This window comes from Macrobrachium nipponense, chromosome 32 (genome assembly GCF_015104395.2).
Source record: "Macrobrachium nipponense isolate FS-2020 chromosome 32, ASM1510439v2, whole genome shotgun sequence".
NCBI lineage: Eukaryota > Metazoa > Arthropoda > Malacostraca > Decapoda > Palaemonidae > Macrobrachium > Macrobrachium nipponense.
The window spans coordinates 3,571,546-3,643,634 of NC_061094.1; positions in this window are offsets into that span (position 1 = coordinate 3,571,546).

Consider the following 72,089-nt stretch of genomic DNA (forward strand, 5'->3'; position numbering starts at 1 on the left):
CTCTAAATGTGGCTCCATGGTGGGTGGGGGACTACCTGGACGAATCATCAATTCTACGTCTTATGGAGACACTAAAACCTTCTGTTGACGACTTGGGCAAGGATAAGGACAAGGAAAATTTTGGTAATTCTTCCATTGTGACTTTGGACCTTTTTCTTTTTTAATGAGCTCCTTGTTACAAACATTTTGTATGTAAAACCAGTCCCTTTAGACTGGAATTATGAAACCTTATTCAATGAATTTTGTAAATTTGGGAACGTAAAAGAATTACGGAATAGGCTTGGAAAAAATTACGGTTGTTTTGAATTTTGGATATTTTTCAACAATGAATCGGAAGCTCACAGAGCCTACAGAGAGTTTAGGTCAGACTCTATGAGTGTTGGACTTGTAGAGGCAGAAGAGGTCCCTAGGTATCTTGAGATATATAGACCACCAACTGAAACTAAAGATTCGAATAAAATAAGTAAAACCCCAGATCACCAGACCCAGCTAAGTGGTTGATTATTTCAACACATGGTGAGAGGCAACCTCTTCAAGGTGAAAAGGTTGGTAAGCCAGAAGATCGGCAATGTTGGGAGCCCAGAAGTAACTCGCTTTGGGCGTAATAGTTTTTTAGTTCATGCCAAGACCAATGTTCAATCAGTAATGCTCCTAAATTTAAAGCTTGATCCGAAGGTATGATAAAAGAGGTAAAACCTCACTATAATTTTAGTATACGCAAAGGGTGTCATCTTCAATGAAGATTTACATGAAATGGACGAAGAGGAAATTTTTGGAGATGTGTCCAGACGTGTTTGGAAGGTTTTCAAGGTGCCCCGCTCGTCTATGATTATTTTAACATTTGTAAGTCCTTTTTTGCCATCTGAAATTGTTCTTGACAATGAAATTATGAAAGTTCGTCCTTATAGACCGAGAGTGCTCCAGTGTTTTAAATGTTTTGGCTTTGGACACTCCTCAAATGTTTTGCACCAGAAATAAACTTTGTGATCGTGTGGCAAGCCTGAGCACGAGGACTGTTCTGAACCGGTATTTGTGTGAACTGTAAGGGTGAACATCGAGCCCGAGATAAGAAAATGCAGTGATTTAAAAAAGAACAGGAGGCATTACTTAAATCTATTGCTGAACACATCAGTGTGGGACAGGCCAAGAAGCTATTGGGAAGGAAAACTTATTCAGATGCCTTGAAGGCACAACAGCCGGATAGTTGCTTACTTCTGGTGCCACCCCTTCAGGTGGTGCTCCCCGGGGGTCCCTAATGGGGTTTCCCATGCGCCCCTCTGGTGGGGCTCCCCGTGCCCCCCCCCCCTGGTGGGGTTTCCCACGCCCCCTCTGGTGTGGGGCTCCCCACGGCCCTCCTAGTGGGGCTTCTCATGGCCCCTCTGGCGGGGCTCCTCATGTTGTAGAGACTCTGGTCAAGCCAGGGGACCCTGTTGGTTCAAGGGTTCAAGCCAGATCTCAAACTGTTGACGACTTCTCTCTGACAGGGACATTGCCTGACATTGAGCCCTCACCTGATCCTGTCATTACAGTGCACCGTGGAGATGACAGTGAGGAGATAGAGGCCGTCTTTATTCGTCAGAAGAGGGCCCTTTCTCCCTCTTCGCCTCATTCTTGTCACTCGGCCATCATAGGAAAAATAAAAGCAAAACTGGAAGGGCAAGTTGAAGGCCCATCATCTAAAAGATCTATATCACCCAGATCTAGATCAAGTAGTTCTGGTAAACTGATAAGATCTCTCTCACCAGGACTCAGATTCCTAATTGGTAGAAAATAATGGCTCTCATGGCAATGGGAACATCCGTGGCTTTATACCAAATAAAGAGCAAGTTCGGGTTCTGTTTAAGGAACATAATCTATCTGCGATGTGTCTACAAGAGACAAAGTTGGGAGAGCACACTCCCAACGGGTGGGTTTTAATTATTCATTTCATAGGTCTCCACCCCTGATAGGTGTACGTGCTCAGGGAGGCACAGGCATCATAGTCCGTAAGTCTGTTAATCACAGAGTTGTTCAATTGAACACTGTGTTGCAGGCTTGTGCAGTTCAAATTTTCAACTATAAATGGATCACAATTTGTTCTCTCTACCTTGATCCATCATTGGAAAATAGATTGCAGATGCGCGACGGTAATCCGCGTCCAGCTAAATAACGCGATCTACAAGACGTTACTAGACAGCTTCCTAACCTTTCTTCTGATGGGGGATTTTAATGCCAAGCACACCCTCTGGGGAGAGCCAAACTGCGACCGGTGGGGTTTAATAATAGAACAGCTGCTTGACTTAAATGACATCACTTTAATGAATGATGGTTCCCCTACAAGACATGATGTTTTTCATAATTCTGATTCAGCCATTGACCTCACTATCTGCTCTTCGTCTTTGAGGTTAGATTTCCAGTGGGTAGTAGACCAGAGTGATCATGGCAGTGATCATTGGCCCATTCACTTAAAGTTTATGAAAAATATTCCATCTCCATGTTTACCAAAATGGAAGGTAGGGGAGGCTGACTGGGATTATTCAACAAAAAAAAAATCTACTGAAATTGATCAAGATATAAAAGATTTTCAGAGCCCAACATCCGCTTATGAGTATTTAACAGTATATTGCTGTGCGGTGCCATGCTGTCTATTCCTCGAACTTCTGGTAAGCCTCGGCGTCCTCTAGTACCTTGGTGGAGCGATTCATGCGCCTTGAGTCGAAAGATAACTAGAACTTGCTACAAGAGATATCGTAAATTTCCTTGCTTGGTCAATAAAATTATCTATAAAAGAGCTCTTGCTAAGCAAAAGAAAACATTTAAGCAAGCAAAAAGGGAATCGTTTATCAGATATATAAGTGAATTAAAATATGACTCCCCTATGTCATTAGTCTGGAACAGAATCCGAAAGCTGCAAGGGAAATTTTCTCCACCTCCCTTGCCTATATTGAAAATTGATGGCTTCCTCATATCTGATTCTGGAGAAGTTGCAGAAACCTTTGGTAGGCATTTCTCCAGTATATCTAGTGCCCTACATTACTCTCCTGCATTCAGGAATATTAGGGACGGTACCACGGTTGTTCCTGCTGTTAGTTTAAATTTAGAGTCATATAATCTTCCTTTCACCATGAAAGAATTGGATCATGCAATCTCGTTGTCTTCCCCAACATCTCCTGGGGAAGATGATATACTGTACTCAATGATTTTTAATTTGCCTAGAAGTACTAAAGAATTTCTTTTAGACATTTTAAACAGTTTTTGGCTTTCAGGAACTTCACCAGAGTCTTGGAAGATATCGATTATTGTACCTGTTTTAAAACCTTTTAAAGATTCCTTCCTTCCTAAGAATTATAGGCCAATTGCTCTAACTAGTTGTGTTAGCAAGATTTATGAGAGGATGGTCAATGCTCGACTTGTATGGTATTTGGATTCAAAGAATCTTTTATCTAATCGGCAGTTTGGGTTTAGGAAAAATAGAAGTACTTCTGACCCTTTGATGTTCCTTACTCGGGAGATACAGAATGCTTTTGCTGTGCATAACCAGACTGTTGCAGTGTTCTTTGACCTTGAAAAAGCCTACGACACTACCTGGCGAGGGGGTATCCTTTTGCAACTTGTAGAGTGGGGTGTTGTGGGTAATTTGTTCTATTGTCTGAAAGATTTTTTGTCAGAACATTACCTGAAAGTAAGAGTGGGCTCTTACATTTCTTCTGCTTACCCTCAAGAAGAAGGGTTACCTCAGGGAAGCGTCCTTAGTCCAACACTCTTTAATGTAGCCGTCAACGGCCTACTAGAACAAGTTCCTGTCGGGGTGCATGGTCTGGCCTTTGCTGATGATTATGCAATAATCTGTAGCAAGTCTACAGCTGTCGAAGCTTGTCAAAAGATCCAGACTGCTATTAATGCTTCAACATTATGGGCCAGTGCTAAAGGTTTCAAATTTTCACCTGAAAAAACCAAAGCTATACGATTTTGCCGATTAAGAAGAGTGGAAGAGATCCCTACGTTGTTTTTAAATGATTCGATTTTACCTTATGAAGATAGCATTAAGGTATCTAGGTGTTACATTTGATAAGAAATTAACTTTTACTCACATGTTAATGAAGTTGTATGTAACGTGAAGCTTCGTCTTAATATTCTTAAAGTTTGTGTCTAATTTTAATTGGGGGGCAGATCGAATCACCCTTTTGAGGATGTACCAGATGTTATGCCTAAGCAAAATTGATTATGGTTGTCAAGTTTATGGTTGTGCATGCAAGACAACACTGCAGAAATTAGATGTTGTCCATAATATGGCTTTACGTATTTTGTACGGGAGCCTATAGAACTTCTCCAGTAGAAAGCCTATATGTTGAGTCAGGTTTTCCCCCACTATTTGTCCGTAGGGAGGAATTAGGCTTGAGAGTCATATCAAGAGTACTTACATCAAAGCTCAACCCTAATTATAAGTATGTTAGAGAACCAACTGATAGAGCCCCAAATAGACCTAGACTGCCAAAGCCGCTTGAAGTTCGACTAGCAAGCTCTGCCAGGGAGGTGGGATTACTACCCCTGCGGTAGCTGAAATTTTTGCCCTCAAAATTTCCTCCTTGGAATAGGCCACACTTAGAAATCTGCCCAATTTAGGGACAGCAGGAGCATCAGTTCTGGTGATCAGTTGAGGGCAAGTTTCTTGGACCATGCTCTTGAACATGGTGATTCTCATCATATATATACTGATGGTTTCGAAGGGTTCTGATGGTGTTGGTTGCTCTGTAGTGACTAGTGATAATATTATTAAAAGAAGCTTCCATCTATTTCCTCTGTTTTTACAGCTGAACTGCTGGCAGTTTTGACTGCTCTTAAATATACTTTTTTATAGTTCTTGTACTAACAAGGTTTTTAACCATTTTTATACCGACTCTGAGTGTTTTATCTTCTCTTAAAAGCCTAGTCTCTTGCAACCCTTTAGTGCAAGAAGTACAAGATTGGTTTTATCTTTTAATTAATAGAAGAGGTTTTTCTGTTAGGTTTTTTGTTGGGCTCCGTCCCATGTTGGAATTGTTGGGAATGAGCGAGCCAACGCTGCTGCTAAGGCTGCAACTAGGCTAGGCACATTTCCAACATGGGCGTCCCTGTATCCGATTTTAAAAGTACCATTCGATTTTATTGTAGAGACCAGTGGCAGGCCCACTGGTCTACTTTAGATAATAACCTCAAATTAAAGTCGATTAGGCCTTCTGTTCATCCTTGGCCTCATAGCCGGATGGATAGAAGGTCTGAGATAGTTTTAGCTAGATTACATATTGGCCACACTAAATATACTCACGGGTATCTAATGACGAGTGGAGCGGATAGGCAGGTTCCTCGCTGTTCCACTTGTCATGTGGATTTGACTATGGTGCATATTTTGGTGGAGTGCCCACATTTTGAAAACAAACGTAGAGCTTGTTTGCTGGCAAATAAGACTCTTACCGATATTTTAGGTGAATGTGCTCAGGCAGAGCAAATTATGACATTTTAAAAAAATATTGGTCTTTTTTATGAATTTTAATTTTCTCTTAATTGTTTTAGGTTTCTTGTTTGGTTTTTATGAATGAATGATTTGTATGTTTGATCGGTTCTGTGTATGTTTGTTTGTGCGACATTGACTTTTTTATTCTTAAGATATATCTGCGCTGAATGGCCTCCCGGCTCCGGCGCTTGGCTGAGAGCCAAAAATTTTATAATCTAATCTAATCTAATCTCTATATAAGTTTGACAAATACTGTGACCTACCACAAAATCATTTAGCCATTATCAGAGGCATGACATATAGTGCTACACATGCCTATCATGGAAATAACTTCCCCGCTTGCTACAGAAAAAGTTTAAAAGAATTGAAGAAAGATAATAGCTTACACATTACTAAGGCTGAGAAATCCAATAGTTTAGTAGTTCTGGACAAAACTGACTACATATCACGCATGCATACTTTACTAGAAGATGAAATAACTTACAAAAAACTCGCAAAAAATCCGTTGGACCCAGTAATAAAAAACTTTAATATCAATATCAAACAAATTCTTAAAGATAAAAAAGAACTTTTGTGTAAGTTAACTGTAAAGTGTCCCTCATTACCTTATTTATATGGCCTAGTCAAAACTCATAAGGAAAACAAACCTATGCGCCCAATTATTAGTACTGTAGGATCAATTGCTTATAAACTATCTAAATATCTTACTAAATTGCTATCCCCGCTACTAGGAACTGTATCTAATTCACACATCCGGAATTCACTTGATCTTGGGGAAAAATTAAATAACATTGTACTAATCCCTAGCGATATCTTTGTCAGTTTTGATGTATGTTCATTGTTTACAAAAGTCCCTATTGACTCTGCAAGGATATTTAAGTAATGAACTTGTACTGCATGAATTGCCTATGTCCGTTAGTCACATAATTTCCTTAATTAAGTTATGTATTTGTGATTGCAGATTTATTTTTAATGGAGAATATTACCAACAAATATTTGGTATGGCCATGGGTAATCCTTTATCACCTCTCCTTTCAAACTTATATATGGAATTTTTTGAAAGACAACACCTCCCGAATATCACACTTGTCCCCTTAAAGTGGTACAGATATGTAGACGAGATCTTAGTAGTCTTACCTGTTGGTATCGATGTAAATGATTTATTGTCTAAATTGAATAATTTACTGCCATCCATAAAATTCACTGTTGAAATTGAAAATAACAATGTCATCCCTTTCCTAGATGTATTAATACATAGAGAATTTTTCCTATGTAAATTCAGTATTTATAGAAAACCCACAAATAATTTAACATATGTACATTTTTATTTTGGCCACCATCTTAATATTAAAATTTCAATTTTTTCTTCTATGTTCCTACGTGCTTTGCGTATCACGAGTCCACAATATCTTGACCAAGAAATAGAATATATAAAAAAGATCGGAAACGATCTCTGCTACCTACCTCATTTAATTGATTTACGTTATCAAAAAGCTCTCAAAAAGTTTTATAGTGTTGCTATTAATGAAAAAGAAATGCCTAAAAATGTAATTAGCTTACCTTACTTTCGTGGATTTGAAACCATAAAATCAATATTTAAATCGTTTAATGTTAATATAGTGTTCTCTTATAACAATACCATTAAAGATATGCTAATTAAGAGTAGTCCCGTAAACAACATCATTTACAAAATCACTTGTAAGGATTGCCCATCGTTTTACGTTGGTCAGTCAAGTAAAAATTTATGTGTTCGGGTTAAGCAGCATATGTATTCAGTTAGAACAGCCCAGACTTTTGTCTTTTCATTAATATTTTTTTGGGAACATTTTTGTAAATTTCATGATAATAAGTTGTATTTGCCTCCTCTGTAAGATCAGTTGTGCCTGAGTAAAGGGTCGAACTAGACCGAAAGTGCTTGGCTATCTCGCTTTTCATATTTTTCCTTCGTGGCAAAAACCTTTATTTATACATAGCATCACGTTTTATATACTTCGTGATCAAGTTATTCATATATATATATATATATATATATATATATATATATATATATATATATATATATATATATATATGTGTGTGTGTGTGTGTGTGTGTGTGTGTAGTATATATATATATATATATATATATATATATATATATATATATATATATATACATACATACATATACGATACTAGACATATAAGATACCAGACATAATATTTGCTAGAGACCGCTAACTTCAACCACTTTACATAATTTCCCAAGATCTAGTAAAATATTCTGCCGTTGGTCGATTTCTTGAATTTACATAAAAAGGTATTTTAACTGACAGGCAAATTATGTAAGTCATTGCATGAGGCCCACCTGTAGGTGCCTATTTGGAAAGACAATTGAAATGTTTTTTGTAAAATATTTGCGATCCAAATAAAAGGAGATGAAACTATAGTCATAGATAATGTAGTTCTCCGCTGTTATACCAAAGCCGAGTGGAAACTGACGGAAATTGCTTTCCTGAAACGAAGAGTTATTATTTTTCACGATTTTTAGGAGTATTCGCGTGTCCCGTGTGTGTGTGTGTGTGTGTGAGAGAGAGAGAGAGAGAGAGAGAGAGAGAGAGAACTAATAACTTTGTTACCTTCATTTGAAACAAAAAGTTGGTTATTGGTTGCTAGTGGTAATATTTTGTGCGTAAGTAGCTAACTATATATTGTTTGTGAGTAACATTTTTAACTTTCCACAAGAAACATGTTGTAACTTCCTCCAAGACACATGTTTTGTCTTTCTCCAAGAAACATGTTTTACTTTTCTTCAAGACACAATCAGGCCTTAACTTTCTTCAAGAAACACGTCGTAACTTTATTCAAGAAACATATTTTAACTTTTTTCAAGTCAGTGTTTTGCTTATTTTATTTCAGAGGAGTAATCTCAAATAATTGCATTTGCGTTTCACCAAATAACAAAATCCCACTAGCATTTTTTCCCATGGCCGACCAGACGGCACTTGGATCCCTAAACGCCGTTGGATAAGCGTAGCGCGCTCAGCGATAAATGATGAGCGTTCGCGTAAACACGAAAAACGAAAATGCTGTTCACTGCTGTGCAAACGGCTGTAAAGAACTGCGAACGTATCGCTCATCGTCATCAGAAAAACATCCCACGCCCGAGAGCGGAAATAAATGAATACAACTAGCAAAAGGAAATAGAGGCTAAAAAAACTAAAAAAATGAAACTTTGCACTGCGTCTCCTTTTCCAACATAGCAAATTTTATCTGATGGGAAATGAAAATTACGGTGTATATTCGGGAAAACATTTCAGCTTTTTCCGTAATCTAGCGGCAGAAAATGAATTCAGGTACCTCGATCCTTCTCAACTAATTATTTACACGCACATAGTACGTTCAGCTAGAGTTGAAAAATGTCGCTAGATTTTAAAATTAAGCTAAAGTATATTTTCCTGCTTTCGCTACCACAAGTTGTCTATTTCTATTTCATAAAAGGTTGGGTCACTCCATTAAAACCATCTAGTGGGGATTTTCTTCAATATTGTTTTATATTATAATCACTAACACCAAAGCATGAAAGGAGGCTTCATAGTAATCAGAGACCGGTAGTACTATTAGTAGTAGTGCACGGCTCAAACTGGATTTGGCTACCTCCCTGTTTGGAGAGACTAAAACTCTACGTCCTCACATCAGGACGCCTCTGTTGCCGATTACCTGCTGCCCTTCACTTGTCACATTTGTTCTGGCAATCTATATTAATTGATGGAAAACGTAAAGACCTCATTAATTCTTTCTATTCTGACAAAATGTGAAGAAAGGATGACCCACTAATCTGTGAACTGGGTTTTCTCGGTCGTTAATGCGATAGTTTTTGAGTCATTTTGAAATGAATCTTAATGCTTCTCAGTTGTTTGGGAAAAACGATATGATTTCCATAGGCGTTTATCGCGCTAAAAACTTTCACAGACGAAGAGTTTACGGAACGTTAATTTTATCGTAATTCCAGTGCTTCTGAGGAAATTTCTTTGTTATTGGAAGTAGCCTTCTGATTTGTATATTTTATATCTTCAATTTAAAAGACTTTATTTCCCAAAAGGACTGACATTATGAAATACGTTCCCTGTTGCAACGAGTAAGATGAATTTGGATTGTACTGAACACAAGCAAACTACTATGAGATTCAGGGCCTCTGTAACACGGTTTTTTCGCAATAACTTTTTATCTATGCATTTCATAAATACAACGTTTATTCAGAATACATATTATAGCAACACATAAATTTTGAGTGTATTCTTCACTACGTAGGTTGAAATAAAAATTTGGTACTTGTAATGTAAAAGTGACCTTTTTTGAAGACGGCCAACTTACTCAGAGAAAAAAGGTTTCGAACGCACTCGTTACGTAACTTATGACAGCATTTCTTCCCTCTTTCTCGATGGATGATTGGCTATACGTAACGAAGGCTAAGCCTCTGGCAACAATGACATACAAATTTAAATACAAGCAAGTGGTACACCTTTATGAACTCTGGAACCTCTCCACTGATAATTGTCATAATGAACAAACAAAAAAGTATGTCAATAAATACAAAAACACTTCGATTATTAGTCTAACTCCCAAAATAAGTTTCCAAAGAAATTACAGTCTACTTTATAGGTCACAATCAGATTGACAAGATTTAGGGAATAGTTGGTAATTATCAAAAACATAGTAGACAAGCTTGATTTGATAACTGCTATATCCAATGTCAAGCAATTTTTATTTATTGGCTATCTACCTATTTACTGAAAAAAAATAGCCGGTACCGTATATTGGCTTTAAACCTTCACCAATAATTATCGTCAGAATGGTGACTTCATGAGGCTCCACCCACTTTCGCCTCGTTATAATTCAGGATAACACTGAAGGCTACCATGGGCATTGTTGGATTAGAAAATTTAACTTCTGGCTATAAAAACTAATTTCTCGAGTAGATGTAAGAAGTGCTAAATGATCCTCAAGGATCCCAGCAGTTGGCCTAAACGTTTAATTCATGTATATTACTGCTATACTGTTGCGGCACTACTTCTACAGTAGTATTACTACGCTAGCACTGATACCCCACAAACATCTATGTATCGTTCCGCTATTCATAAAGTCTTTGGGTTTCAGAGCCAATGGAATTTCTGTCAGGTGGATGGGCGGGGCAACATTTAGTCAAGAGGTGTTTGTTTACCTTGCTTACGTAATGAATGTTTTTCGACTCTTGGCTCGTAATCATTGGCCATGGCGTCGGCTAGAGCATTTTTACTCTATAAAAATTAAACTAATCGGGTTTAGGTTATTGATAATGCTGACAAAATTTGTGTGTGGTTGTAAAATATACATATGTCAACTTTCAGCTACATCCGATGTTTTGACAAGGAGCAAAGTCCAAAAAACCGTGTTACAGAGACCCTGAATCTCATAGTAGATTATTTAAATGTCAGAGATACACGACTTATAGGTAGGCCTAACAATTTCTTCATCCGGTTATTCAGCATTTGCCTTTAAACATTCATTCTTCACTTGAGGCCGATGTCGTCTTTTCAACCTGTTTGTAATGTGGATGCAATGAGTTCCTGACGTGTCTTTATGATAATATGTTCTACTGAAGTATGGAGTAACTCTTAAGCTCTTTGAGTCAAAACACAGCTTGCTTACAATCAGAATCAAGGTCCAAAGTTTGACACGAAAACTACGATGTGCTTTCAAAACCGAGTAGATATACCTACCTCAAAGACAACACCCTTAGTGGATGAGGTAGTAATATAGACATATTTTTTCTTCGCACTTGCAATGCTCTTGACACGTTTCTCATGACAGAAACTTTCACAAATATCCAAATGAATATTTGAGGTTTTGCACAAGTAGGCAGGCACAAAGTCGTGGAAAATAATAACTCCTCATTTCAGAAAAGCAATTTGCGTCAGTTTTCACTCGGCTTTCGTATAAGACATAGTTTCAACTCCTTTTATTTGGATCACAAATGTTTTACGAAAAAAATTCAATTCTTTTTTTCAATGGGTACTACAATTGGGCTTCAAGCAATGACTGCCTATTATTTAAAAAAATAAACTTATGTAATTCAAGAAATCTAGCAAAGGCTAAATATTTCAGAATATCTTAGGAAATTATGTAAATTAGTTGAAACTAGCTTTCTCTAGCAAATTACTTTTTCTTAAATGTCTAGTATCTCATGTGATTGTATCTTATGTGTCTAGTATCATATATATATTAAAAAAAAAAAAAAAATATATATAATATATATATATATATATATATATATATATATATATATATATATAAACACAAGGGAACGTGTTTAACAGAAATAAACATCTAACTCATATCAGACCCTCGTTCTTTAATAGTCTAGAGTTCCTGTTTTCTAGACTAATAAACCTTTCTCTCAACCTTGATGTCCCTAACTTTCGATCAAAACTTCAAGGCCTAGCGCATAAAAAGCTAATTCTAAATTGCCTACGTATTGGGCTCCATTTTTTAAAAAGGAAGACATGGTTATTCTCAAATCTCTTGTAGAAAACAAGGACATTATTATTTCCCTTCCATGCAGACAAAGGTAGAGGAGTTGTTATTCTTAACAAGGATTATGTCTAAGGTGGAAACAATTTTAAATGATAATACTAAGTTCCAGAAGTTAGGAAATCCTCAATTTTCAACGCTGTTTAAAATAGAAGACCGTATTAATCGATTACTGAAAAGCTTAGGAAATAAAAAAAAAAGAAAAAAAAGACCGTGGCATTATCATTAAAAATACTTATCAGTCCCTGTACAGCTCAGGGTCATCGTATGGTTCAATGTACGGCCTTCCGATGGCCCCCAAAGATAATGTTCCTATCCGCCCTATCCCCCTCGAGTAGACTCCTTCTAGTGGTGAGGGTATAAGGGACCACCCTGGCTTCTATGGGAATGTTCGTGCATTCCTATAAGGTGCCCCACCCCGGGTCCTGACGGAAACATCCTACAACCCTTTTCTCTCTCACTTTTAATCCTTCTCTCTTTTCTTTCTTTCCTGAACCCTTCTCTCCAACCTCTAAATTTTGACCGTTTTTTTTTTTTGGACTGCTTTTGTCGACGACTTTTGGAATGGACTTGGCCAAGCTTTTGACAATCCTTCTGATTTGATGGAGGGTGAGTTGGAGGGCGGCATTCCTCCTCACCCGTAGAACTGGAGTACCTGACGTGTCCGAGCGAGGGGAAACTTTTATGTTAAACTCTGCACTCAGTGCTGGGTCTGATCTCGACGGACTGACGACCTCAAGGCACTGGGTGTGGGGTGTATATCTGGGTAGGACTCCTAGGGTGCTATATCACCCTCTAATTGTGGCTCGATGGTGGGTATGGGGCCAACCTGGATGAATGTTACACCATAGTCTGATGGATTTTATTTAAACCCCCTCTGTCGATGACTCTCGCCTGATTAAGGATTCCGCAATAGGCTCTCCACTCGACCAAACACCGGACACCAGGGTGTAAATACTGGTGGTGTAAATGAAAATCTAAGAGTTGTATATTGTAGTAATATAAGTGATAAAGTCGATTTTGACATATTACATAATTACATGAAACAGTTTGGCAAGGTAGATAGAATAAAATTACGAATTGTTAAAAGTCCCATCTCTTATGAAAGCTACATAACCTTTTTGCAAAGCTGAATATGCCTCCAAAGCTCTAGAAAAATCTTGATGGTAAAAATGTCTTTGGTTCAGTTTGCCATGCGAAGTTGTTTAATATAAACAATTTTGGAAGAGGATGAGACAGACTATGTGCCCAGCAAATTTGAGGTTGATAGCCAAAAACACCTGGCAAAAGATGACCCAAAATTGATTTGGCATGTTGCAAATTACAAACAGGGCAAAGAAAACTTTCTAACAGCATGCAAGTATTTACAGAGGAAAGATTGGTGCCATTCCTAAAGGCAATATTAAAAGATATGGTAAAGGAGTCTTGATCAAAGCTAATAACGATATTCAGATTAAGATGCTATCAAAATTCCAACCAACTGAAGATGGTAATATTTTAGCTGTATCTCCTCATCGATCATTTAACATTAAAACGGGGTATAGTTTATAGCAGAGACCTATATGAGTTTTGAAGAGGAGGAAATATTAAAAATGTGTCCCTACTTATGTCATTAAAATTAGAAAATTGAAAGGCACTCAGCATGCCATTGAATTGACTTTCACCTGCTCCTACTTACCGGAATATATTGATATAGACCACTCTCGGGTTTGGGTTAAGCCATTTAAATATCGACCAACCAGTGTTATAATGCTTTGAATATGGTCACGTATCAAACTCTTGTACAAAACCAGGAAAGTGCTTTGTGTGCTCTGGTGAACATGTAAAGGACACTGCACAGCTGATAAATACTGTCTCCACTGTGCTGGCAATCATTCTCCCAATTGGAGGGGCTGTCCTCAATATATTTTCCAACAAGAAGTTGTAACACTGCTCATAATAACTTTATCAGCATAGGAGAAGCCAAACGCTTGGTTCGAGGTGCTAACAAAAGTGCTGGATCCTCATTTGCTTCCACTGTTATGGGAAATAATGCCTTCCATCAGCATGCTAAACCCATCATTAAAAAACACATAACACACTCTCAGGATATTTCAACTTCTGTGGAATGTAATGAACTTCAAAGTAAAGTGGTAAAAGCTGTGATTGATGAAACCTCTCCCTGACCTGCAAGCAAATGCTGTCTCAGAGTTGAGCTCTTCGTTAAGCCCAAAGAAAAAATAAAATCTAGAGGAAATCTTAACAAATCTTATGACAGTTTTCAGTCACCCCAAAGTCAAAGAAAGTAGAACAGCCCTCTCCTATAGAGTTTAAAACTCCATTTCCAATAGATTCAATCCACTTGATGACCCCTTCCAGCCATTAGCAACTCAAAGCCATTGGAAAAGATGTCTCGGTCCTGCTCAAATTTTTAAGTGTGACAGACCTTTCCCATCAATCATAGCAGAAACAGCTACTTCTGAAATGGAGGAAAACATGCTGACTCACTAAATATAGTTAAAATTTAGATAAATCTAATCTCAAAACTGAAGAAACAGGATGGGCAGGAAAAATGTTCAAACTTCCCCTCATCTAATAAAAATAAAAGTCTCCCAGGCAGCAGACTCAAGAGACTTTCAAATTCAAATCCAAAAACATTCAGCTGTGTTACTTTGAAAACCCAGCTAAATAATGACTTGGCTGGGCACAAGAATCAAAGTTAAAATTCCAATTTAATATCTTGCAATGGAAATTGCAAAGGCCTTAGGACTCGTTCTGAAGAGTTAAAATTACTGTTGAACCCATCATGATCCAGATGTAGTTGCCTTCAAGAAACTAAGTTAGGCAACTCATTATACAATCCAGGATTAAATTATAAAATGTTTGTGATGAACCCCCAGAGATGGTGATCGAGCTCATGGGGGGGTTGCAATTATTGTTAAAAAGTCTTTGCAACATACAAGTGTTCCTTTGAACACAAAACCTACAAGCAGTCGCCATTCGAGCATGCTTTGAAAAGGAGATTACTATTTGCTCTATTTACCTCCCACCTAGGTCAGAAATTACTTTGAATGATATTCAGGCACTAGCTAATCAACTACCTCCTCCTTTCTTACTACTGGGAGATTTTAATGCCCATAATAGTCTATGGGGAGGTGATACCTGAATGCTGTAGTAGAACCATCGATGATTTTATCTTAAATAATGATCTCTCTCTTTACAATGATGGTTCAATGACGTTTCATAACATTTACACCAATGTCTTTTCAGTATAGATTTAAGCATTTGTTCACCTGCAGTCCACTTGGACTTCAACTGGTCTGTAGATGAACTTTTGCACGGAGTGATCACTTTCCCATACATTTTAAAGTATGCTAGAAAACATACCTTCTGAATCTCCTATAAAGTGGGAAAGAAAATGAAGCAGATTGGAGGAAGTATGAAGGAAGCTTTCAATTACATCAGGAAGTAGAGTCATTTGAGTCACACTTAGATGCATATGATTATGGACCGCAACTATATTGGATAATGCCGAGAAATATATCCCAAAAAACAAAGGTAAACCAAGCAGCCTGCAGTTCCCTGGTGGGACCAAACCTGTGGCAGACTGCGAAGAATAGTGAGAAAATGCTATAGGCAATTCAAGGCAAAACCCTCAGGAACAACGAAAACTACATACCAACGGGCCTTAGCCAAACAAAGAAAATATATTAGAAAAGCTAAAAAGGAATCTTGGCTCCACTATATAAATGGTATCAATTCTAAAACACCAGAAAGATTAGTATGGAAAAAGAGATTAAAAAGCTAAGTGGGAAATTTGTTCCATCACCTGCTCCTACTCTAAAAATCAATGATGTGCTTATTTCAAATCCAGCTGATGTTGCAGAAAAATTTGGTGAGCATTTTGCTGACATATCAAGCTCCAAAAATTACACACCACAGTTCAGTAAGATTCGAAATGCCAGGTGTCAATTAGATTAACACTGAAAATAATGAAGCATATAATGCTAAGTTCTCACTACGGGAACTACGAGAGGCTCTCTCATCTTGTGAGTCAACAGCCCCTGGTGCAGATAACATAACCTACAACATGATTAAACATCTTCCAGAACATGCTAAAATATATCTAATGAAATACTCAATAAGGTCTGGGAAACGGGCCATCATCCCCCATCTTGGAAGATAGCCATAGTAGTTCCAGTCATAAAGCCAAAACAAAGATCCATATCAGCCCACTAGTTACAGACCTTTCCATTTCACTAACAAGCTGTGTCTGTAAATTATTGAGAGAAAATGGTGAACCTCTCGTCTAATGTGGCATTTAGAGAAAAACAGATTGTTATCCTCTGTTTCAGTTCGGCTTCAGGAAAAATCGTTCAGCCTTGGACCCTTTACTGAGACTATCAAATCAGATTCACAGGGATTTTCCAATCAATGCCAAACAGTAGGGTATTTTTTGATCTGGAGAAAGCCTATGATACAACATGGCGATTTGGCATTTGTTAAACGGCTCAATGAAATGGGAATCAGGGCAATATGTTAAACTTTATCAACTCCTTTTTAAGGGACCGATATATTAGAGTGAGAGTCGGGAATAAGTTTTCTTCTTGTTATGAGACGGAAGAAGGTGTCCCACAAGGCAGCGTACTAAGTGTTACCTGCTTTGCCATTGCTATTGATAATATTGTGAAATCTGTTTTTCCGCTCCAGTTAGGGCTTCGCTATTTGTGGATGACTTTGCATCTATGTCACCACATACGACGCTGTATCAGCCTGTAACTACCTGCAAAAGACAATAAATGTCATCAGTAAATGGCTGATGAACATGGTTTCCGATTTTCTTCATCTAAAACTGTGGCCGTTCGTTTCACCAGATGTACCCGAAAAGAAACTATCCCAAATTTGAAAACGAAGGATTGTCTTATTCCTTACAAAAAAGAAGTAAAGTTTTTTGGGCATAATATTTGACAGCAAGTTAACGTGGCGTAGTCACATTGACTCTCTAAAAAACAAACAAGGTTAAAAAATCCCTCAATATTTTAAAGGTGGTATCGGGATTCGATTGGGGAGCTGATAAGAAAAGTTTATTGAAGCTGTATGATTCTTCTTATGTAAATCAAAACTGGACTATGGCTGTCAGGTATATTCATCTGCCTGCAAGTCCAGGTTAAAGGAATTGGATGTAGTACATAATATGGGATTAAGGATATGTACAGGTGCTTTTAGGACATCTCCCGTTGAGAGTATCTACATTGACTCTCATGAACTTCCTTTAGATCTGCGAAGAGAAGAGCTTGGGTGCGGTACACCATGCGACTAAAACAAAAAGCTCTCGAGAGAACCCCACACGGAAAATTTTAGAGGAGTGTGACTCTAAAAAATTTGGTGAAGATCTTCCAAACCTTTCAAATAAGGCAGTGGAATGTTTAATGACATGGTCATTCAGCGCCAAAAAGTTGAAGAAGTAAAACCATCCTCTGTACCCCCATGGCTTATTCCCAAGATTTCCTTATGCTCTAAGAAAATAGACAAAAAACAACATTCTGAGGAAGAGGTAAAAGCGAATTTTCTGGAGCATGATTTGTAAACATGATGGACAAGTGAAGATCTACACTGATGGATCAAAGTCTGATAGTGGATTGGTGTGCAGTTGTGCATGGGAATGAAATATTACGAGGCAAAATTGCCTGAGTCAGCTTCCATATTCACTGCAGAGTTTGTCAGCTTTAGTTAAAGCTTTAGAAATTATTCATAACTCGAATAAGAAAAATTTTTTGTAATATATAGTGACTCAAAAAGTGCATTAGATTCATTAAAGCAGCTGTATACAATTCATCCTCTGGTACAAAAAGCCAGGAGTGGCTCTTTTGGATTTCGTGTCGGCAGAAATTGGTATGTTTCTGCTGGATCCCGGCTCATGTTGGAATCGTGGGAATGAGGAGGCAGACAGATATGCAAAGGAAGCGGCTGTGAGTAAATTTGTATCGATAACCAAAGTGCCACATATAGATATGAAGAGATCCATCAAGTCGTACATCATGAGGAAATGGCAAGAGAGATGTCCTCCCCTCTATTAGCCAACAATAAAAAATATAAGCAGATAAGGAAAAGCATTGAAAAATGGCCCTCTTCTTTTCAAAAGAGAGGAGACAGAAATTGTTTTGGGGCGACCTTCGTATTGGGCACACTAGGTTAACCCATAAAATTTATTTTAGAAGGTGGCAGTGCCACCAGTATGTGTTAGGTGTAATGCAACCTTATCAGTGGAGCACATCTTGGTGCATTGTGTAAATTACAGAGAACAGAGGCAGAGATTCCACCTTGATGGAAAATCTCTTGCCGATGTTCTAGATGACAAAGCAGATATTTCTGCACTAGTGAGTTTTTAAAATGTATTGGGAGGGATTTTTTATGAAGTTTAATTGATGGCAAATTTTAACTCGTTGATTTTATTTTTTGTTGATTTTATTTTATTTTATGTTTATTTTATTTTTACTTTTTGTTCATAGTCATCATTTTAAGTACCTGATTATTATTAAAAATTTTGTTTGCTGTTTTTAATAAAGGTTAAATGGTGTTGAATGGATGTATGCAGTCGTCAGTTTTTTTTTTTTTTTTTTTTTTTTTTTTTTTTTTTTTTTTTATGTATTTGGTTTTGCGTGTGTTTACGTGACTTCGGCTGTGGGATTCTTTGGTTGCAGTATGAGTGGTTTTGAGTGAGAGTGAATGGTTTTGGTTTGGTTGATATGTGATGTGAGATCGTCTTGGTCCTGGTTGTTGTGTGTCGTTCGGTGTTTTTTAATTGCAGTTTTAGTTGGTCATTTGTGTGAGAAGTTTTAATTGATTCATGTATTCATTCATCTAATTCATTTCATTTAATCATATAATACTGCAGCGCTGAATGACCTTTGCAGGTCCCAGCGCTTGGGCTAAGCCCTAAATTCCATAATCACCTCAATCAATCAATCTATCCGCCCTATCTTAGCGTCATATGATAACGCTAATTACAAACTGGTAAAACATCTAGTTCCTATGCTCGCCCCCTTGGCCGCAAATTCTTATAGCCTTAAGAATTCATAAGAGTTCAGGAATACTATTCTTGCTCAGGATTCGGATCTTGTTATGGATGGATGGATGGATTATGAAATTTAGGGACAAGCCCAAGCACTGGGACCTATAATGGTCATTCAGCGCCGTAATGGAATGAAATAAATAATCTCATATTTTTTCACCAAAAAAAGGGCACTTCTTTTTTTTTCAGAAGTAAAATGTTTACCAAACTGATTTATTTTTCCATTGAATTTATATAAATATAATCTAGGGTTAAAAAGATAGCATTTTTATTGATCTAATGATAATGTTTTCTATTTTTTTACTGAAAGAAAGAATTAAAAAAAATTATGCCCCTTTTGCCAGCATATTGATGGATGGATTATGAAATTTAGGGACAAGCCCAAGCACTGGGACCTATAATGGTTATTCAGCGCCGTAATATAATGAAATAAATAATCTGATAATTAATGAAATGTAATTGAACGTGATGATAATCTGATGTGAATGAAACTTAAAACCTTATTTCATAAAAAAATATAAAAAATAAAATAAAAATTATATATTTTATTTTATTATTAAATTACAATTAAAAGTATAACTGCATACATTGTGTGTATTAGGTGGAAAGGAAAATAAAATTTTAATATTATTAAAATAAGTCAAATTTTATAGTAAATATCAATCTCTTTTAAGAACTTTACAAGGTTATTGACATCAACATCATCTCCTAAAATATAAGAAAGTTGTTTCCCTGAAAGACCGAATTTCCTGCGGGCAGCACCATACACTGGGCAACAAACCAGAATATGCTCAACTGTCAACAGGCAGTCACAGCGAGCACAGACTGGAGCCTCACTTCCTTCAAGTATAAAGCTGTGTGTCTGCCAAAAATTCAAATTAGGTCTGATTGCTTTCAGCTTCTTGTTTCTGGCAAGGAGGTTTGAGGACCATCGCTCCTGCCATTTGTGGCGGATATAGCTTCGAATAGGAGACTTCATATCAATGTATGGAACTTCATGGATATCCAGTGATCTTTTTTATTACATACTACTCTTTTTGCTGCTCTATCAGCTTTTTCATTACCTTTGATCCCTACATGGGCAGGAACCCAGCAGAACGAAACAGCTTTGTGTTTGCAAGAAATTCGAAACAGCCACTCTTGAGCTTGGAGAATCAAAGGATGTGATGTATTACAAATATTAAGACTCTCCAAAACACTTTTAGAATCCGAATATATAACAAATTTCTTCTTTTTTCTCGGTACGATGAACAATAGCTAATGCTCTATTAATGGCAGAAAGTTTCTGCTGTATATACTGTAGCCGAACTTGGTAGTTTTGCAGCCTCACAAGTGTCTTCTGTAATTACGGCTAGACCCAACTCCCTCTCTTGACTTGGAACGTCTGTATAAATCTATACGCACCATCATGAGTTACATCATGAGTTACATCATGAGTTACATCTTTGCCATTTTATCTACCTTGATCCATCATTGGAAAATAGATTGCAGGATGCGCAGGAAATCCCCGTCAGCTAGAATTAACCGATCTACAGACTTTAATAGACCAGCTTCCTAAACCCTTCATTCTGATGGGGGATTTTAATGCCAAACACACCCTCTGGGGAGAGCCAAACTGCGACCGGTGGGGTTTAATAAATAGAACAGCTGCTTGACTTAAATGACATCACTTTAATGAATGATGGTTCCCCTACATGACATGATGTTTTTCAATAATTCTGATTCAGCCATTGACCTCAGCATGACTACTATGCTCTTCGTCTTTGAGGTTAGATTACCCAGTGGGTAGTAGACCAGAATGATCATGGCAGTGATCATTGGCCCATTCACTTAAAGTTTATGAAAAATATTCCATCTCCATGTTTACCAAAATGGAAGGTAGGGGAGGCTGACTGGGGATTATTCAAAAAAACTACTGAAGTTTGATCAAAGATAAAAGATTTTCAGAGCCCAACATCTGCTTATGAGTATTTAATCAGTATATTGCTGTGGTGGTGCCATGCTGTCTATTCCTCGAACTTCTGGTAAGCCTCGCGTCCTCTAGTAACTTGGTGGAGCGATTCATGCGCCTTGAGCCGAAAGATAACTAGAACTTGCTACAGAGATATCGTAAAATTTCCTTGCTTGGTCAATAAAATTATCTATAAAAGAGCTCTTGCTAAGCAAAAGAAAACATTTAAGCAAGCAAAGAGGGAATCGTTTATCAGATATATAAGTGAATTAAAATATGATTCCCCTATGCCATTAGTCTGGAACAGAATCCGAAGCTGCAAGGGAAATTTTCTCCACCTCCCTTGCCTATATTGAAAATTGATGGCTTCCTCATATCTGATTCTGGAGAAGTTGCAGAAACCTTGGTAGGCATTTCTCCAGTATATCTAGTGCCCTACATTACTCTCCTACATTCAGGAATATAGGGACGTACCACGGTTGTTCCTGCTGTTAGTTTAAAAAATTTAGAGTCATATAATTCTTCCTTTCACCATGAAAGAATTGGATCATGCCATCTCGTTGTCTTCCCCAACATCTCCTGGGGAAGATGATATACTGTACTCAATGATTTTTAATCTGCCTAGAAGTACAAAACAATTTCTTTTAGACATTTTAAACAGTTTTTGGCTTTCAGGAACTTCACCAGAGTCTTGGAAGATATCGATTATTGTACTGTTTTTTAAAACTTTTAAAGATTCCTTCCTTCCTAAGAATTATAGGCCAATTGCTCTAACTAGTTGTGTTAGCAAGATTTATGAGAGGATGGTCAATGCTTGACTTGTGTGGTATTTGGATTCAAAGAATCTTTTATCTAATCGGCAGTTTGGCTTTAGGAAAAATAGAAGTACTTCTGACCATTTGATGTTCCTTACTCGGGAGATACAGAATGCTTTTGCTGTGCAAAACCAGACTGTTGCAGTGTTCTTTGACCTAGAAAAAGCCTACGACACTACCTGGCGAGGGGGTATCCTTATGCAACTTGTTGAGTGGGGTGTTGTGGGTAATTTGTTCTATTGTCTGAAAGATTTTTTTATCAGAACGTTTCCTGAAAGTAAGAGTGGGCTCTTACATTCTTCTGCCTACCCTCAAGAAGAAGGGTTACCTCAGGGAAGCGTCCTTAGTCCAACACTCTTTAATGTAGATCTGTCAATGGCCTACTAGAACAAGTTCTGTCGGGGTGCATGGTCTGGCCTTTGCTGATGATTATGCAATAATCTGTAGTAAGTCTATAGCTGTCGAAGCTTGTCAAATGATTCAGACTGCTATTAATGCTTCAACATCATGGGCCAGTGCTAAAGGGTTCAATTTTCAGCAGAAAAAAACCAAAGCTATAAGATTTTGTCGATTAAGAAGAGTTGGAAGAGATCCCTACACTGTTTTTAAATGATTCGATTTTACCTTATGAAGATAGCATTAAGTACTAGTTACATTTGATAAAAAATTAACTTTTATCAACATGTTAATGAAGTTGTATGTAACGTGAAGCTTCGTCTTAATATTCTTGAAGTCGTGTCTAATTTTAATTGGGGGGCGAGATCGAATCACCTCTTGAGGATGTATCAGGTTTTATGCTAAGCAAAATTGATTATGGTTGCCAAGTTTATGGTTGTGTGTGCAAGACAACACTGCAGAAATTAGATGTTGTCCATAATATGGCTCTACGTATTTGTACGGGAGCCTATAGAACTTCACCAGTAGGAAAGCCTATATGTTGAGTCAGGTTTTTCCCCCATTATGTATCCGTAGGGAGGAATTGGGCTTGAGAGTCCTATCAAGAGTACTTACGTCAAAGCTGAACCCCAACTATAAGTACGTTAGAGAACCATCTGATAGAGCCCCAAATAGACCTAGACTGCCAAAGCCGCTTGAAGTTCGACTAGCAGTTCTGCCAGGAGGTGGGATTACTACCCCCTGCAGTAACTGAATTTCGCCCTCAAAGTTTCTCCTTGGAATAGGCCTCGCATAGAAATCTGCCCAATTAGGGAAAGCAGGAGCAACAGTTCTGGTGATCAGTTGAGGGCAAGTTTCTTGGATCATGCTTCTGAACATGGTGATTCTCATATATATATACTGATGGCTCGAAGGGTTCTGATGTGTTGGTTGCTCTGTAGTGACTAGTGATAATATAATAAAAAGAAGCTTCCATCTAATTTTTCTGTTTTTACAGCTGAACTGCTGGCAGTTTGACTGCTCTTAAATATGTTATAGTTCTTGTACTAACAAGGTTTTTACCATTTTACTGACTCTTTGAGTGTTTATCTTCTCTCAAAAGCCTAGTCCTCTTGCCACCCTTTAGTGCAAGAAGTACAAGATTGGTTTTATCTTTTAATTAATAGAAGAGGATTTTCTGTTAGGTTTTGTTTGGGCTCCGTCCCATGTTGGAATTGTTGGGAATGAGCGAGCCGACACTGCTGCTAAGGCTGCAACTAGGCTTAGGCACATTTCCAACATGGGCGTCCCTGTATCCGATTTTAAAAGTACCATTCGATTTTATTGTAGAGACCAGTGGCAGGCCCACTGGTCTACTTTAGATAATAATCTTAAATAAAGTCGATTAGGCCTTCTGTTCATCCTTGGCCTCATAGCCGGATGGATAGAAGGTCTTGAGATAGGTTTTAGCTAGATTACGTATTGGCCACACTAAATAAAATATACTCACGGGTATCTAATGATAGAGCGGATAGGCAGGTTCCCTCGGCAGTACACATGTTCTCGATTTGACTGTGGTGCACATTTGGTGATGTGGCCCTCAATTTGAAACCACCTTAGAGTGTTTTGCAAAATGGACTCTGCCGATATTTTGGTGAAGGTGCCCTCATTTGGAAACCAACCTTAGAGCTGTTTGCTGGCAAATATGACTATTTGCCGATAAAAATAGGGAAGGTGCTCAGGCAGAGCAATTTTTTATGACAATTGAAAAATAATTGGTTTTCTTTTTTATGAAATTGTTCTTAATTGTTTTAGGTTTCTTGTTTGGTTTTTATGAATGATGATTTGTATGTTAATCGGTTGTGTGTTTGTTTGTTTGTACGACAGTGACTTTTATTCTTAAAGATATATATGCGCTGAATGGCCCCTCGGCTCCGGCGCTTGGCTATGTGCCAAAAATATTATAATCTAATCTAATCTTTGCCATTTTATCAGAAAGGTTCTTCGTGACCATAGTTTTGTTACAAACTTTTGCTTTAGGGATAAGCCATGGGGGGAATCTGGAGGCAACTAACTGAGAAACATTCTGATTTTTTAGAGTATCATTATTCACTTCTTGATGTAGCCTTATCTGGAAGGGGACAGATGACCTTGGTTTAAATTTCCTGTTGTCAAGTTGGCGAATGACCTTATTGGAAGGATTTTCGGAGCTGCTTTTTACGCGCATTATGTAGCGCAGACCCAGTTCCTCCCGTCGTAAGTCAAGTGGCAGTTGATGGGTATCTACATACACTCTCAACAGGAGATGTTCGGAATGCACCAGAGCAAATTCGTAATCCCATGTTATGGACAATATTGAGGTTGTTAAGTTTGCCTTTGCACACTGAAGAATAAATCTGACACCCATAATCTAGCTTTGATCTACAAAGTGCATCATAAAGTCTTAATAAACATTTCTTGTCAGCTCCCCACTCATATCCAGAGAACACTTTCAAAAGATTAAAAGATGCTTTAATTTTACATTTAAGGTTATCAATATGTTTGGTCCAAGTGAGTTTTGAGTCAAAAGTCATTCCCAAAAATTTGACATCAGCAGCATATGGTAAAATAGATCCCTCGAGTTTTAAATTAGGTATAACCTCTTTACGCCTGCTCCTTGAAAAGCGGATAGCAACACTCTTAATGGCTGACAATTTAAAACCATTTAGCCATGCCCATTTGGAGACAGAATCAATAGCTTTCTGTAGATATCGGCATGCAGATATAGCATCGTAGGCAGTGCAATAAATGGCCAAATCATCCACAAACAATGAAGCATTGAACTGGGCTTGGAATTTCATCCAAGATGCTATTTATGGCGACAGCAAAGAGGGTCACACTGAGAACACTTCCTTGTGGAACACCTTCCTCTTGTTTAAAGGGGGACGACAGAAAGTTCCCTACTCTCACTTTTATTAATCTCTCGGATAGGAAGGAATGAATGAACCGAATTAAGTTGCCCTTAATACCCATTTTCTGTAGTAGTTTAAGAATTCCATTACGCTAAGTAGTGTCATAAGCTTTCTCTAAATCAAAGAAGACCCCTATTGTCTGACACTGATTGACAAAACCCTGCTGAATTTGGTTGGAGAGTCTCATAAGTGGGTCGAGGGTAGATCTATTTTTACGTAACCCAAATTGGAAAGGAGAGAGAAGCTTATTTGATTCTAAGTGCCATACCAAGCGATAATTTATAATTTTTCCATTAACTTGCAAACACAGCTTGTTAGTGCTATAGGTCTGTAAATAAACTTGAACTTTGTTGGGGATCTTTATTTGGTTTTTGAACGCATTATGATGGAAAATTTTTTTTCCAGGATCTCGGCATAACTCCAGTCTCCCAAATCTTATTAATGATCTTGAGAAGGTAGCGTTTGGCCTCTTCAGGTAGCTTTCTAAGCATTATGTATAAAATAGTATCTTCACCAGGAGAAGTGTCATCTGTTTGAAGAGAGTGCTTCATGTAGTTCTTGAGAGAGAATCTTGCATTGTATGCCTCCCGGTTATCACCAGATAGATTCAGATTGACCTGAGTGTTCCTGATTCTTTGGAATTCACTAGAATAGTTTTTTTGGGCTAGAAATGTTGGAGAAATATTGAACCCCAAGTGATTTTCAGCTACTCTGAAGGGTTTGTAATGAGGTTATATCCTACTCTCAAAGAGGGAGTTTGGGTGGCACAAACTCCCTGCTAGTTTCCGTACCTTTCTCCATACAAACATCGATGGTGTTTTAGAGTTAATTCCATTTATATATAAATCCAAGAGTCTTTCTTGGCACGACGGAAGTATCGGCGTGTTTTGCCATGGCTCGCTGTATATTGTTTTAGAAGTGGATGTGCCACTTGATTTGTATTTCTTGTAGCATCTTCTAGTAATTTTTTCTAAGGTGGCACACTTTTGCCCCACCATGGAACTGTTGGTCTCCTTGGCTTCCAGTAGTTTTGGAATAGAGGCTTCTGCACTGGCTAATACAGTGTTTGTCCAATACTCATATGCTTCAATATGGTTGTTGAAGGATTCAAATGGTTTATCTAGATGATACCTTTTTATACTTCTCCCAATCAGCTTCCAATGGCTTTCCATTTTTCTGTGGCATTTTCTGTAGGGACAATTTCTGGTAAACTTTAAAAGAATGGGATAGTGATCACTGCCATTTAAAAACTCATTTACTGACCAAGTAAAATCTAAAGCTATTGCAGAGGAACATATACTCAGATCAATAGCAGAGTAAGAATTAAAATATGTATTATGATAAGTCATAGTACCATCATCTAAAAGCACAATATCATTAATTATTAATAATGTCTTCTATAATTTTATTTTCCTTCATTATCTGAAGTATGCCCTCCCCATAACGGATTATGGGCATTAAAATCACCAAGAATAAAAAAAATGGCTGTGGCAGTTGATCAATTAATGATTGGATATCAGCATTTGTGAAGTTTGATCTAGGAGGCAGGTAGATGGACACAGTAATCTGCATGTCTAATGTGATCTTAAGAGCAACAGCCTGTAAATTTGTACTGAGGGCTACAGGCAAGCATTCCAGTGATTTGCTCACGATAATAGCTGCTCCTCCATGTGCTCTATCCCACACTGGAGGGGTGGACGTGAAGATCTCATAATTAAGTCCAGGATTGAACTTCTCTGGACCTAATTGAGTTTCCTGCAGGCAAATTACTCCAGGATTAGTTTCTCTTAGGAGGACCTTTAGATTTTCAGCACGAGAACGCAATCCTTTACAGTTCCATTGTAGGATGTTGAATAAAGCCATTACAAATCCGATTTGGAAGAAAAGCCTTTCTTTTTTTCCTCTTTAGGTGGTCTGGAAATAGACGGTTTTTATGACTAACCCTGTGATCTTTATTTCTCCTAGTTTGATTTTCTTTAGGAGGAGGGTGAACATCTACCGTTGTAATCTGTGCAACCTCTTTAACTTGGTGGTTGTGTTCCATTGAAATACTTGCTTCACTTGAGGAAAGCACACTATAGCTGTTAAATATCGAAGCATGCTTATTTGGAGTATAAGGGGGAGAACCTGAAGGAGTCCTTCCTCTCTTGGGGTTCCTTAACTGTTTTGATTCCATTAGATCAGGCAGAGATTCTGCCTGTGATAGATTTACTACTTTAAAGTAGGAGATGGAAGAGATGATGGAGAGCCTCTTCATAGAGAGAGAGCTTTTTCAACCACAGGCAGCTTGCCTGCTTTGGTGGTGTGTGCTCTTGCTTCCAGTGACTGAGCACCCAACCCCAGATACCCGGGCCTCTACCACAGGAGTTTGATACACCTACTGCAGGAGAAGGTGCTCCCACAGGACCCCTTGTGGTAGTAAGGGTAGTTGGGTTTAGAGCTCTTGCATAGACTCTTTGATTGGCCCAATTGTTGTTTGGCATATCCTATGCTAAATGTGTTTCAGCATTAGCCTTATTATTGCTGATAGTTCATTTTTGTATGCTTCACAGTTTTTATCATTAGCCTTATGGTTCAGCTGACAATTACAACAATTTGGTGTTTCAGAACAAATACCATGGTCAGGGGCAGAGCAATTTATGCAAACTTTTGCGTTCCTACATACTTTTGATGATTGACCAAACTTGAAACAGTTGAAACATTGAATAGGTTTCGGGAGGAAGGGTTTTATTCGCACTCTTTCATTTTCAATGATTACATGGGATGGAACGTTAGGGTCTTCAAAGGTCAAAATTATCATATTAACAATGGGTGTCTTTTTACTTTCCACACTGTCAATGGGCTCACTTTCTGTGAACTCATATAAATCTTTGTCAAAAATGACACCTCGGCCATAACTAAAATTCAGGTGGGGTCTGATTTCTTTAATCATATCATGCCCAGAAGGATTCATTGCAGATAGCATTTGTGCTTGCGTTTTTGATTTAGCATGTATTAACACTGTACGTTTTCCAAATCTAGATATATCTCCACTATTTATTCCTCCCACCTTTTTCTGGAGATACCTGCGGAACTTATAATAATTGCAAGTTTCCTCCTTCGCTGTTGCAACTAGCCACATAGGAGGTTTGGGAGTTCTGGATGGATTATTACCCTCTGTTTTCTGATGTATATCTTGAACCCATTCAAATGGTACATAGCTATCTAAATTTTTGGGTACTTTATCGGTCAAAGCTCCCTCTATAATACACTGATTTATTTGTACTGTATTGATATTAATAATAGCGTTAATGGCATCTTCATATTTATCAAAAGTAATCCATGCTTCCCATTTTGATGTGACTTCAAGGAAATTCATCCTTATTTCAATTATAGTTCCAAAGGAACGGAAGGTTGTCAAAATAATGTCATAGTCGCACTGCAGTGGTATGCCCACGACATGTAGCACTCGCAAGTTTTTCACATTAGATAGTTTTCCAACACAATGTTTTGTAGAGCTACCATCGTGCTCTTGATTAATTGAAATTTCCTGGGGGTGGTCCAAGTCCTTGTCCATAGTCGTCATCTGCGCCAAAGCATCAAAAGGTCCAGGGGTATTCGAATCCTTATATTTATTTGTCTTAAAGATTAGAGGGGGTATAAAAAAAAAATATATATATATATATATATATATAATATATATATATATACATACATACACACATATATATATAAATTTAAACTTGAAAAAACCTTAAAAAAAAATATCATCAGCCTTTCTTGGAGTTTATTCCGCCACCAATGGCACAAGTGAGAAACCGAAATCCCAAATGTCCCGCAGCCCTAACCCTACCCCATTGGGGATGGCATAACATGATTAGAGTGGCTCAAGTGTAGGCCAAATCCGCTTGATAGGACTAGAGTATTACAAGAATACAATCATCCCCACCCCAATCATGTTATGGGCAAACCGGATAGAATGCCGAGAGTCCTAACTCAGAACCAAACTCCCCTGGAATCCGTGGTCCAGCTCTAAAGAATAGTTCCGCCTGATCTCTCAGGTCCGAACATTATCGGGCAGTTGATGATCCTACCACAGTTCCCACTATTTAGTTTTGGATATAAACCCAGTCCCAGCTATGATATCTTTTCCTATTTTCATGTCTAATAAATTTTACAAAGGTGGAAAATTCCACAATAATTAATCCAAATTATACGATGATCTATGGGAGTCTTTGACTCGAATCCGGGAACAAATTCCTGGGTGTCAAGAGCCCCCTCACCACGTCAAGGTGGTCCCACTTCGAGGGGGGATCTTGTTATGGTACTAAGCTATGATGTGGAGTCTTTATTTACTAATGTACCAGTACGACACAAGATTGATATAATTTTAAGTAAGGTTTTTCCTACGGACGAGTCTGTTTTTAATGTGTTCTGTAAGAACGATTTTAAGAAACATTTAGATCTAGTGGTGCGGGATGTAGTCATTCATAAAGTTCATGGATGTCCGGATGTTTGAGAGAGATTTTCATTTCACCCCTTTCTGGATGACAGGTGTTTAGGAGTGCGAAACTGGCCAAATGTTCAACTACCTAACTCTGCTGTAGAAAGTTTCGTCGTGTGCCCGTCTTACGTCACTATACAGACCCGGTGCCCAGAAAGGGGTTGGATGGAATTCAGCTCTATGTCCGGAGACAACCATGAACTTAAATGAGCGACTATACACTTTTGTTTTTAACGATTGTTCTTGCTCGCAAATTGATGGTATGGCTATGGGCTCTCCTCTCGGACCCGTCTTTGCCGATATCTTCATGTGCTCGCGGGAAGAGGACATGCTTGATACTTGTCCCCTTAGTTACTGTCCGCTATTTTATAAACCTTGTGTAGACGACACGTCCCCCCAGATGCTGAAGCCTTGCCGAGGATGGGGGGCTTAGGGTTCAGCAGCTGGGCCCTGATGCCTGGTGGGAACTACTTTCTTGCTGGGCCTTGGTGCCCAGCTGTTGATCCAACTAAATAAGTCAGCCCTTTTCCATTTACTAAAACTTTTCATCCTTCTGCTTCCTCCCTCTATAAGGCATGGATTTTATGTTGATGACTTGGATTGGTTTTGGACATGATTTGGACTTTCTCATTGGATTTGGTGGAGGGTGAGGATGGTTGGCATGCCACCTCACCCGTAGAACTCGAGTACCTAACGTGGTCGAGCGAGGGGAAAGTTTAGATGTCAAACCCCGCTCTTAGTGCTGGGGTCTGATCTCGACGGACATCACGACGCCATAAGCCACTGAGGGGTGGGGGGTGTATATCTGGGTGGTACCCCTAGGGCAGCCCTGTTATGGGGTAACACTGTCCCCCCCCCCCCTCTAAATGTGGCTCCATGGTGGGTGGGGGGGGCTTACCTGGACGAAATTCGTCAATTCTACGTCTTATGGAGACATTAAAACCTTCTGTTGACGACTTAGGCAAGGATAAGGACAAGGAAAATTCTGTTAATTCCTCCATTGTGACTTTGGAGCCTTTTTCAAAGGACCTCCTTGTTACAAACATTTTATATGTGAAACCAGTCCCTTTAGACTGGAATTATGAAACTGTATTTAATGAATTTTGAATTTTTTTGCAAATTTGGTAAAGTAAAAGAAGTAAGGAATAGACTTGGCAAAAATTATGGGTTTTTTGAATTTTGGGTGGGTATTTTTCAATAACGAATCTGAAGCTCACAGAGCCTACAGAGAGTTCAGATCAGATTCATTGAGTGTTGGACTCGCAGAGGCAAAAGAGGTCCCTAGGCATCTTGAGATTTATAGACCACCAAGTGAAATTAAAGATAATAGTAAAATAAGTAAAACCTCCAGATCACCAGACCCAGCTAAGTGGTTAATATCACGACTCATGGTGAGAGAGGCAAAACTCTTCAAAGTGAAACGAGGTTGGTAAGAACAGAAGATCGGCAATGTTGGGAGTCCTGAATTAACTCGCTTTGGGCGTAATAGTTTTTTCTTAGTTTCATGTGGGAAGACAGATATTCAATCGATAATGCTTCTAAATTTGAAGCTTGATCCTGAGGGTATGATAAAAACAGGTAAAACCTCACTATAATTTTAGTTATGTGAATTTTAATGAAGATCTACATGAAATGGATGAGGAGGAAATTTTGGAAATGTGTCCGGATGTGGTTTGGAAGGTTTTTAAAGTGCCCCGCTCATCGATGCTTTTTATTTTAACATTTAAATGTTCTTCTCTGCCATCTGAAATTATTCTTGATAGTGAAATCATGAAAGTTCGTCCTTATAGACCGAGAGTGCTCCAGTGCTTTAAAATGTTTTGGTTTTGGACACTCCTCTAACATTTGCACCAGAAATAAACTCGTGAATCGTGTGGCCAGCCTGAGCACGAGGAATGTTCTGGACCAGTAGTTTGCGTAAACTGTAAGGGTGAACATCGAGCCCGTGATAAGAAATGTAGTGCATTCAAGAAAGAACAAGATGCATTACTAAAATCTCTTGACGAACACATCAGTGTGGGACAGGCCAAAAAGCTGTTGGGCAGGAAAACCTATTCGGATGCCTTGAAGGCACATCAATTGAATACTGCTTCTCTGGTCCTGACACCCCTTCCCCTGGTTGGGGCCTCCCGGTGCCCTGCTGGTGGGGCTTTCCACCCCTCTAGTGGGGTACCCCGTGCCCCCCCTGTTGGGGCCTCCGTGCCCCCCCTGTTGGGGCCTCCCGAGGGGCCCCCCTGCCCCCCTGGTGGGGCTTCCCATGCCCCCCCTGGTGGGGCTTCTCGGTGGGGCTTCCCCCTCAGGGCCCCTGTGGGGTTTCCCATGTTGCGAGACTCTGGTCAGCCAGGGGACCCTGTTGGTTCAAGGGTTCAAGCCAGGTCTCAATATGTTGACGACTTCTCTCTGTCAGGGACATTGCTGACATTGAGCCCTCACCTGATCTTGACATTACAGTGCACTGCTGGAGATGACGGTGAGGAGATAGAGGCCCTCTTTATTCGTCAGAGAGGGCCCTTTCTCCCTCTTCGCCTCATTCATGGTCCACTCAGCAATCATAGAAAAAACAAAAGTAAAACTGAAAGGGCAAGTGAAAGCCCATCTTCTAAAAGATATGTAACACCTAGATCTAGGTCAAAAAATAGTACAGGTAAAAAACTGAAAAAGATCTCTCTCACCAGGACACAGATTCCTAAATTAGTAAGGGAATTTTAAGATGCCCTTTCCTCTAAATAATGGCTCTCATGCAGTGGAACATCCATGGCTTTATACCAAATAGAGAGCAAGTTCGGGTTCTGTTTAGGGATCTTGATCTATCTGCAATGTGTCTTCAGGAGACAAAGTTGGGAGAGCACAACTCCCAACTTGGGTGGGTTTTTATTATTCATTCCATAGGTCTCCACCCCTGATAGGTGTACGTGCTCAGGGAGGCACAGGCCATCATAGTCCGCAAGTCTGTTAATCATAGGGTTGTTCAATTGAACACTGTGTTGCAGGCTTGTGCAGTTCAAGTTTTCAATTATAAATGGATCACTATTTGTTCTTTATACCTAGATCCCCTCGAGTAGGACTCCTTCTAGTTGTGAGGGGATAAGGGACCCTGGCTTCTATGGGAATGTTCGTGCATTCCTATAGGTGCCCCGGGTCCTGACGGAACATCCTACAACCCTTTCTCTCTCACTTTTAATCCTTCTCTCTTTTCTTTCTTTCCTGAACCTTCTCTCCAACCTCTAAATTTTGACCGTTTTTTGGACTGCTTTTGTCGACGACTTTTGGAATGGACTTGGCCAAGCTTTGACAATCCTTCTGATTTGATGGAGGGTGAGGTTGGACGGCATTCCTCCTCACCCGTAGAACTGGAGTACCTGACGTGTCCGAGCGAGGGGAAACTTTTATGTTAAACTCTGCACTCAGTGCTGGGTCTGATCTCGACGGACTGACGGACCCTCAAGGCACTGGGTGGGTGTATATCTGGTAGGACTCCTAGGGTGCTATATCACCCTCTAATTGTGGGCTCGATGGTGGGTATGGGGCCGGGGCCAACCTGGACGAATGTTCACACCATAGTCTGATGGATTTTATTTAACCCCCTCTGTTGATGACTCTCGCCTGATTAAGGATTCCGCATTAGGCTCTCCACTCGACCAAACACCGGGACACCAGGGTGTAAATACTGGTGGTGTAAATGAAAATCTAAGAGGTTGTATATTGTAGTAATATAAGTGATAAAGTCGATTTTGACATATTTCATAATTACATGAAACAGTTTGGCAAGGTAGATAGAATAAAATTACGAATGTTAAAAGTCCATCTCTTATGAAAGCTACATAACCTTTGCAAAGCTGAATATTGCCTCCAAAGCTCTAGAAAATCTTGATGGTAAAATGTCTTTGGTTCAGTTTGCCATGCGAAGTTGTTTAATATAAAACAATTTGGAAGAGATGAGACAGACTATGTGCCCAGCAAAATTTGAGGTTGATAGCCAAAAACACCCTGGCAAAAAGATGACCCAAAATTAATTTGGCATGTTGCAAAAATTACAAACAGGGCAAAGAAAACTTTCTAACAGCAATGCAAGTATTTACAGAGGAAGATTGGTGCCATTCCTAAAGGCAATATTAAAAGATATGGTAAAGGAGTCTTGATCAAAGCTAATAACGATATTCAGATTAAGATGCTATCAAAATTCCAAACCAACTGAAGATGGTAATATTTTAGCTGTATCTCCTCATCGATCATTTAACATTAAACGGGGTATAGTTTATAGCAGAGACCTATATGAGTTTGAAGAGGAGGAAATATTAAAAAAATGTGTCCTACTTATGTCATTAAAATTAGAAAAAAATTGAAAGGCACTCAGCATGCCATTGAATTGACTTTCACCTGCTCCTACTTACCGGAATATATTGATATAGACCACTCTCGGGTTTGGGTTGAAGCCGATTTAAATAGCGACCAACCCCAGTGTTATAAATGCCTTTGAATATGGTCACGTATCAAACTCTTGTACAAAACCAGGAAAGTGCTTGTGTGCTCTGTGTGAAACATGTAAAGGACAACTGCACAGCTGATAAAATACTGTCTCCACTGTGCCTGGCGAATCATTTCTCACCCAATTGGAGGAGGGGGCTGTCCTCAATATATTGTTTTCCAACAAGAAGTTGTAAACACTGCTCATAATAACTTTATCAGCATAGGAGAAGCCAAACGCTTGGTTCGAGGTGCTAACAAAAGTGCTGGATCCCATTTGCTTCCACTGTTATGGGAAATAATGCCTTTCCATCAGCATGCTAAACCCATCATTAAAAATAACACACCCTCTCAGGATATTTCAACTTCGTGGAATGTAATGAACTTCAAAGTAAAGTGGTAAAAGCTGTGATTGATGAACCTCTCCCTGACCTGCAAGCAAATGCTGTCCTCAGAGTTGAGCTCTTCGGTTAAGCCAAAGAAAAAATAAAATCTAGAGGAAAAAAAAAAAAAAAATCTTAACAAATCTTATGACAGTTTTCAGTCACACCCCCAAAGTCAAAGAAATGTAGAACAGCCTCTCCTATAGAGTTTAAAACTCCAATTTCCAATAGATTCAATCCACTTGATGACCCCTTCCAGCCATTATCAACCTCAAAGCCATTGGAAAAGATGTTCGGTCCTGCTCAAATTTAAGTGTGACAGACCTTTCCCCTCAATCATATGCAGAAACAGCTACTTCTGAAATGGAGGGGAAAACATGCTGACTCACTAAATATAGTAAAAAATTTAGATAAATCTAATCTCAAACTGAGAAACAGATGGCAGGAAAAATTTACAAAATTCATTCCCCTCATCTAATAAAAATAAAAGTCTCCCAGGCAGCAGACCTTCAAGAGACTTTCAAATCCAAAAAACATTCATCTGTGTTACTTTGAAAACCCAGCTAAATATAATGACTTGGCTGGGCACAAGAATCAAAGTTAAAATTCCAATTTAATATCTTGCAATGGAATTGCAAAGGCCTTAGGACTCGTTCTGAAGAGTTAAAATTACTGTTGACATCATGATCCAGATGTAGTTTGCCTTCAAGAACTAAGTTAGGCAACTCATTATACAATCCAGGATTAAATTATAAAATGTTTGTGATGAACCCCAGAGATGGTGATCGAGCTCATGGGGGGGTTGCAATTATTGTTAAAAAGTCTTTGCAACATACAAGTGTTCCTTGAACACAAACCTACAAGCAGTCGCCATTCGAGCATGCTTTGAAAAAGAGATTACTATTTGCTCTATTTACCTCCACCTAGGTCAGAAATTACTTTGAATGATATTCAGGCACTAGCTAATCAACTACCTCCTCCTTTTTTCTTACTACTGGGAGATTTTAATGCCCATAATAGTCTATGGGGAGGTGATACCTTGTTGAATGCTATAGGTAGAACATCGATGATTTTATCTTAAATAATGATCTCTCTCTTTACAATGATGGTTCAATGGACGTTTCATAACATTTACACCAATGTCTTTTCAGCTATAGATTTAAGCATTTGTTCACCTGCAGTCCACTTGGACTTCAACTGGTCTGTAGATGAACTTTTGCACGGAAGTGATCACTTTCCCATACATTTAAAGTATGCTAGAAACATACCTTCTGAATCTCCTATAAAGTGGAAAGAAAATGAAGCAGATTGGAGGAAGTATGAAGAAGCTTTCAATTACATCAGAAGTAGAGTCATTTGAGTCACACTTAGATGCATATGATTATTGGACCGCAACTATATGGATAATGCCGAGAAATATATCCCAAAAACAAAGGGTAAACCAAGCAGGCCTGCAGTTCCCTGGTGGGACCAAACCTGTGGCAGACTGCGAAGAATAGTGAGAAAATGCTATAGGGCAATTCAAGGCAAAACCCTCAGGAACAACGAAAACTACATACCAACGGGCCTTAGCCAAACAAAGAAAATATATTAGAAAGCTAAAAAGGAATCTTGGCTCCACTATATAAATGGTATCAATTCTAAAACACCAGAAAGATTAGTATGGAAAAAGATTAAAAAGCTAAGTGGGAAATTTGTTCCATTCACCTGCTCCTACTCTAAAAATCAATGATGTGGCTTTATTTCAAAGCCAGCTGATGTTGCAGAAAAATTTGGTGAGCATTTTGCTGACATATCAAGCTCCAAAAATTACACACCACAGTTCAGTAAGATTCGAAATGCCAAGGTGTCAATTAGATTTAACACTGAAAATAATGAAGCAATATAATCTAAGTTCTCACTACGGGAACTTACGAGAGGCTCTCTCATCTTGTGAGTCAACAGCCCCTGGTGCAGATAACATAACCAACAAACATGATTAAACATCTTCCAGAACATGCTAAAATATATCTAATGAAAATACTGCATAAGGTCTGGAAACGGGCATCATTCCCCCATCTTGGAAGATAGCCATAGTAGTTCCAGTCATAAAGCCAAACAAGATCCATATCAGCCCACTAGTTACAGACCAATTTCACTAACTAGCTGTGTCTGTAAATTATTTGAGAAAATAAAATGGTGAACTCTCGTCTAATGTGGCATTTAGAGAAAAACAGATTGTTATCCTCTGTTCAGTTCGGCTTCAGGAAAAATCGTTCAGCCCCTTGGACCCTTTACTGAGACTATCAAATCAGATTCAGCAGGGATTTTCCAATCAATGCCAAACAGTAGGGGTATTTTTTGATCTGGAGAAAGCCTATGATACAACATGGCGATTTGGCATTTGTTAAACGGCTCAAATGAAATGGGAATCAGGGGCAATATGTTAAACTTTATCAACTCCTTTTTAAGGGACCGATATATTAGAGTGAGAGTCGGGAATAAGTTTTCTTCTTGTTATGAGACGGAAGAAGGTGTCCCACAAGGCAGCGTACTAAGTGTTACCTGCTTTGCCATTGCTATTGATAATATTGTGAAATCTGTTTCCGCTCCAGTTAGGGCTTCGCTATTTGTGGATGACTTTGCCATCTATGTCACCACATACGACGCTGTATCAGCCTGTAACTACTTGCAAAAGACAATAAATGTCATCAGTAAATGGGCTGATGAACATGGTTTCCGATTTTCTTCATCTAAAACTGTGGCCGTTCGTTTCACCAGATGTACCCGCAATGAAACTATCCCAATTTGAAACTGAAGGATTGTCTTATTCCTTACAAAACAGAAGTAAAGTTTTTTGGGCATAATATTTGACAGCAAGTTAACGTGGCGTAGTCACATTGACACTCTAAAAACAAAGGTTAAAAAATCCCTCATATTTTAAAGGTGGTATCGGGATTCGACTGGGGAGCTGATAAGAAAAATGTTTATTGAAGCTGTATGATTCCTTATGTAAATCAAAACTGGACTATGGCTGTCAGGTATATTCATCTGCCTGCAAGTCCAGGTTAAAGGAATTGGATGTAGTACATAATATGGGATTAAGGATATGTACAGGTGCTTTTAGGACATCTCCCGTTGAGAGTATCTACATTGACTCTCATGAACTTCCTTTAGATCTGCGAAGAGAAGAGCTTGGGTTGCGGTACACCATGCGACTAAAAAGCTCGCAGAGAGACCCCACACGGAAAATTTTAGAGGAGTGTGACTCTAAAAAATTTGGTGAAAGATCTTCCAAACCTTTTCAAATAAGGCAGTTGGAATGTTTAAATGACATGGTCTGTCAGCGCCAAAAGTTGAAGAAGTAAAACCATCCTCTGTACCCCCATGGCTTATTCCCAAGATTTCCTTATGCTCTAAGAAAATAGACAAAAAACAACATTCTGAGGGAAGAGGTAAAAGCGAATTTTCTGGAGCATGACCGTAACATGATGGACAAGTGAAGATCTACACTGATGGATCAAAGTCTGATAGTGGAGTTGGGTGTGCAGTTGTGCAATGGGAATGAAATTTACGAGGCAAAATTGCCTGAGTCAGATTCCATATTCACTGCAGAGTTGTCAGCTTTAGTTAAAGCTTTAGAAATTATTCATAACTCGAATAAGAAAAATTTTGTAATATATAGTGACTCAAAAAGTGCATTAGATTCATTAAAGCAGCTGTATACAATTCATCCTCTGGTACAAAAAGCCCAGGAGTGGCTCTTTTGGATTTCGTGTCGCAGGAAATTGGTATGTTTCTGCTGGAATCCCGGCTCATGTTGGAATTCGTGGGAATGAGGAGGCAGAGAGATATGCAAAGGAAGCGGCTGTGAGTAATTTGTATCAGATAACCAAAGTGCCACATATAGATATGAAGAGATCCATCAAGTCGTACATCATGATGAAATGGCAAGAGAGATGGTCCTCCCCTCCCTCTCTTAGCCAACAATAAAAAATATAAGCAGATAAGGAAAAGCATTGAAAAATGGCCCTCTTCTTTTCAAAAAGAGAGGAGAACAGAAATTGTTTTGGGGCGACTTCGTATTGGGCACACTAGGTTAACCCATAAATTTATTTTAGAATGCAGTGCACCAGTAGTGTTTAGGTGTAATGCAACCTTATCAGTGGAGCACATCTTGGTGCATTGTGTAAATTACAGAGAACAGAGGCAGAGATTCCACCTTGATGGGAAATCTCTTGCCGATGTTCTAGATGACAAAGCAGATATTTCTGCACTAGTGAGTTTTTTTTTTTAAAATGTATTGGGATTTTTTATGAAGTTTAATTGATGGCAAATTTTAACTCGTTGATTTTATTTTTTGTTGATTTTATTTTATTTTATGTTGATTTTATTTTTTACTTTTGTTCATAGTCATCATTTTAAGTACCTGATTATTATTAAAAAATTTTGTTTGCTGTTTTTATAAAGATTAAATGGTGTTGAATGGATGTATGCATGTCAGGTTTTTTTTTTTTTTATGTATTTGGTTTTGCGTGTGTTTGCGTGACTTCGGCTGTGGGATTCTTTGGTTGCAGTATGAGTAGTTTTCAGTGAGAGTGAATGGTTTTGGTTTGGTTGATATGTGATGTGAGATCGTCCCTTGGTCCTGTTGTTGTGTGTCGTTCGGTGTTTTTAATTGCAGTTTTAGTTGGTCATTTGTGTGAGAAGTTTTAATTGATTCATGTATTCATTTCATCTAATTCATTTCATTTAACCATATAATACTGCAGCGCTGAATGACCTTTGCAGGTCCCAGCGCTTGGGCTATGCCCTAAATTCCATAATCAATCATTTATACCTAGATCCATCATTAGAAGTAGATTACAGGATGCGCAGGGTAATCCTCGTCAGCTAGAATTAAATGATCTTCAGACATTGATAGACAGCTTCCTAAACCCTTCATTTTGATGGGGGATTTTAATGCCAAGCACACCCTCTGGGGAGAGCCAAACTGCGACCGGTGGGGTTTAATAATAGAACAGCTGCTTGACTTTAATCATCACTTTGATGAGTGATGGTTCCCCTACAAGACATAATGTTTTTCATAATACTGACTCAGCCATTGTCCTCACTATCTGCTCTTCGTCCTTGAGGTTAGATTACCAGTGGTAGTAGACCAGAGTGATCATGGCAGTGATCATTGGCCCATTCACTTTAAAGTTTATGAAAAATATTCCATCTCCATGTTTACCAAAATGGAAGGTAGGGGAGGCTGACTGGGGATTATTCAAAAAATCTACTGAAGTTGATCAAGATATAAAAGATTTTCAGAGCCCAACATCCGCTTACGAGTATTTAATCAGTTATATTGCTGTGGGGGGCAGTGCCATGCTGTCTATTCCTCGAACTTCTGGTAAGCCTCGTCGTCCTCTAGTACCTTGGTGGTGTGATGCATGCGCCTTGAGCCGAAAGATAACAAGAACTTGCTACAGAGATATCGTAGATATCCTTGCTTGGTAAATCAAATTATCTATAAAGAGCTCTTGCTAAGCAAAAGAAAACATTAACCAGGCAAAGAGGGAATCGTTTATCAGATATATAAGTGAATTAAAATATGATTCCCCTATGTCGTTTGTCTGGAACAGAATCCGAAAGCTGCAAGGGAAATTTTCTCCATCTCCCTTGCCTATTTTGAAAATTGATGGCTTCTTCATATCTGATTCTGGAGAAGTTGCAGAAACCTTTGGTAGGCATTTCTCCAATATATCTAGTGCCCTACATTACTCTCCTGCTTTCAGGAATATTAGGGATGGTACCACGGTTGTTCCTGCTGTTAGTTTAAAGTTTTAGAGTCGTATAATCTCCCTTTCACCATGAAAGGAATTAGATCATGCAATCTCGTTATCTTCCCCAACATCTCCTGGGGAAGATGATATACTGTACTCAATGATTTTTAATTTGCCTAGAAGTACAAAACAATTTCTTTTAGACATTTTAAACAGTTTTTTGGCTTTCAGGAACTTCACCAGAGTCTTGGAAGATATCGATTATTGTACCTGTTTTAAAACCTTTTAAAGATTCCTTCCTTCCTAAGAACTATAGGCCAATTGCTCTAACCAGTTGTGTTAGGAAGATTTATGAGAGGATGGTCAATTTCTCGACTTGTGTGGTAATTTGGATTCAAAGAATCTTTTATCTAATCGGCAGTTTGGCTTTAGGAAAAATAGAAGTACTTCTGACCCTTTGATGTCCTTACTCGGGAGATACAGAAGCTTTGCTGTGCAAAACCAGACTGTTGCAGTGTTCTTTGACCTAGAAAAAAGCCGACGACACGACCTAGCGAGGGGGTATCCTTTTCCAACTTGTAGAGTGGGGTGTTGTGGGTAATTTATTCTATTGTCTTAAAGATTTTTTGTCAGAACGTTACCTGAAAGTAAGAGTGGGCTCTTACATTTCTTCTGCTTTCCCTCAGGAAGAAGGGTTACCTCAGGGAAGCGTTTCTTAGTCCCCAACACACTTTAATGTAGCTGTCAAACGGTCTACTAGAACAAGTTCTGTCGGGGTGCATGGTCTGGCCTTTGCTGATGATTATGCAATAATCTGTAGTAAGTCTACAGCTGTCGAAGCTTGTCGCAAAGATCCAGACTGCTATTAATGCTTCAACATTATGGCCAGTGCTAAAGGTTTCAAATTTTCACACCAAAAAAACCAAAGCTATACGATTTTGCCGATTAAGGACGAGTGGAAGAGATCCCTACGCTGTGTTTCAATGATTGATTTTACCTTATGAAGATAGCATTAAGTTCTAGGTGTTACATTTGATAAGAAATTAACTTTTACTCAACATGTTAATGAAGTTGTATGGTAACGTGAAGCTTCGTCTTAATATTCTTAAAGTTGTGTCTAATTTTAATTGGGGGGCAGATCGAATCACCCTCTTGAGGATGTACCAGATTTTAGCCTAAGCAAAATTGATTAGGTTGTCAAATTTTATGGTTGTTGCCGTGCTAAGACAAACACTGCAGAAATTAAGATGTTGTCCATAATATGGCTCTACGTATTTGTACGGGAGCCTATAGAACTTCACCAGTAGAAAGCCTATATGTTGATCAGGTTTTTTCCCCCATTATGTATCCGTAGGGAGGAAATTAGGCTTGAGAGTCCTACAAGAGTACCTTACGTCAAAGCTCAAAACCCCAACTATAAGTACGTTAGAGAACCATCTGATAGAGCCCCAAATAGACCTAGACTGCCAAAGCCGCTTGAAGTTCGACTAGCCAACTCTGCCAGGGAGGTGGGATTACTACCCCCTGCAGTAGCTGAAATTTCGCCCTCAAAGTTTCCTCCTTGGAATAGGCCACGCATAGAAATCTGCCCCAATTAGGGAAAGCAGGAGCAACAGTTTTTTCTGTGATCAGTTGAGGGCAAGTTTCTTGGATCATGCTTCTGAACATGGTGATTCTCATCATATATATACTGATGGCTCGAAGGGTTCTGATGGTGTTGGTTGCTCTGTAGTGACTGGTGATAATATAATTAAAAAGAAGTTTCCATCTAATTCTTCTGTTTTTACAGCTGAACTGCTGGCAGTTTTGACTGCTCTTAAATATGTTTTTTATAGTTCTTGTACTAACAAGGTTTTTACCATTTTTACCGACTCTCTGAGTGTTTTATCTTCTCTTAAAAGCCTAGTCTCTTGCCACCCTTTAGTGCAAGAAGTACAAGATTGGTTTTATCTTTTAATTAATAGAAGAGGATTTTCTGTTAGGTTTTGTTGGGCTCCGTCCCATGTTGGAATTGTTGGGAATGAGCGAGCCGATGCTGCTGCTAAGGCTGCAACTAGGCTTAGGCACATTTCCAACATGGGCGTCCCTGTTTCCGATTTTAAAAGTACCATTCGATTTTATTGTAGAGACCAGTGGCAGGCCCACTGGTCTACTTTAGATAATAATCTTAAATTAAAGTCGATTAGGCTTTCTGTTCATCCTTGGCCTCATAGCCGGATGGATAGAAGGTCTGAGATAGTTTTAGCTAGATTACGTATTGGCCACACTAAATATACTCACGGGTATCTAATGACGAGTGGAGCGGATAGGCAGGTTCCTCGCTGTTCCACCTGTCATGTGGATTTGACTGTGGTGCATATTTTGGTGGAGTGCCCTCATTTTGAAACCAAAACGTAGAGCTTGTTTGCTGGCAAATAAGACTCTTACCGATATTTTAGGTGAAGGTGCTCAGGCAGAGCAAATTATGACATTTTTAAAAAATATTGGTCTTTTTTATGAATTGTAATTTTCTCTTAATTGTTTGGTTTTTATGAATGAATGATTTGTATGTTAATCGGGTGTGTGTATGTTTGTTTGTACGACAGTGACTTTTATTCTTAAAGATATATATGCGCTGAATGGCCCCTCGGCTCCGGCGCTTGGCTATGTGCTAAAAATTTTATAATCTAATCTAATCTAGACGACACGTTCGCTCTCTTTAGTCATTGTGACACAGAGGTTTTTAACTTTCATCCAATTTCACCCTAACATCAAATTCACTATTGAGTACGAGACCAACAATCAGTTATATTTTTTTAGGTATTTTAATTACTCGCTCCTCTGAAGGCCTCTCAACTTCTGTTTTTTTTTTTTTTTTTTTTTTTTTTTTTTTTTTTTTTTTTTTTTTTTTTTTTTTTTTTTTTTTTTTTTTTTTTTTTAAAGAGACATTCACTATACTCTGTTTTTTTCCATCTGTCCATCCGCCTGTGGTGGTCGCGCATGGTAACGCTGCATCCCGAGTTTTTAAATAGTTACGCTAAGTGTAAGTTTTAGGTAAATAAAAGGATATCTGGGTAAATATTTGCAACTGAAAAGTGTTTTAATAATTTACTGTATGCGAATTACACGGTTAATATTCGAAATAGGATATTATTTAAAGCCCGAGACACAGTCTTACCATGCGCAAACACCACAGGTGGATGAACAGATAATCTGTGCTACTTTAGTAGGTGGTCTACCTGCGTATTTCTACACTGTTTCGCCGTGTTTAGTACTAGCCTGCCGGGGGTCAAATGTCCCTAATGTAGCACCAAGGGTTGTGGTTGTTTGAGATTAAGCTGGCCTTATGCCAGCCTCGGGGATCCAAATGTGTTAAAATGCACTTAGGAACATTTGACCCCCGACGGGCTAGTACTAAACACGCCTCAGTGGAATGATCGGTATGGTCTTGACCTGCCACCTCGGTGGCCGCGAGTTCGATTCTCGGGCATTCCATTGAGGAGTCAGAGATGCGTATTTCTGGTGATAGAATTTCACTCTCGACGTAGTTTGGAAGTCACATAAAGCCGTTGGTCCCATTGCTGAATAACCCCTGGTTCCATGCAACGTAAAAACACCATACAAACAAACAATAAACACGGCAAAACAGTGTAGAAACACGTAGGTAGACCGCCTACTAAAGTAGCACCAAGACCACCGAGATAGAAGGCCTGTTCGATGTTTTGTGACGCAAGCAAGGGTAGTCCGAGCTGCTAGCACTGACTAAGCTGCCAGACAAAAGAAATGAAAACAGACCCTCGCCAAAATCTATCATTTTTGGTCTGCCAGTTATTAATTTACTTATTTTCTCGTCTACACTAATTAGTACACCAAATAATACTTACTCGAAACACAAGTTATAAGATTAATATAAAATGCTGAACCAAAACAATTTGTTTAGTTACAATACAGTCTACCAAAGAATAAACAGCAGTGCACAGGTTTACATCACAAAAAAACATGGCTCTTTCTACTATATGTGAATGAAATAATTCTCTCTTACATACAGTCATTATTTGGTATTGAAATTTTCTAACTTTCTCTTTGGCTACAATAGTTATGTTCTTGAACAACAATTACTCAATGAAACGTTTGTAGAAACCCATATTGTTAATTTCTCTGTTTTTCTGTACTATAACCTTTATAATTGATAAGCTGCCCAAATTGGGCAGCAAATCTATTATTTACCTTCTGACATTTAAATGTTTAAATTCATGATTGTCGGCCAAATGTAAAATTTTGACATTTGCATCCTGAATAAAAAGGGAGTGATTTTTGCTAATAGGTAGTAAAGCTTGAACGATACATTCATTGGATATTTGTAAAACTAAATGAACATTTTGCTTCTCAAAGGTGTAGGGAGATAATGCTTTTAATGATATAGTTTATATGAATGTTCATTGAGTAAACATATATATCATGAAGTTTTTCAAAGGGCTGCATGGTGCATAATGAATTTCGTTTTCCAAATTATTGACATCAAACTGAGGTAACTTTATTATTTTATTTATAACTTTCTGGCCAAGCCAATTATTCCTGATATATTTTAACAATTTTACTGAAACACACAAAAAGGGGCATTTGTTACTCTGAAATGGGTGAGGATACACTTTAGACAGCTGTAGAATGCTGGGAAAATAGGGCATTGCTTTCCCAATTATAGCATTATGATGTTACAATGCAAAACACTGTAAAAATGATTTTTTCTAAGCCTATAATTACCTTCTTCAGTGTGCAGTGCAGAACAGTAGCTTTTATGCTTTAATTGGGAATTTGTGCAACTTAACTTTACCTGTTCAACATAAAGTAAAATGCACCTCTTTCAGCTTCACTATAGCCAAAGGCTAAACCAACAATATTTTTGCCCTTATAAAGAAAATGTGGTATTAAGTACGTGAGTTTCATCCATCATCATTATCACTATTTTGTCATTGGGTAGTAATGATTTACATTTACTCTTGATGTACATAAGAAAATTTGAGTCCTTTTGTTATGATGCTGGGCAGACCTGTTTGAAAAAACTCTCTCCTAATGGTACAGTAACTTTGTGGGAAACAGCTATAGGTATAACAAAAAACAGAATATTACCAGCTCTGATGAATAATCACATTTATTCAGGCATAACTAGAGGTAAAATTATTGCCAAAAATGAAATAACGAGTTTTATAACAGCAATGCAATATATATTGCAGTGTTAGAAATACATTCAGCAGTATCAGCTCTGTGGAGTTATTGAATATCTGCTTAATGATATTTGTCTCATGAACCTCTGTAGGAATCTTGAGCATGTACTGTACCGTTAGGCTTAACTGTAGGTAGGGCATTGTGGCATAAATATGGCTTTTCATTAATCTGTACTGAAGTCTTACCTGTGGAAGAAGAAAGATGGTCTTTTAATATTTTTACGTGTATATACGAGCACTGAAACTTAGTAATGCAATGAGGATAGGTTAGGTTAGTGAAATTTCTAATATAGGCTCCTGTTTAAAACCTGTAATCCTTAGAATACTATGCCAGTCTACTTTTTTTCACCCTAACCCATCTAGTCCCAAAAGGTTTGTTCCATACCTTTGACTATTGTCAATGGAAACTTGCCTATTTCCCCACCACTAGCTAGGCTACACTGGGAGTTCTTTAACTTAGGCTAGCCTTTACCTATTCGACTGTTAAGCATTGGTTGACGTGAATTCCTACTAAAATTCAATGTAGACTAAACCAGTCTTTCTTTATATTGTACTTGACCTTGTTACTCACAACTCTTACCTAGAATGCAGACTGTATTTATATTGCAGTCGAAAGTCATCCAGAGAGAAAAGTCAAATAGGTAGTACCTGCTGTAGTGAACTTATTGACGTTTATCTGCTTACCACAGTAAGTTCGTCCAAAAAGGACACTAGATATACCCATGACTTGCTATCTCGTGATGCCATATAAGTTTTATGTTCCAGTTCATAAATAAAACAATGGAACCACGAAAATACCTCGTGCCCAAGTGATGTAAAGGAAGGAGAGTCGGAAGTGAGTCGCCAGTCACTCGCATCGGAGAGTCAGACTACCAGGGTCGACGTCACCACGTCATGACGTCACATCGAACAGGCCTTCTATCTCGGTGGTCTTGGTAGCACCCACTGGTCTTGGTATAAATTTTATAGTTTTTGTTCTCTTAATTTTAAGATTAATGCCTTATTAACGGTGCTTCATCAAACCTTTGCTTTGTCCTCTAGTTGGCAAGCTTTCCTCAATGAAATCACGCTCTTGCACAAATATTTTAACAGCAAATGCTTTCCCATCCAATTATTCTTTAAAGATGTTTCCAAATCTTTAAATAATAATTTCGTTCCACGTCATCCTACTCCTCACGTTCCTAAGTTACCTTTTTATTCCAGCCTTCCTTTTATTCGCGATACAGCCTTTTATAAGGAACTCCATGCTTAGATATCTGGTCATCTCCCTGCCGTGAAAATCAAAATTATACCCACAAACCCACTGAATATCAGTAGCCTTTTCAGCTTCAAAGACCGTTTGGATTCATTGATGACCTCATGTGTTATTTACAAGTTTACTTGTCCTCGATGTAATCGAGGAACCTATTTGGATCGACACATAGGTTACTCAAGGTCCGAATCGACAGTCATAGAGCTGTCACTCAGCTTTAGAACTGGCACAATGGTCTCAAATCCCGAATTTTCCAACATAAGGGATCGTGCGGATAAATGCAAATATTCCATTCAATAATAATACTTTAAGGTTTTGGGTAAAGCCTTTAATCATAGGATTTTAACAATTAATGGATCAGTGTTAAAAAAAAAAAACTGATCCGCTCACTGAACATCCATGCCACGTCTACACCTCTTTACCTCTTGTGAACTGCTTACGTTTTTTGTTTAGTCATCATCTGCCTCCACACTAAATGGTTGGTTCTTATTTGTATTTTCAACTATGATTGTTTGATTGTACCTTATATTGTGTATTTTAATAATGTATATTATTATTAATTTTATTGTACTAATTAGGTATTGTTACTTTGTAGCTTGAAAATGAGGCCTGCTGGTTGGCTTCGAAAATGTTACAACCTAATAAATATGAGTTTCTTGACCTGTTGGCGTGCTTCCCCTGCCTTCAATATATATATATATATATATATATATATATATATATGATATATATATATTATATATATATATAGGTAGCTCCACGGACGACATGGATGACGAGACAAGCAGCTGAGATTAAATAAAAAAAGAAACAAAAAAAGAAAGGAACTAGAATCAAGAGGAAGAATGGGTCTAATCCTAAAGGAAACTGGGTAATTGAATAACGAGGGAAATGATAAGCTTAAACAAACACAAACGAGGGAGAATTAGGACGGGCACGAGAGACAGTAGAAAGACAACTCCCAGTTACTACTACTACTACCACCAGCACCACTACTACTACTACCACCAGCACCAATGTGAAGTGGAGGGCTGTTATATGGATTTCTATTGGTCTTCTAAATACCGTCTATTCCGAACGGCGGGCCGAAAGTGTTTGTTACTGTCGTGATAGTGACCATCATTTATCGAAATATTCCGCAAATAAATGACATTTAAGGTGTTATCTGAGGCATTATTAACCACCAAATGAGCTCAGACAACTCATATTGTATGGAAGTGGGCGATGTGGCCACCATCTCGGTAACCGAAGAAAAACAAGATCTGAAAATCGTTGTTCTGTTTGATCATTGATGGCCATTTTGGACGTTGTGACGATTTCATACCTAGTGCTTGTCGGATAATGAAACCTAATGGTGATTATGAGCTTTCCCTAACGATAGGTCTTTGGTGATTTTTTACTGTTATTGAGGAATAGTAGCATAATAGGCGAGGGTAAAGAGGAGAGCAGTCGTGTCAGGCTGAAGGGATAGAAGGAATTACTAGGTAGATCAAAGCAAGGCCAACTTTCTGGAGTTGAAAATATGATCCAACCAAGGGTAAATCTAAAGGAGAGCTCCGTCGCTTGTTTGCAGAAGAATATTTATTTTTCGATGTATTTTTATCGAATATGCTTAAACTGATCATTAATATTGGTGGCATCAAGCAATTACACTCTTGTTCCCATCTAACAATCTTGGGGGACCCCAGTGGGAACCGGGGTTTTTTTTTTGGGGGTGGGGGAGCAACAGAAAAGTGATTTCCAGAGCACTACCTAACCAAACAAACCACCTAACCTAACCTAGGGGCGGGTGGCTTTGCCGCCCCCCCCCCCCTGCAACCCCTGCAACCCCTCCCTTAAGGGCACTACCTTCCCTACACACTTCGTGACAATCAAAAAATTTGAGCGGCCATTAGGCTAACTGAGAGACAATACTCCAACATATTTCACACGATAATCAAAATATATACAGGACTAAATTCTTGACATCTCTCCACCGTCTCTCTATGGTATTGGTATGGGCACGAGTTTGTGGATCAACAAAATTTACACTCTTGATTAAACCGTGATTTCGGGCAAACGTTACGAGCCTTTCTATATGCCCACGATAATAGTTTTGTGAAATCTCTATAATACACGTAACAATTTTCACACACTGTGGGGAAACTTTCCTGGGGAACAAAATTGGAGTTGTAGACGTCCTGCCAATTCACTCATGGTCCTAATGCAAGTAACGCTTAATTGGAGAAAATAGGTGTATTTGCCGAAAAAATTAACGACTTGGTAACATTAAATATTGTCTTTGGCTGAAAACACTGTGCTTTCTTTTGTTTCAGAGAAAATTGAAATGTGCTTATTTACGATTGGATATTGTCTATAATGAGTCACTTTTTGGTGGAGTTTTTTACATGACGTCATTCGGAAGGTGTGATTTCCCTATAACAATTTGAGACTGCGCAGCACAGAAACGAACGAACAGGAGCTCATTAAAATAGGTGATACGACATAGACAACAACATGAAGGACTTTGTTTTTTTCTGTAGGTACAAATTCAAGTTGTGTTTTCTAGACCGATAGGACTTACGCCACTAATTTCCGTCTTCCTTAGAACATACTTAGTATCTTCTTTCAAGGTATAAACACATTTATACTAAAAATCGGTCGGAGCACTTATTAAGATTTACCTAACCAAGTTTTGAGAACGTGCATGACGTCCATTTTGTTAGTAAATACATGAATAGCCTATCCTAACCTAAGTTACTGGGTTCACACCTGGCTAGGTTGGGGGGCTCCACCTAACCTAACATAGGGTGCCAAGCCTTACCTCACTGGACGGTGGGGGTAGCATCACCCCACCCAGGTCCTCCCACCAACTAGGCCTCAAGTACCACTTAATCTATGAATCTGAACACAAAAAAAATCCATTCAGGTTTCAACTTTGCCATGTGCTCACATTTCCAGATGAAAATGACAAACACTTTCGAAATACTTAAGTTAGCCATCCATACCCAAAATGTTCTTTTGCTAACAAAATCAAATGGGAGCTCACTTGTGTCATTCAAATATTAACAAAGACCGTATATACCTAAAGTCCAACAATGTTCATCAGTGAATAACAGTTATAGTGAATTTGCATAATGCATGTTAAGGAGACTTTAGGGTACAACATAAATGTCTAATATCGAGGATTTCAGTGAAATTAAAATAATTACCAAATAAAGATCTCATTATTGTTATGATTATAGGCTCAATAGCACCTCAGAGATAAATGTGTTGAGTCTTGTAACAGTGATACCGATACAGATTATGATGATCCATTCTTTTTTGCCACTAGCAATCCCATGCATGTAGGCAAAGGTGTCATTCCCCATTAGTTTTGAACCAAGTGCCCCACAAGCTGTGGTTCTGACTTATGGGACCATCTATTGATTTGGCTTAACATGGGGTACAGCAGGAAAGGAAGAAAAAGGTTATTAATTTAAGAAACATGGGCTGCTGGTGTTCAAAAAGGCAAAAAACTATGGCCTGCGCCATCAAAATTTTCTTAAAATTGTTATGCCCGGAAAGTCAGTCCCCACTGAAACTGCAAAAATGAGTTTTCTTCCAGATTAGAGGGTGAGACAATAATGTGATGTTTAAGGCTTACTGGTAAGGAAGAGATGATGTCGTGGTTGTTTTTGGCGGTAGCAGAGTTGTTTAGGGTTGAAGTGTTTTTGTATTTTGGGTGGGACAGACCATTTGAGTGTAGAGGGAAGTTAACTATAAATAGTGAGCATGGGGTTTTGAGAATTCATAATGGGGAACACGGTTGTAGTTGGTTAGTCAGAAAAGGGGATTGTGAGGGGGATTTGAATCAGATATGAAAGTGGGGAAATAACTGAGGAGGCATTGGGGGAGGATGCTTGTGGTATGGATGATCAGGTAGATGCTGCAGTGAATGTGTGTATGCATGGAACCCAAGGGAAAATGGTGACGTTTGTCAGAGGGAATGATAGTGGGTACCGTAGTTTATTTGATACAGGGGCATAGGTTTCCCTAGTGAGTGGGGTAAATGAACTTGAGAGATGCGATTGGGAAGTGAAACAGCAGTGAACAAGTGTAAAGAATACACGGGTTAGGACAGGGGAAGTGTTTTAGTATGGGAAGAGGTACAGCTGGAGGTTAGGTTAGGGGAGTTAGAAGTGATACATAACTTTATAATTATGGGAGAAAATGATATGCCGGCTTGTTTATTTGATAGGATAGATTTTTTTCATGATGCATGATAAGAGTGTGGACATAGGGAACGGGATTCTTAGAAAGGGGGCTACTAAGATGGCAAGGATTCAAGATAGTAGTGTATTTGTAGCAAACTTGTAGGTATGATTGATATTGCTAGAAGTGAGAATGATTTGTTGAGCGAGGAAGAGATTGAGGAAATGCAAGATACGTGCTTAGAGATAAGTAAGTTGCGAGAATGCATTTTGGGAGGAGTGCATGTGGAAGATTGGCCGTGTGAGTTGGAAGTATACAAGAGGGTTGCAAGACTGTTTGTAGTGTGCAAAAATATAGTATAATTTTTGCACCAGGAAGGAATGTATGACAGGGAAGTGTATGTGCTGGTGTTTTCTGTTGAATCAGCCGTGAGTATGTGTCTGTTGGTCCATGATCGGTTTGGGCATATGAGGAATTATAAATTATGGATTGCATGAGGGAGTGATTGTATGCACCTGGATTAAACAAGATTTACATGGATGTGGCTGTTACATGTGAAGAATGTCAGAGGGGAAAGTATCAGTGTGTGCATTTGCAAGCCAGGGGTGGTTGATGTAAATGTGGGGAGGTATTGCTTGCTTTTGTTTTTTTAGCTTGTGATCCCGCCACAGGGGGACTACATCTTGCAGACAGCATATGTCTTAAATAATTTTGCAAGGAACTCATCAAGAAGTGATATAAGACTGAAGAAAGGAAGAGGTGGACATTGAGCCACTCTGTTACCTTCAATGGCAAGAAAACAACAGTCTGCAGAGCTGCCTTCATGCAACAACTGCTATGAGAACCCAAGTTCTGTGACAAAGTTACCTGAGGGAGGAACAGCAATAAAGGACCTGTGGGGAATGAACCCAACAACAAAGTAATAAAACAGAGACTGTTTTAGTGTTTTCCCAGAACATACAACTTCTGCGAACTTGTTTCAGCTACTACACCTATGAACATACCCTGAACACACACAAGCTTTGAAGTCTCACCTCAGCATCAAGCAATGTACAAAAAATCCTTCGTGAGATAGATGAAAATCAGCCAACCAGTGTCGATGTGGTGAGTTAAAGTAATAATTTCTGTCGCCATTATCGCATCAGTTTTGATCCTGGGAAGACAGCCCATGAAAGTTCTTGTTGAGGGCAAGCTGGCTGAAACTTAGAACAAGAACAAAAGTCACAAAGTGGAAAAGTATTTGTGGCTTCCTGTGCCATGAAGACTGCTAAACTTTGATGGTGACCGGGTCTGTGTCACCATGGACTAACAGCAGACCATCCCACATCCAAGTCTTTTTGTCAGCAAATTGTGGCATGGGCTTTTCAACACTGCTGGCCTAGCCCCACTCACTGTTGACAGCCCCTGCCTGCCTGCCCTCTACAGAAGTAATAAGTAAGATGAGAACTTCTCAACTTTTGGTGAGTACAATCTTTTTTGGCCCTTATCCGATTTTTCATACTTTTCATTTGTTCATGATTATTTTTTATTCATTAATCACAATCATCTTCATAATCATCATTAATCACCAGTTTGTTGGATTATTATTAGCTTACTCCATCTTTAGTAACTGTACGTGTTAATTTTTTTGGAATTTTATGAAATTTTACTTTTTATCTTTTCTTAATAGCCGGTTTTTGTTTAGGATTATTGTTAACATTCTGGTGGAGTTTTTTTATCATTTTATGACAAAATATTGGAAATGTTTGGAATGTATTTGCAAAATGCGAAAATGGGGGATGAAAAATTTTGTCGTCATTGTCATACTACATTACAAAGCAACAGGATCATAAAACCATTTTAGTCCATAGATATGGGAATTGGAGCAAAAAAAATATATATATAGTATATATACATGTACATATATACATATATGAAGATAAAGGCCCATAAAACAGTATTTGAACGTTGCAACCACTATATTCGAGCACTTCCTTCTGTACTCCTGATCACTGGAAAAATATGGACATAGGATTTCTTACAAGACTATATATACAAAACATACGTAGGTGTGGCAATAAGCCTCTGTTGGTGACCCAGGAAGGGTGGAAATTAAACTATTCCCTGGTGATTTTTGACCTCAATAACTCCCATATTTTACCAGTGATCAGGAGTATAGAAGAAAGTGCTCGAAATATATGGTTGTAATGTTAAAATAGTGTTTTATGGGCCTTTTATCTTCTATTATACTGTCGTATTACAGTAAAAAAGACATTCATACATACACACACACACACACATATATATATCTATATATATATTATATTATATATTAATATTATAATAATAGTATAATATATATATAGAATACATAGTTTATAAATAGGTTACACACACACACAACACATACATACATACATACATACATACATACATATATATATATATATATATATATATATATATATATATGAGGCACCCAGTTGATCAAGGGCACAAGCGCCACCATGGCTAAAAAATGAGTTAGCAATGCAACATTTTCCCCCAGTCTTTCCTCTGTGCATCAATACTTCATTTGTTACCTTAGGCTTGACATTATGGTCTAATATGCCATTAAACACAAGTACTTTTCCACCCTTATATGCGACGTAGAAACTTCTGCCAACAGACACGCTTGCACAAGGGCGTTTCTCCACCGTCCCTTTAAACCTGGGGTGGTGCGTGTCGAGGAATGGGGGAGTGAGCATTGGTCTCTCTCTCTACCTGTGTTTTGCCCTCAGTTTCTCAGCGACCAATGAAACGCTCACAGACTCGGCTCGCGTTTCTATTGGCTAATTTGGCTTGATGCTGCTCTTATCTTGTATGACAAGACACAGACGCCTTCCCGTTCTTTCTATTCGTCCCAACCTCTCTTATTCTCAATTTTTGTAGCAATTAAATATTTTATTTACTTTTGTCCTGGTAGTGTTTAATCATAATGATCAACAAAAAATCGTTATTAGTGAAGGCGAATCTATTAACAAGGATTCAAGTGAAGTTGCTGTTGAGCTGGGAAAACAAATATTGCCCCAAAAAAACTAAAAAAATTCTGTAATGAAAGTCAGGTTTATGCTTGCTGAAAGACTTAACTTAAATAAGTAGAAGCACGTATAATTGGACCTGCTTGTGGTGATGGGTGGTTTTGAGAAAGCTACTATGCATATGATAGAGGAGATGTTTAAAGAATATTGGGGAATGGGAGACAATGGCCAGATGTCATATTTACAGGAATTAATGATGTCGGCACGGTCTAGGTATATTGTATACCTAGACCGTGGGTGTCGGTACCAATAAAACGTCGTAGGATACCTGCTGAGGAAAGTTCAACAAAAATTACTGATTACCATAGTTCTATTTTACTTTCGCACTTTCTTAATTGTATTTCTCCTTCCCATGTTTATTTATAGCTTTACTTTTTATTCATATTTTGTGTGTGAACACTTTAAGAAGCTGCTGACCCGGATATCTCATTCTCCAGCAAAATCTTGTTGCCTCCGCGTTTACATGGAATCGAATCTTGGTGTTGTGAAGCTGTAAATGCATGTGAAGTTCATTAAAGAATGACATCCAGATGTAGATGTTTGTTTTTTTCTTTTAATAATTAGAGTACGTATTTAGGACCGAGTTTAATATTGGTTTCATGACTTCAGTTGTTGATACATGCAACACCTTTGATTTTATTGACAACTATTAGGTTTAGTTATATTTGTAGGTAGGAGAATTAAGTTTTCCCCCTGTTGTCTCTTACTTCTTTCCTCTCTGTTTAGTTATAGGTTATTGGTTTATATTTATTTTTTTGTGATGTTGGGCCCATTTTGCTAATTTATGCAGTATATTTCTCTTATTTTCTGTCTAGTTTGAGGAAAGGGGTACATTCCAGTTGAACCCCCGGTCTGGTCTCGCCGGAGGGTATTTTGCCTGCAGTGACAGGTTGTGGTATACCACGTTGATGTGGACTTGGTTGTTACCCCAGAGAAGGGGTGAGAGAAAGTAGGGTCTCTCAGTTTGTATATGGTGTACGCCCTAGTTTGAGGAAAGGGGTACATTCCAGTTGAACCCCCGGTCTGGTCTCGCCGGGAGGGTATTTGCCTGCAGTGACAGGTTGTGGTATACCACGTTGAAGTGGACATGGTCGACCGGTAACAGAGTTCGGGCTCGCTATTCTCCCCGCATGGTTTGTGCAGCTGGCTTATTGTCCCTTCCTCGCCCTTCTCGTGTCTTCATTTGGGTTTGTATTAAACTATTATTGCATAGTAAAAATATGATGATGGCAAGCATGTGTGTGAGTATGAGTGAGTCTTTATCTTAGGGTTTAGTTTAGATGTAGGTTTGGTCAAGTGCATTGTCTTTGTATGTTCAACCTCGGTAAGGTCTATCAGTTTTTTTTGTTTTGGTACTCGTTCGAGTCTTGGTTTTATCCTTCTTTAAGGTGCCCTATTGGCTGGTTTGGTAAGGTTTTCTTCGTGAAGCTATGCTTCTTTTGTCAGTGTACTGTAATAATATTTATAACCTTTATTTTTCAGGGTTTTTTGCAAATATTTATTTCTTGATCTGGTTTTGTATCTCTTATAATATTATGTTTAATTCCTTTCCATTTCAGCATTCTTACAGTATTTGATAAAAAAAATGTATTCTATGTGAATAATTTTTTTTTGTTTTTTTTGTTTTGGGGAGGAAGGTATTAGGTTAACGTAAAACTATTATTATTTCTTTTGTTGATTTAAATCAGCCTTGTTTACTTTTTTGTTTACTTTTAAGTTAAAATTTTTGCTGAGTATATTTCTCTTGTGTTTCCGTAAGTTTGAGTGGCTTTACGATTGTTTCAGTGTTTTTTGCGCCTCTCCTCCTTTTTTGTGTATTAGTGAACTATCGTTTTAACGATTGTTACTCTTTTTGCTTTGAGTGTTTATAAAAACACTGGGAAGGTGATGAGTGGACATGGTCGACTGGTCAACGAGAGTTCGGGCTCGCTATTCTCCCGCATGGTTGTGCAGCTGGCTTATTTTTCTGAATCGCCCTTCGAAGGAGGTTTGTCGTCGTCAGTATTGAAGGCGCAGGGGCATTTCTGCATCTGCGGTGACTTACCCCCTTACTGTGTGTACTTTCCTGCGGGCTCTGATATCGGCGCTGGATCCCGACAGAGTGGACGTGGGGAGGGACATCACTGTGTTTGCCTACGACTTCCTTCTGAGCTGCAGCGGTGGGGGCATTGAGGCCCGTGAAGGTGCAAGTAGGGCGGTTGCTACCAGGTAGGAATTTCCCTTGTGTTTTTGGTTGGGAGCACGACAGACTCCTTCCCCATGGTATTGGTGACCTGTGTAGCTGCACGCCCTTCAGATAGGAGTATTGGCCTGATACGTGGCATTCAGAGGATGTAAGAGATCACGGCTCCCTCTGTATTTCGGCCTACAGCAAGGCAACTATTTAACCTGAATCGTTTGGGGCATCCATTCATCCCTTATCACATCCATTCATCCCTTATTCAGAGTGAGGAGCTCTTCCCGAGTATTCTTTTTCTTATTTATTTCTCGTATAGTTGGAGTCGTTCGAGATATTGGCATTTTCTTTTTATTGTCACTTTATTTATATATATATGCCAGTCTTTGTGTATATCTTGACACGAGTGATGCTATAATTTTCGTTATTTCTTGTGGGTATTATATATCAATTAATATGTTGGATAATTTTTTATATTTAAGATTTAGTTTATATTTGTAGGTAGGAGAATTAAGTTTTTCCCCCTTTTTCCTGTTGTCTCTTACTTCTTTCCTCTCTGTTTAGTTATAGGTATTGGTTTTTATATTTATGTTGATGTTGGGCCCATTTTGCTAATTTATGCAGTATATTTCTCTTATTTTCTGTCTAGGGTTTAGTGTTAGTGTTTAGGAACTCCTAAGGGAGTAGTAAGGACTAAGTTGTGTCCTGTATAGTCACAAGGCTGACTTTATTATTCTTTTGCTTTGTTTGTTAATAAATATTGTTGAGTTTTTCCTGTGTGTTTTTGTCTCCGCTGACTGAATTTAGCTGGATACTTGGTAAGATCACTGTCCTCTCTATTCTTGTGCAAAAGAACTTGCACCACGGCCCAACAAGGGTCGTAACAACAACAAATATTGAAAAGAAAAAATGAGTTGTGAAAAGGCTCAGTTGGATAAAATGCAAGTGAGTTGGATGCCCATAATAAAGTGCTTGCAACATAAGCTTTAGTAGTTCAGACAATAATGATTTTATGGCGTGTTATGTTGCGATCTGCAACAAACATTGTCGACACCCAAGCGGAGTATTAGTGTTTCTTAGCCGTGATTCGATTCTCTGGGAATTCACTGAGGGGTTAGAGATGTGTTATATCTGGTGACAGAAGTTCACTCTCGACGTGGTTGGAAGTCACGTAAGGCTGCTGTTCCCGTTGCTGAATAACCACTGGTTTCCTTGCAACGTAAAAACACCTTACAAACAAACAGACTAATGTTGTTTAGTATAAAAGAAAACTGTAGACATAACTTTCGTGTTTTTAACGTACATAAATCAACCATGTACATGTGGGATGAGGTTACGACAATCGTTAGTATCAAGCAAAATAACAGCCGGCAAACTGTACTTTTTTACCTTACATTTTATGCTATAGCGTAAGTATAACATATAATGATGCCATAATGTTTGGATACATGGTACACTGATAAATTTCCTCTAAAATGGTGAAACTTGATTAAAAACATGTGGGTGTTTTTAAACAATATTGATGTTTGAAAACTTTAAATGCGTTTTTACCTTTATTTTTATATTGAGTTTGTTTATGTTTTTTTTGGTGCTTAACATGACCTTTTATTATAATATATAATTTATAACATGTATTGTTATAGGTTGTGATGTCAGTAATTAATAGAGGGCCAAAATAAGTATATTAAACTGCAATAATTATTATTATTAAGCAAAGTACACTGGCACACACACACACACACACATTATATAGTATATAGTATGTGTGTGTGTATGCATTGTCATAAACATGTATATTCATATATATTTATGTACATACATTTATATTCATATATATTTGTATATCCATACTCGGATATATATATATATATATATATATATATATATATATATATATTTATAATATTTAATATATTATCTATATATATATATATATATATATATATAATATATATATATATATAGATATATATAATAAATATATGTATAATATAATATATATATAGATATAAAACATGACTATGGCAATTGTTTAATATCGTACCATGGTTGAAATGGAAGCCAAATGGATGTTTGTTGTATATTCATATATTATGTATATACTGTTATGAACTTAAGATTGATTATATATTCATCCAGGGTTCTTTTTCCAGACTGACTCGGTGCCAAAATACCAGGCAAGAACCAGCAGGCGACACAAAATCCACAAAGCAAAATAACTCTCAAAGAGGGATAAACACACTGAATCAAACTTAACAATAAATTTAATTACAAAAATAGTCTTAAATTACAAAAGTAGTCCTCGAAAAGCTTTTTCTTAGGAACTGGAAAAACATATACGCTACTTTACAATAATAACACTCGAACCATCACGCGCCTAAACCTAACTTTAATTTTATACCTCAGTCCGAAGAGAAAGAAAGGTGTAGGAGGCAGAAAAAAAAACACACTTTCCTAGCATACGACAGTTGGAGTTGCAGAGGGTGAAGTAAACCTTAAACTAATCAATTTTACAATAATTAATTAACCATAATACTTACCTTATGAATATGTCCTAAATTGACGATAAAACTACACTGAAGAGGTGATGAAGAAACAGCTGAGAATTCTCAAAGACCACACCGAATTCGTAATCAAAGATTATAACGCATCAACAGCGATTGTCCTACTCGGATCACTAGGGGTGTTCTTGCACCGAGGGGATCACCAGGGCAACGTAATTGTATATTATGTAAGCAGACGGGGGAAGAACATATACGGTCCGCTTACTGTTCTTCGCCACTAGAAGGCTCCTGACGACTCCAGGAGGTCACACGACGGGCAACAGCCAGCAGCAGTGGCAAGCAGCAGCACAAAAGCAACAGCAATGCTTTTAAGTGAGGCTAAAATTCATTAGCAGGAGCCTCTCAAATTTCAATGGAAGCTGCAGGATCAGGAACAAATATCTTCCGCTAATTAAGCCGTGAAAAAATATGCTGCAAGACCTCCTCTGTTGGGGAGCCGATACTCTCTGCCCCGCTGCCCAAAAACGCACTCCAGGTAAAGGGAGAGAGAGCGAAAGCATAACCACGTAATGGGCAGATTCGACAAGCGAAGCACTGAAGACGGGTAGTCCGCTCCACAAAACATGAAAGGCAAAAAAAAAATATGGTGAATAAACACTATACAAAAGAACACAAACAAAACCTTGGCCGGGGATAAAAGAATGTTTCAAGAGAATTTTCGTGACTTAATTAAAACAAATGACATAAACCACGAACAAAAATATTTAAAGTAATTGTGGATTACAAGCTCACCCCGGGACAAGGAAAAAAAATAAATTTATAATTTTTTTTTTTAGAAAGGTAACTCCTAGCCAATATTAAAGTAATTTGTAATGCAAGCAAAAATATGAGCATTGTGCTTTAAAAGCAAAATAGGAAAAAATATATCTAGTAAAAATTTTTCATTTCAGTCATACAAAAAGTAAATGCAGATATCAAAACAAATATTTCATCAAACCCAAAACCACTATCCTTAAACTTACTAATTATAAACAAAACTCTTAAGATTATGTAAATAATGTGAACCTCAAACTTATATTAAGAAATCTTCCCAACACCTGACGAAAAAAAAAAACAATTGCTCAAATGGGATTGATGCAGAGTCCTTCACCCTTACACAACTACTCTTGGATAGCCACAACATCCTTTTCATTACCGAATGTCCTAGAAAGAACATCAGGGACTACGTTGTCTTTTCCAGCCACGTGACAAATAGAAAGGTTATATTCTTGGAGTAAAAGACTCCAGCGCAAAATACGTTGATTTTTATCTTTAAATTTATTAATAAAAATTAAAGGATTATGATCTGTAAAGACCTTTATTGGACATACTGAGGAAGATAAATCACCTTCAAAAAAATGTATGATGGCTTTCTTACTAAGCATAAAGCCTCTTTCTCAATTGTTGAGTAACGTCTCTCTGCCGGTAACAACTTCTTGGAAAAGTAGGCGACTGGATGCGAGGTGCCATTTTCACCCTGCTGCAGCAAGACAGCACCTAAACCTGTGTCACTGCATCTGTAGCCAAACAAAAAGGCAAGGAAAAATCGGAGAACGTAACAAAGGGTAGGTTTTAAATTGAAATACCTTTCAATTTTTTCAAATGCATCCTGACACTCGTTATTCCACATAAATTTTACATCTTTCTTTAACAAATTTGTTAAGGGATTAGCAAGATCAGAAAAATTCTTAATAAACTTTCTATAATAACCAACTAGACCCACCCCAAATCTACGACCCTCCTTCTTGTTTCGAGGAGCTGGGAAGGCTGTAACTGCCTCAACATTCGCTCTCTTAGGAGCGATCTTACCCAAGCCAATTTCATGTCCTAAATAAACCACCTTCGCTTGAGCAAAATCACTCTTCTTTAAATTTATCACCAGACCCGCCCTCCTCAGCACCTCGAATAGCGCTCTTATCCTCTTAAGATGAGTTTCCCAATCGTCACTGTAAATCACAAGGTCGTCAATATATACCACACACCCTCCAGTTCACAGGTATGAAGTTCATCAGGGCCCCTGGAAGGTAGCGGGCGGCATTTTTCATGCCAAAAGGCATCACCTCACATTCATAGAGGCCGTCACCCGTCACAAATGCCGATCCTTGCCCGTGGGGTGCAAGACCGACCTTGCCAATATCCTTTTAACAGGTCAAATTTACTAATATAACGGGCAGATCCCACTCTATCTATACAGTCTTCCACCCTGGGGCAAAGGGAACGAGTCCGTTTTTGTTACAGAGTTGACCTTGCGGTAGTCAAAACACATCCTAAGGGCTGACCATCCTCCTTCTTAACCAAAACTACAGGGGAGCTCCAAGGACTGCAGCTCGTTTAATGAGGTTATGGTCTATCATGTATTTGACTTCCTTCCTGACTATTTCTCTCTTGAGGGGGTTCAGTCTATATGGACATTGCTTAATAGGCTGAGCCTCCCCAACGTCAACGTCGTGTTGTAAAATATGGTCCTACCAGGTGCATCCTGAAAGAGATCTTTATATTCGTTAATTAAATTAATTAGAGGTGCAGCTTTTTCTGCATCTAAGTGCTGAAATTTAGTATTCAGATTATTTAAAACATCAGAATTATTTTCAAACCACTTGGGCTAACAGCAAATTTATCGCCCATAAACTGTTCATTTTCTACACTAACTACAGAAAATAGGTACTACAGACTCTTCTACAGACCTGTCAATAAAAGATTTTATCATATTAACATGGCAAATGCGGGTTTTTCTTTTTCTTCTCCTATCAGGAGTTTCAATCAGGTAATTTACGTTGTTAATTTTCTTCAGAACCTTCACGGACCTGAGAATTCCGCTTTCAGGGGATTGCCCAGGCATAGGAAGTAAAAACCAACACCTTGTCACCTACATTAAATAGCCTATCTCGTGTTTAACGTCATACTTCAATTTCATCGAGGCCTGGCTTTCGCCAAATGTTCCTGAGCAAAAGACCGTGCTCTAAGCATTTCTCCTGCAAATCTGAAAAATAATCCAATACATTAATTTCGGGAGTCCTCTCCCTCCATGTTCTCTCACTACATCTAATGGGCCTCGAACACGTGACCAAAAATAAGCTGGAAAGGAGAGAGACCCACTGACTCATTGGGGATCGATCGTATTGCAAACAATGCGTAAGGTAATTCCTTATCCCAATCATTCCCAGTCTCTAAACAAAATTTTTTCAACACGACTTCGTTTGGTGGAACCTTTCCACCTGGCCTTGGCTTTCCGGGTGATACCGGTGCAGACTTCACGTGTTTTAATGCCAAACTCATTCATTTTCTTTTCAAAATACCTACTCGTGAAATTAGTGCCACAGTCACTCTGAATTACCTTAGGAAAACCAAATCTGGTAAAGAAACCAACCAACACTTCAACCAACCCCTTTTCGGACCGTATACTCCTCAATGGGATAGCCTCAGGGAAGCGAGACATTCTATCAACAATAGACAATATATATTCATTCCCACCGCGCGTGCCGCGGCAGGGGACCCACTACGTCAATTATCACTTCCCGAAGGGTTTTCCGCCCACGGAGGGTATAGGAATTAAGGGAGCCTTGGGTATTTTCTGGTTAGGTTTTCCCCACCAACTGGCACACATCACAGGATAAAAATACGTGTCTCTTAATGTCCTGACGCATCCCAGGCCAAAAGAAATGTTCAGCAACCTTCTGAAAGGTTTTCCTAACACCAAAATGTCCCGACAAATCATTTTCATGTGCTAAATACATCAATTTATTCCGGTACCTTTCCGGGACAACCAATTGTCTGCACGACTCTACCTGGTGGGCAGGTGCATTAGCCGACCTGCTCAACCTGTAGAGCAACTCTCTCTTTGACGAATACTGGTTTCGTCAAATCCTCGGGATTGCCGAGTTCTAAATTAGAAAAACTCCTTACTCTGTGCCATTTTGAACGCCTTAGCGTCCCAGTTAACGTCATCCCAATTAATGATTTTCTTATTACTACTACCAGTCCTCATGTCAGTCATTTGTCTGTCTACTTGATATAAATCTAAGTCAACTTCCTCGAGATCCATCTCCCGAGCTCTAGATCGGGTTACTACAGAGACAGGCTTATAAAAATTAGTTTCAATATCATCGCCTTCACAAGTCACATTCAGGAGAGTCAAAATTGGACATATATTATCAATTGCACCTTCACCTTCAGCCAAATCATTCCCTAAGAGGAGGTGAATACCGGGAACTGGCAAACTGTCTACCAACAAGCCAGTTTAAGCAGTCCCTTTAAAATACTTGGTTGGTGAATATTAAACTTCTCAAATAAAGGACAAGACGTAATAGAGTTCGGGAAACCACCCACCACCACAAATTCATCGTTGGAAAATACAAAATCCTTTGGAACAGCAGTTTTTTAATATGAGAGACTGTGCTGCTCCAGAGTCCCGTAATACCTTTAAACAAACCTTTGTTTTGTTTCATTGTTACCAACAAACAACAGACCCGTCAGAAATATACCTCTTAAATTTTAGTCACTTTTCCTGTTCCATACTTTGCTTCAAGTTTGCCGTTTTTTCAGCTACACAATGTTTTACTGGATTAGACCTCCTCTCCTGAAAGGTTTTCCAACCGTAACAATTAGCCTTAACGTGCCCAGTCTTGTGGCACCAATAACACTTCACACTACTACTACTACTACTAGTACCAAAATTTCTACCACTACTACCACCACCATTAACCGATCTACGACTGTTTACGAAACTACGCGAGCCGCTTACGCTTCTGTCTTGATTAATACTACTTTTTCTGACTCGTCATTATTTGACCTTAATGTTTCCTCTAAAGACTGACGATTATTACTACGTGTATTATATTCATGGGGGGAGGAACCTATCCTGATTAATCCTCTTTTTCCTAAGGGGTTCCTCCCGATGGGTAAGTGCATACTCGTCGGAAGCAACTGCTATTTCCTGAATGGGAGTCGAGCTTCAACTCCTCCAAATGAATTCGCAAGTCACGACCTCACGATTCCTCTTAAATTCCTCTGCCAGAAGGAGCTCTTTCAGTTTAACAAAATTGTCTACTTCTTTTGACTTCAGCCAGTCATCGAGAAACTGAACTTTCTTTCGAGCAAACTCAACATAGGTGACGTCAAGATCCTTCCGCAGATTACGAAACTTCTGCCTGTATGCTTCAGGCACCAAATCATAAGCTTTCAGCACAATACTTTTTTACGGTGTCGTAATCCGCGGAGAGATCGTCATTAAGATTATTATAAACCCTTTGAGCTTTGCCCACCAAACGACACTGAACTAATGTTGTCCACATATCCTTTGGCAAGCAAGCTTCTTCTTAGCAATTTTCTCAAATGACACAAAAAACTCATTAACCTCCTCCTCGGAAAAGTGTGGTACCTTTTCCAGTTTTTTTAACGCAGCGAACATATTAAACCTTGTTTCATCAACACTAGAATTATTATAACTACCATTTTCTTTCCCTGATTCAACTTAATCTGTAATTTAAGCACCTCAATTTCATGCTCCGTCTTTCTTTTGCCCTTTCATCGGCTCTAACTTTTGGAGGGAGATTTAAACTCCAGTTCCTTCATCTTGGTTTTTTCTCTCAAATTTCCAAATGGTCATCACCACTAGCAATAGGATTTTCTTTACCTCCACCTTTCAGTTCCTCTATCTCCTCAGGCTTACTCTCATCCAGCCTACTACTTTCCAGAACATCCTTCCTATCAAGAGTCTCTCTATATATCCTCGCGGCCTTCAAGACCTCAAATAACAACGGTCCCCTTCTTAACCTCAGTGGCCAAACTTAAATCCAAGAACTCTGCAATCAACCACAGTTGATATCCCTTTTTAGTTCAAACAGATCCTCTTCCCAGTTAGGACTAGCCAAAAAGTTCGCTACCTCAGCTTCTTCACTCTCAAAATAATGCATCCTGAATTAATTAAATAGAAATAATCACTCTAAATACTTCAGTGGCTTGACCACCTCTCCGAGAGCCGTTTACAGTTGAAAATTATGCCGCTAAACTGATCCTGGCTAAAAGGTCGCCAATTATGTTATGAACACTTAAGATTGATTATATATTCATCCAGGGTTCTTTTTCAGACTGACTCAGTGCCAAAATACCAGGCAAGAACCAGCAGCGACACAAAATCCACAAAGCAAAATAACTCTCAAAGAGGGATACAAAAAACACTGAATCAAACTTAACAATAAATTTAATTAACAAAAATAGTCTTAAATTACAAAAAGTAGTCCTCGAAAAGCTTTCTTAGGAACTGGAAAAACATATACGCTACTTTACAATAATAACACTCGAACCATCACGCGTCCTACCTAACTTTTATACCTCAGTCCGAAGAGAAAGAAAGGTGTAGGAGCACACACTTTCCCCTAGCATACGACAGTTGGAGTTGCAGTAGTGAAGTAAAACCTTAAACCTAATCAATTTTACAATAATTATTAACCATAATACACCTTATAATATAGTCCTAAATTGACGATAAAACTACACTAAGAGGTGATGAAGAAACAGCTGAAGAATTCTCAAAGACCACACCGAATTCGTAATCAAAGATTATAACGCATCAACAGCGATTGTCCTACTCCGGATCACTAGGGTGTTCTTGCAGCCGAGGGGATCACCAGGGCAACGTAAATTGTATATTATGTAAGCAGACGGGGAAGAACATATACGGTCCCGCTTACCGTTCTTCGCCACTAGAAGGCCTCCTGACGACTCCAGGTAGGTCAAACACACGGCAACAGCCAGCAGCAGTGGCAAGCAGCAGCACAAAAGCAACAGCAAATGCTTTTAAGTGAGGCTAAAATTCATTAGCAGGAGCCTCTCAAATTCAATGGAAGCTGCAGGATCAGGAACAAATATCTTCCGCTAATTAAGCCGTGAAAAAATATGCTGCAAAGACCTCCTCTGTTGGGGAGCCGATACTCTCTGCCCCGCTGCCCAAAAACGCACTCCAGGTAAAGGGAGAGAGAGCGAAAGCATAACTCCACGTAATGGGGCAGTTCGACAAGCGAAGCACTGAAGACGGGTAGTCCGCTCCACAAAACATGAAAGGCAAAAAAAAAAATATGGTGATAAACACTATACAAATGAACACAAACCAAAACCTTGGCCGGGGATAAAAGAATAAAAAATTTTTCAAGAGACTTTTCGTGACTTAATTAAAACAATGACATCCAAACCACGAAAAAAATATTTAAAGTAATTGTGGATTACAATACATACATATATATATATAAGATATATATATATATATATATATATATATATATATATATATATATATATATATATATATATATGTATGTATGTATATATATAGATATAAAACATAACTATGGCAATTGTTTAATATTGTACCATGGTTGAAATGGAAGCCAAATGGATGTTGTTGTTCTCCAATTCGGTTGTACTTAGCAAAAAAGTTGTTTCTCGTTCGGTCGTTCATGGCTCTCATTTACGGAACGATTATGTATAATGTTAAAACAATACTTTCATCAATCTCTTGCTGTTTTTGAACTTATTTAACTAGAAGATGGGTTTGCTTTTGCCTGCCTTTTGAAATATAAAGGAAATGTGACAAGTGTTAAATGCATTTGTACCTACTGTGTCACTGACCGGCTCAGTCAGGCACCGCCGGCCGACGGCAGGCGCATACATGTTGTGACAGGTTGCACCGAAAAGATCTTCATCACAAGGCCCCCTCTTCAACGGCTCTTGATAAAACTCAGCCTGTAGTTAAACTCTGATATTGATGTTAACTGCATTTGTAGTTATTTATGTTAACTCAGGGTATCAAGTTTGAATGCAGTAGGCCCATTTTTGTCCCTTTGAGCCCTAAATCCCAATGGGGTGGGTGGCTTTATTCTTCTCAGCAATCAAGGTCGGGGTACGTAGGCTACGACACCCTTCTACCTTGGTCGGTAAGCGGAAAAGGGGTAGGCCTCCTGCCACCTAATATTGTGGAAAACCTTCGGGGCCCCTTTACCCAGGTGGGTGCGGTTTGGCCCCCTTACTACTAAGGGTGTCTTATGGTCCCCATATTGTGGGGAGCCTGTTTGTGCCTATAGAAACACTTATATGTAGGTGTAAAAAGTTGTAAAATATGAGGGGATATGAAACAAAGGGGTTATGACCCCCTTAGAAACGGCCCTCGAGTTCTGGATTTTGAATAAAACTTTCCTTGGGGGAGGGGAGTCTATGGTAAAAATTTGGTAGCCTTAGCTGTCAACTCCAAAAGTTTGGAAAAGATGAGGGGCTTGAAAAAGAGTGGTTATTACCCCATTAGAAAGGGCCCTCGAACTTTGGATTTTGACGAAAACCTTCTTGAGGGGGACCTTACCTTACCTTACAGACCTTACATCTTGTTTGGGTTCCCCCAGGTCCCTCAGTGTGAGGCACCTCTAATGTCTACCAGAGAGTTGCTAGTGCATCTTCCGGTATATTTTGCATCTTCCAATCTTGGATGGTCTGGGATGCAGCTTAGATATTTGTTGAGCTTACTCTTAAACACATCTACGCTCACTCCTGATATATTCCTCAGATGAGCTGGCAACGCATTGAATAGATGCTGCATTGTCGATCCTGGTGCATAGTGGCAATTCCTTCTATCTGTTTCCATGCCTGAATTATCATGTAGCGTTCTCTTCTCCTTTCTAGACTATATAATTTTAAGGACTGTAGTCTTTCCCAGTAGTCAAGATCCTTAACTTCTTCTATTCTAGCTGTAAAGGACCTTTGTACACTTTCTATTTGGGTAATATCCGTTTGATAGTGTGGGTACCATATCATATTGCAATAGTCAAGTGGACTACAAACATATTTTTTATAAAGCATAATCATGTGTTCAGCTTTTCTTGTTTTGAAGTGCCGTAACAACATTCCCATTTTTGCTTTACATTTTGCCAATAGAATTGCTATTTGATCATTGCATAACATGTTCCTATTCAACATCACACCATGGTCTTTAACTGCTTCCTTATTTGTGATTGTCTCATTATTAGGTCCCCTATATGCATATAGCTTTCCTTCTCTGTCTCCATAATTTATTGATTCAAATTTATCAGAGTTAAGTACCATCCTATTTACCTCTGCCCAATCATATACTTTGTTAAGGTCTCTTTGTAGCGCGTTCCTATCTTCATCACAAGTAATTTCTCTACTTATTCTTGTGTCATCGGCAAAACTACTCACTACCGAGTCCTTAACATTACGGTCTATGTCTGCAATCATAATAACAAACAGTAATGCAGCTAACACCGTACCTTGTGGCACACCGGATATTACCTTAACTTCATCTGATTTCTCATCGTTTGCTATAACTATCTGTTTTCTGTTGTGTAAAAATTCTTTTAACCATCTTCCTACTTTATCCATTATATTATGTTTTCTAATATTCTTCGCTAATATATTATGATCTACCTTGTCAAAAGCTTTTGCAAAGTCTAGATAAACCACATCTGTTTCATTTCCGCTTTTCATATTTTTGTATATGTTCTCACGGTGGGCTAACAGTTGGGTTTGTGTACTTTTTCCAGGTACAAAACCATTTTGTCCCATATTAAAGAAATTATTTTTTGTTAAATGTTTCATAATATTTTTCTTCATTACCCTTTCATACACTTTCATAATATGTGATGTTAGACTCACAGACCTATAATTACTTGCCTCTAGTCTTGATCCACTTTTGAAAGTAGGGGTAATATATGCTAATTTGTGCTCATCATAAATCTTGCCTGTATCTACACTTTGTCTTAATAATATTGCAAGCGGCTTAGCGATAGAATGAACTACTTTCTTTAACAAAATAGCAGGGACACCATCAGGCCCAGCTGCAGCTACATTTTTAATTTCATTAATAGCCTGCACAATATCAGCTTCATTAATATCTATGTCTGCTAAATATTCACTATTTTCATCCCTTACTTCGGAATTCATTATCTTCATTATCAATTCTAGGGGTGAATTCTCTCTTATTTCTTTCTGCCAATATGTTGCATATTTCCTTTTTTTTCATTTGTTAATCTCCCTTCAATTCTTGGAGGGCCTATTTCTTTTCTTCTTTTATTCATCTTTTTCGCATACAATACATAGTTTTAGGGGTTTGCTTGATATTTACTAGGGTTTTTTTTCTTCCAAGTCCGTTTTTCATTTTCTTTTGATTGTATATAATCTTTTGTTCTGCATTTTCTATCTTACTTTGTAGTTCGATCACTTTCCATGCATTTTTTTCTTTTGCAAGACCTTTTTTCCACTTTCTGATTTTCTGGAACAAGTTCCTTCTGTCTCTGGTATGCATGGACTGATGTTTCTTTTCTTTTCTTTTCGGTATATATTTATCCACTATTTTCTCTAATATTTTATATAATATCTCCATATTTACCTTTATATCATCACTTACGAAAATGTTACCCCAGTCTTTGTTTAATTCTTCATTTATTTCTGACCATTTTATATTTTTACTGTAGAAGTTGTATTTTCTATATGCTTCCCACTTTTTCATTTCTTGCTTATCTCTGTTTTCACTTGCTTTGGAATGGACTGTTAATTCTATGACATTATGGTCTGAAATACTTGTATTATAAACTATTATTTCTTTAACATAATTCACCTCGTTCACAAATACTAGGTCTAAAGTATTTTCCTTTCTTGTTGGCAGGTGATTTATTTGTTGAATGTTGTATTCTAGTAGCATATCTAATAGCTTTTCGAATTGCCTCTTATCTTTTGCAGTACTATTACTCTTTTTTATATATATAAATACAACCACATTCTCCTATTCGTTCTTTCCAGTCTACGAAAGGAAAGTTAAAGTCTCCGGATAGCAGAATAGTCCAGTCCTTGTGATTTCTACATATATCATCCAATTTTTTATTATTGTGTCAAACTCTTTAGTATTAGGGAGTCTATATATACATGTTCATTAATTTTTCAGATTCAAATTCTACCACAATTAGTTTACATTCTGAGTTACTATATTTCTCATTTATTTTTCCTTGTTTTTTGTCTTTCCCATATACCGCAGTTCCCCCTTGATTCCTATTTTTTCTATCTGATCTATAAGTTTGGAACCCTTTTATTTGATCGTCATTACCAGTCTCTTGGGAATACCAGATTTCACTTATATTCATTATATCTATTTTCTTTTCAATTTGGGTTAGTTCTTCTAAGTACTCTATTTTTCTTTTTGAGTTACTCGTAACTAAACCCTGCGCATTCATCACTATGATGGTTTGCGTGTTATCTCCTTCATTTAATATGGGTAATAATAAGGATTTTCCCATGTCTCTTTCCTGTTCTTGTATGTTGTTGTTTTCTTCATTTCCAGAAATTCTGACATGGGTAAAATTTGGCAGCCCTAGCTTTCATAGTCTTGGCGCACATAGCAAATAAACAAACAGACAGGCAGACAGATAGAAATTGCCTTTATTATATATATATATATATATATATATATATATATATATATATATATTCTATATATATATGATATATATATTATATTATACATAATATATATATATACCTATATATATATATATATATTATTATACATATCCATATATATATATATATATATATATATATATATATATATATATATATATATATATATATATAGTATATATATAATATATATATATATTATATATATATTATGATATATATACAGATATACATCAATGCTATTGCATAAAGTAAGCAATCACAAAGAAGTCGTGGGTTTTTGGGTCACTCATCATCTACACTAAATCCTTAGAAATTTTGGTGAAAGGCAATTTTGTCAAAAGATGCAGCAAAGAAGAAGAAGAAGAAAACTTACAGCGAAAAGATGCTTCTCCTCGACTGGTTTGTAAAACTTGTTAAGGGATATCATAGTTAATCTTTTATGACCCACTTTCTCTTAGTTTAATCAATTATAGAGATCGCAAGTAGTGGAAATGATGATTTAACCACCCAGAGGATAGTCTCGTGATGTTGTCCAGGTCTTTCTCATTGGTCCATTTATTTCAGACCAGGTGATTTTAGTAAAAAATCCTTTGGCTTGATTAGGACAGCGCACAATTCATGTGAAGATTTGTTACACCCTTTTTTAACCTAGAGGATCAACAGTGGTATTTGAATGATGTATTTATAGGTATACCCAGCATCAGCATCCTCTGCCTTCTTTGCAGGGCTCGAGAAGAAATGGACGAAACAGAACAAGAAAATAGAGAGAGGAGACTTGCACTGTTGCCATGAAGAATATAGATCGACTTTTCAATTGGACATTAAATAATTCGGGGAAAACAGATCGGATGTAAATTCCACTAATGATTTACTAAGTGACTGATGTTATATATCACCGATGCTCGAGGTTCTCCGTTGCGATCCATAGAGACGTTTTGAATGTGGATGACTGTTTGAACGACAATTAGGAAGAACCTTTCCTTCTCTCTTGGTGGCCTGTCAGAAACGACGATTGAGAGAGAGAGAGAGAGAGAGAGAATTATTAAGAACAAGGAAAGGTGAATTTTTCTTCGAAGACAAAGAATAAGCTGTTCACGAGGAAGATTTTCGTTAGGAGAACTACGAATCACTTGAATGTTATGATTATGACCTTTCCCTAATGAGAATGAGAATAAAAACTAAACCTGGAGTTCACTTGTGACCTTTTTCACTCCCGACGTGGTTCGCAAGTCACGTAAAGCCGTTGGTCCCGTTGGCCCGTTACTGAATAACCACTGGTTCCACGCAATAAAAACACCATACAAACAAACAAACTTGTGACCCCTTTCAGCGCTTGATGAAACACAGGAACATTTTAAAATGTCTTTTATTAAAATTTCCTCCTATCAAAGTTACCACTGTTGATAACAAAACTAAGAGAAGGGGGATAAGAATTTGGTTATAATAAAGTTGAGAGGTAAACGGTAAAAAATGACCATAAGCGTTGAAAACAAGGCTGTTGTAAATAGCCCATAGATCAGGGGAAGTTCTGAGGACATTCGTTGCTTGGTGTGCGATACATAGTGTCACTGAAAGACGGTGTAGAAAAAGTATTGACAGGACTCCTTCTAAACTGAAGGTCCTTTGATTCACGTGAGAGCAGTGTTAATGATTCACTCGATGATGGTGGGATAGTATGTCAAAGGCTGTCGAGTGAAACGGCCAGACATATTATCGACATCTTCTCTGGGCAAAGGATCAGACTGTAGACTTAAAGGGTTGTCAGCCTCAAGCAATAATTGGGTCAATATCATTATTTAAACCCCCAACACATTTTAAGTCTACCACAAACATGAACAGGTGTCAGTAAGGGGAGTATCTGAAGGGTACTTCGTCCCATTAGATCAAAACTCGCGCCCTCGTTTTTTGAGTCACTTTTGATGAAAACGAGAATATGGTTCTGGGAGACAGAGGAGAGAGAACTAACCTTTCCAGAGAGATGCACCGGGCTCTT